The 72089-nt window shown below is 44.3% G+C and overlaps 1 protein-coding gene across 1 annotated transcript; it reads right to left on the bottom strand.

The window, feature by feature from the left end:
* Positions 1 to 41491: 41491 nt before the first annotated feature.
* LOC143782989 (uncharacterized) lies at positions 41492 to 46228 on the bottom strand. The gene is made up of 5 exons (XM_077271104.1): positions 45931 to 46228; positions 45781 to 45849; positions 45393 to 45585; positions 45076 to 45232; positions 41492 to 44955 (listed from the first exon to the last, which is right to left on the bottom strand). The coding sequence occupies exons 1-5, from the start codon at positions 46000 to 46002 to the stop codon at positions 43317 to 43319; spliced, it is 2130 nt and encodes a 709-aa protein (XP_077127219.1). The 5' UTR covers positions 46003 to 46228; the 3' UTR covers positions 41492 to 43316.
* Positions 46229 to 72089: the final 25861 nt, after the last annotated feature.

Here is a 72089-nt window from a genome sequence, read left to right as displayed (position 1 = left end):
TGGGACGAACGGGGCGAACGGGACGAACGGGACGAACGGGACATTTTTTGTGTGAGTATGGTGCTTGGGTGCAATTTATTGGAACTGTGTGTACGTGTGGGGGGGATAGTGTTTGGTGCAAACTTCTGAAAAGTAAAAGCTAAAAGAAAAAAAGCAAATAGGGAAAAAAACTACCTGTGAAAGGAAAAGTCTAAAACAGCAGGCCCTAGCTCTGATAAGTGAACTGCGTCACTTATCAAAGTTCGGCGCCTGCTGGGTGTGTGAATGGGGATGTGGAAAAAACGCCAGGCACGAGAGCTCTGATAAGTGAACCGAGTCACTTATCAAAGTTCGGCGGCGGCGGCGGCTGGGTGCGCGGACGGGGATGTGGGAAAAAAAAAGAAACGAAAAACACGAAACGAAAGGCACGGGTTCAGACGCAGCGGCGGGGTGCGCGCAAGGGGATGTGGAAAAAAAAAACACGAAACGAAAGGCACGGGTTCAGACGCAGCGGCGGGGTGCGCGCAAGGGGATGTGGAAAAAAAAAAAAAGAAACGAAAGGCACGGGTTCAGACGCAGCGGCGGGGTGCGCGCAAGGGGATGTGGAAAAAAAAAAAAAGAAACGAAAGGCACGGGTTCAGACGCAGCGGCGGGGTGCGCGCAAGGGGATGTGGAAAAAAAAAAAAAGAAACGAAAGGCACGGGTTCAGACGCAGCGGCGGGGTGCGCGCAAGGGGATGTGGAAAAAAAAAAAAAGAAACGAAAGGCACGGGTTCAGACGCAGCGGCGGGGTGCGCGCAAGGGGATGTGGAAAAAAAAAAAAAGAAACGAAAGGCACGGGTTCAGACGCAGCGGCGGGGTGCGCGCAAGGGGATGTGGAAAAAAAAAAAAAGAAACGAAAGGCACGGGTTCAGACGCAGCGGCGGGGTGCGCGCAAGGGGATGTGGAAAAAAAAAACACGAAACGAAAGGCACGGGTTCAGACGCAGCGGCGGGGTGCGCGCAAGGGGATGTGGAAAAAAAAAAAAAGAAACGAAAGGCACGGGTTCAGACGCAGCGGCGGGGTGCGCGCAAGGGGATGTGGAAAAAAAAAAAAAGAAACGAAAGGCACGGGTTCAGACGCAGCGGCGGGGTGCGCGCAAGGGGATGTGGAAAAAAAAAAAAAGAAACGAAAGGCACGGGTTCAGACGCAGCGGCGGGGTGCGCGCAAGGGGATGTGGAAAAAAAAAAAAAGAAACGAAAGGCACGGGTTCAGACGCAGCGGCGGGGTGCGCGCAAGGGGATGTGGAAAAAAAAAACACGAAACGAAAGGCACGGGTTCAGACGCAGCGGCGGGGTGCGTGGACGGGGATGTGGAGGAGAAAAGTGAGCACGAGTGTTGATCGGTGAACTGCGTCACCAATCAACGCTCGGCGGCACTAAGGGGGGTGAAAAAGAAAAGAGCACGAGTGTTGATCGGTGAACTGCGTCACCAATCAACGCTCGGCGGCTGCTAAATTTGGGCACGGACGGACGTGGCGCAGTGAGGGTGGAGGGGGAAGTGGGGATGGGGGTAAGGGGGGATGGGGGGGGTAAGGGGGGATGGGGGGGGGTAAGAAAGATCGGGCCGGGATCGGGGTATCAACACTTACGGTTGTAGTCTGTCTTCTTTCTTCTGTTTTCTTTCTTCTGTCTTCTTTCTTTTGTTTTTTAGCGAGAATTATGGTGTCACAGGCTACTGTGGCACCACAAGTCTCAGCACAGGAGGGGGATCTGACAGCGTGACCGCTCTGCAGGAACCCTCACCAAGTGTGAGGATTCCTGAAGAGCGGTCAGACAGGTCAGGGACAGGTGAGACAGGTCACAGAGCGGTCACACACCGCTGCTGTGACCTGTGATTGGTGGGATCGATGATCACATCGATCCCACCAATCAGGGGAGGCCCTGGTGACGCCGGTGTTGCTAGGCACCAGCCTATGATCGGAGCTCACAGCTCCGATCATAGGCAGGTCACCGGCAGGTCACCAGTAGGTGACCGGCAGGTGACCGGTAGGTCACCCCCAGGTCACCATCAGGGCACAGCGCGGGCACACCGCTGCTGTGCCCTCTATCCGGAGGTGGCAGGGAGATGAGGCAGGGCCCAGGCAGTTATATTCAAGCAGGGCACAGCGCGGTAACACCGCCGCTGTGCCCCGCCATTGGCGCGATCGATGTGATCGTCGATCGCGCCAATGCGGCGGGTCTGTGCCCTGATTGACGCGATCGACGATCACATCGATCGCGCCAATCAGCTGCAGGATCCGGACCGATGAGGAGGCAGGGCAGGGCAGAGGGGGCGCCGGTCCAGGCAGGGCACAGCGCGGTAATACCGCCGCTGTGCCCTGCGATTGGCGCGATCGATGTGATCGTCGATCGCGCCAATCCGGGGGGTTTTGGTCGGTGCCTGGCGTTGCCAGGCACCGGCCCCAGGATCGAGTACATCGGTACTCGATCCTAGCCTGGGACCTCACTGTTTCAGCCAATCTGATTGGCTGAAACAGTGAGAAAGGCTGTGATTCGCTGTTCAGAATTGAACAGCCAATCACAGCGATCGGGAGGCCGGGGGGGCGGCGCCATACCCCGAAATGCCGAGGCCATCTTCCCCCAGGTGAGATGGCGTCGGAATTTTAATGCGATCACCGCGACTTAAGTCGCGGTGTCGCATTAAAGGGCATGACGTACTATCCCGTCGGCGGTCATGGGGGCCCACCCCACCTCGACGGGATAGTACGTCGGATGTCAGGAAGGGGTTAACCATCTTCCCTGTCCCTGCCGAAGAAAAGCAGGCCCAAACCATGATGCTACCACCACCATGTTTGACAGTGGGGATGGTGAGTTCAGGGTGATTAGCTATGTTGCCTTTACGCCAAACATATCGTTTGGCATTGTTGCCAATAAGTTCGATATTGGTTTCATCTGACCAGAGCACCTTCTTCCACATGTTTGGTGTGTCTCCCAGGTGGCTTGTTGCAAACATTAAACAACACTTTTTATGGATCTCTTAGAGAAATGGCTTTCTTCTTGCCACTCTTCCATAAATGCCAGATTTCGGCAGTGTACGACTGATTATTGTCCTATGGACAGACTGTCCCACCTCAGCTGTAGATCTCTGCAGTTCATCCATAGTGATCACGGGCCTCTTGGCTGCATCTCTGATCAGTCTTCTCCTTGTTTGAGATGAAAGTTTAGAGGGATGGCCGGGTCTTGGTAGATTTGAAGTGGTATGATACTCCTTCCATTCAATATGGTCGCTTGCAATAATGCGAAAACGCATTTGCTTTTCTGTGGGAAGTTTTTCTGTGAAATGTTTCGAGACTGGTAAATCCATCCTCTTCTTCCTTATGTTACAGTGGAATTTCTTGCCTTGGGGTTCAGACCATCAGTTGTGTTGAGCAGAAGTCTGGTGAATATACAGCTGATAGTCCTACTGAATAGCCTGTTATTATACTGAATGTTAATATACTGAATTTGTATTATAGCAAGAAAAAAGCAGCTAAGTAAAAAAAAAAAATTGGCCATCATTACTTTAAGAAATGAAGGTCAGTCAGTCCGAAAAATTGGGAAAACTTTGAAAGTGTCCCCAAGTGCAGTTTCAAAAACCATCAAGCGCTACAAAGAAACTGGCTCACATGGACTGCCCCAGGAAAGGAAGACCAAGAGTCACCTTTGCTTCTGAGGATAAGCTTATCCAAGTCACCAGCCTCAGAAATCACAGGTAAACAGCAGCTCAGATTAGAGCTAGGAAAAAACTGCTAAGAACAGACAACAAACAGAAGAGACTTGTTTAGGCTAAAGAACACAAGGAATGGACATTAGACCAGTGGAAATCTGTGCTTTGGTGTAATGAATCCAAATTTGAGATCTTTGGTTTCAACCACCGTGTCTTTGTGCAATGCCTGGTTCCCACCGTGAAGCATGGAAGAGGAGGTGTGATGGTGTGGGTGTGCTTTGCTGGTGAAAATTGTAAATTCACACTGAAGGCATCAAAACTATGAATTAACACGTGGAATTACATACTTAAAAAAGTGTGAAACAACTGAAAATATGTCTTATATTCTAGGTTCTTCAAAGTAGGCACCTTTTGCTTTGATGACTGCTTTGCACACTCTTGGCATTCTCTTGATGAGCTTCAAGAGATGAACCTAGAATATAAGACATATTTTCAGTTGTTTAACACTTATTTGTTAAGTATATAATTCCACATGTGTTAATTCATAGTTTTGATGCCTTCAGTGTGAATTTACAATTTTCATAGTCAAGAAAATACTGAAAAATCTTTAAATAAAAAGATGTGTCCAGACTTTAGGTCTGTACTGTATATTGGTGTTTGAGTAGACCAAGGTGAATTTAATCGTTTCATCAATAGTATTCATATATCTATGAAACTCCACTGTCCTCTTCTCCTTTTTCTTCTTCTTCTTGGCTTTGCCGCTAGCAGATGCTTGCATAGATGATTTGTCCTTTTCCTTGTCATTATCAGAAACTTTAGGGACTTCTTGCCCGGGCTCCTCAGTCTGGGGGCTTAGTACAAGTAAATATTCTCCATAGCTCCCCTCTCTTTGACAGGAGCATTCTCGTCGAATCTAGAATCAGATCAATTAAGACCATGCAGGCCGGACTCTTCGTCATCTGCGCCGGGCTCTGCGGGCATCACTTCCCAGGGCTTCTCAGCCACACGCCCTGTCTCACACAGCTGTTCCATTTCCTCTGTCCGATCAGGAACTTGTGAGCTGACAGCCAGCACACTCTTCACCTCAGGGGACGACATCAGTGGTTCCTCCTTCTCATCGACTAGGACCTTGAAAACGTGCGTCGCAGGAACACTTGGCACTTTCTCCTCTTCTCCTGGGCATCCGACATTGTTGTACTGTCTTGCTCTAGGTGGGGCTCTTCTCTTCTTGCCGTACCACTCCCTCCAGGGGCAACATTCCCTCCAGTTAGCAGGAACCTCAGAGGGGTGAGCGGATCTCTGTCACCGCTCTTCTCGGGTAGGGCAATTTCTGGACATGTGTCCCACCCTTCTGCATGACCAGCACTCACGTCTGTGTCTGTCTGGAGGGCGCTTTAGTCTGGATCGTCGACCTCAATGAGAGACATCTCTCATCTGCAGTTGCTCTTCACCCCAGGATATGGAGTTACACTCTGGGGCCACCACTGAAGCCTTCTTCATGCTACGCACCTCTCCGCTATCTCTTTCTGGCTGCTTCCACATGTTACCTCGGGGTATGCCGCTGGTCTCCAAAACCGCAGTCAGGGCTTTCCCCAGACTCTCAATCTCTTCCCAGATTCTTCTTATCTTCAACCGGGAATCCTGGTTCCATGTCATCTCCTCTTCATTCTGACTGGGTGCTCCGCAATTGTAGCATGTCGGCAGTCTTCTTCGCTGAGCAGCACTAGTCTCACTTTGGGTGGCAGTCTCTCTTTCTCGCACCGGAGGGCTGTACTCTGCAGCAGGGGTCTTCTTTTATTCTGCCACTTCCTCACGGACCCGCTTAACCTCCTTCTGCAAGTCTTCCACCCATTGAGGGGCTGTAACGTAACCTCCCGGCTCCACACCTTCCCCACTGGCACTGCTACCCCTTGCTCTTGCTCGCCCGTGCATGCCTCACTCCCGACCTCAGAGAAGGTCATATCTGGCTTTACACGCATGCACTCTCGCAGGGCCTGTTTTATCAACACATCTCGGAAGCCTGTCACCAGTTGGTCTCGCAGCACAACATCAACTGACCCCACACCTACGCCGTCCTTCCGTATAATGGCAGTATGAAACTCCTGCAGTGCATTCATATATTATGTCACGGTCTCCCCCTCTCTTTGTACCCGGTGAAACAGTCGCATGCGCAGCTCCCCTACGATAGGGGGGTCCCCATGCGTCTCCTCAAGTATACGTAATACTTTGTCCAGGGTATCTCTCACCTGGGGGGGTCTGAGCATAACAGAGTCCCGTGCATCCCCCTCTAGGGCCATTACAGCTATTTCTGCCTGCCAAGCTGGCATCTTAGGATGCATCCGCATCATCCCTTGGATGCGCTCCATCCAACTCCACAACATGACATCGCTCCCCGATAATTTTGGAAGGTTAACTAACATGGCTCCCAGGGAGATGCTAGACCTGAGGCCTCCCCCAACTGCTTGGTCTGCCCTTTCCATGCTAAAGTGTGACATCCTGCCAACTACGCCAAGTGTAATAGAGGGCAGGGTAGACTATGTCACCACGGAACAGACAGACCAACTGTTGAGGGGAATTTATTAACAGTAGTAAGATTATCCTCGCAGGGAGTAAACAGGGGGTTAGTAGAGATAAATCAAACAGTAAACAGTTACGCGGAATCTAAATGGTTAACGAGTGTTCTTGTAACTTATCAGTCCAGGGAGGTCCTGACTGGAGGGTCCTTATTCCAACGTGGATACAGTCATCAGCAGTGCTTGAGATCCTGAAGTCTCTCCTCTGTCTCCTGGGAACTGGAGACTCCGGGGTTAAGTCTTTGCAGTGTTTCCTCCCAGTGAAGCTGTAAGCAGGAAGTAACACAGCCACTCTGCTGCACAGTCTCTGTATATTAGCCTGACAGTCTTTCTGCAGTAGCAATGCTACACACACTGAGCAGTTTACTTGTCACACTCACGGGTCCTGGATTGTCACTGCGTTCACCGGGGCTGTTTGCTCACATCACTGTCAGGGAACACATCTTCTCTGATTACGGAGGCATCAGAGTCCACACTCTCACATCCAGCCTTCACTACGGCTGGTATCTCAGCCTCAGTGCCCTCACAGGGAGCACTCTCTCTCAGGGAGCATGGCGCTGCAGCCTGCTTTCTCTCTGGCGCGCTGTCCCCTCTGTCTCACTCGCTCTGCTCTCCTGCTATTTTCTGACAACACCCCTCTCTCATCCTCTCTGCCCCCAGCACTCACATGGTCCCCTCTGTCCAGGGCAGAAAGTCCTCCCCCCAACAACCGAGCTGTCTGACTAAGTGGTTCCAGGTAAGGAGCAGGGAAAGCAACCTCCTTACACAACATCACAACATCACAACCTGTGTTGCCGAGGCACAGTCAACAACAGAAGTGCTGACAAAGACTAATGATCCAGAAAGGGACATCATCCCCAAATCTGAAGAATAAAAAATATGGGAGCTGCATGTTGAGATTGGATAGATGAGGCGGTGAGCTGCTTCTGCAATTTTTCTAGTCAAAATTCAACTGAACTGCTAAATTTTAGCTTTGCCAGATTGACTCATCACTGTTTCTTTTATTTATTTATTTTTTCAATAATCTTATGTAAATCACTATTTATATGAGTTAAAATTTCCACACAATGTTATATATGCAAGGTGGATAATTTTTGTGCAGTTTGCATAATGGACATACATTTAAAGGTATTTCACCTAAACCAAGTATAATAAAAACTGTAGCAATTTACAGTTGACAAAGAAATATCTGGAGTGACACTGTGATAGGTTAACGGGGCATATATTTTTTTGGTGCTAGCTAGTGCTGAGCGAGTGTGCTCGTTACTCGAGATTTCCCAAGCATGCTCAGGTGTTCTCCGAGTACTTTGGGCGTGCTTGGAGATTATGTTTGTGTCACCGCAGCTGAATGATTTGTGGCTGCTAGACAGCCTGAATACATGTGGGGATTCCCTAACAAACAGGCAATCCCCACATGTGTTCAGGTTGTCTAGCAGCTGCGGCAACACAAACTAAATCTCTGAGCACGCCGAAATACTCGGAGACCACCGAGTATGCTCGGAAAACTCGAGTAACGAGTATACTCACTCAATACTAGTGCTAGCACAATTCAGGAAGAGGCCAATGCTGGATCCGTCGAAGTGGCAGGAGAGTATGGCATGTTTTATTATTTTCACAAGTTGGTGGACAAGATTGAACCTGGCCCGGACCACTCCTTTAAATCAGTCTTTTAAACCTGGTAAGATTGTTTTATTTACTGTGAAAATTCAAGTAAGAATATTTGTGTAATTCCTATCAAGGGTTTTCCCAATTTATTTTAAAATGAGAATTTAATGTGTGCACTTTGCAAAGCCATTATATGAATTTTCAGAGTCACTACCCTGGCCTTTATCAGGTCAAAGAAAATATAGATAGTAATGTATACAGTTTGTGTGGTGAAGGCTCAGGATAGATCTTCTTTAATCCCTTCATGACATATTACATATATATGTCATATGTCATATGTCCCTGTCTTTGATGCAGGCTTGCATGCCAAGCCTGCATCTATCTAGTTAGCCATCATGTGCCTTTAACAGCCGTGCGCGGTGCTCTGACAGTGGCATTTAACAAGCATTGGCAGGGGATGCTTAATTCCAAATGCCCATTGACGTGCCTGCAATGTGATCGTAGTGCACTGATGGGCTGTCACGACAGGCGGGAGTCTACTGATTATCCCTATGCTTGTCATTATGATCCTCCTGTAAAAGCCAGCCTGTAGCAGATACACAGCTATGCATAGCACAAGTGACTGAATGATCGCTGCTTCAAGTCCCCTAATGGGGACTATTACAAACAATATAAAGTTTTAAAAAACGTTTTTAAAAATATGAAAAACGTTAAAAAAACTCCTCAAGTTCAAATCACCCCCCTTTTGCCCCATTAAAGAAAAACAATAAAAAATATATATATTTGGTATTGCTGTATTTGTAAACGTCAGATCTATCAAAATATAAAGTAAATTAATCTGATTAATAAATGGCATTACAAGAAAAATAAATAAAAACGCTTGAGTTTTGTTTTTTTAGGTTACAGCAACATTACCATAAAAGGCAATAAAAGACGATCAAAACATATCTACTCCAAAATGGTATTAGTTAAACATCAGCTCAGGGCACCAAAAATAAACTTACACATCTCCAGATCCCAAAAATGAAACTGTTATGGGTCTCAGAAAATGGCAAGGAAAGCTAATTAGATTTTTTACAAATTTCCAATCTCCACTTTGCTATATATATATATATATATATATATATATATATATATATATATATATATATATATATATATATATATATATATATATATACAGAACAGACCAAAAGTTTGGAAACACCATCTCATTTAAAGATTTTTCTATATTTTCATGACTATAAAAATTGTACATTCATACTGAAGGCATCAAGACTATGAATTAACACATGTGGAATTATATACTTAACAAAATAGTGTGAAACAATTGAAATTATGTCTTATACTCCAGGTTCTTCAAAGTAGCCACCTTTTGCTTTGATGACTGCTTTGCACACTCTTGGCATTCTCTTGATGAGCTTCAAGAGGTAGTCACCGGGAATGGTTTTCAATTCACAGGTGTACCCTGTCAGGTTTAATAAGTGGGATTTCTTGCCTTATAAATGGGGTTGGGACCATCAGTTGTGTTGTGCAAAAGTCTATTGGATACACAGCTGATAGTCCTACTGAATAGACTGTTAGAATTTGTATTATGGCAAGAAAAAGCAGCTAAGTAAAGAAAAACATGTGGCCATCATTACTTTAAGAAATGAAGGTCAGTCAGTCCGAAAAATTGGGAAAACTTTGAAAGTGTCCCCAAGTGCAGTGGCAAAAATCATCAAGCGCTACAAAGAAACTGGCTCACATGAGGACCACCCCAGAGTCACCTCTGCTTCTGAGGATAAGTTTATCCGAGTCACCAGCCTCAGAAATCACAGGTTAACAACAGCTCAGATTAGAGACCAGGTCAATGCCACACAGAGTTCTAGCAGCAGACACATCTCTACAACAACTGTTAAGAGGAGAGTTTGTGCAGCAGACCTTCATGGTAAAATAACTGCTAGGAAATCACTGCTAAGGACAGGCAACAAGCAGAAGAGACTTGTTTAGGTTAAAGAACACAAGGAATGGACATTAGACCAGTGGGAATCTGTGCTTTGGTCTAATGAGTCCAAATTTGAGATCTTTGGTTCCAAGCACCGTGTCCTTGTGCGACGCAGAATAGGTGAACGGATTGACTTTACATGCCTGGTTCCCATCATGAAGCATGGAGGAGGAGGTGTGATGGTGTGGGGGTGCTTTGCTGGTGACACTGTTGGGGATTTATTCAAAACTGAAGGCATGCTTAACCAGCATGGCTACCACAGCATCTTGCAGCGGCATGCTATTCCATCTGGTTTGCATTTAGCTGGACCATCATCTATTTTTTAACAGGACAATGACCTCAAACACACCTCCAGGCTGTGTAAGGGCTATTTGACCAAGAAGGAGAGTGATGGGGTGCTACGCCAGATGACCTGGCCTCCACAGTCACCAGACCTGAACCCAATCGAGATGGTTTGGGGTGAGCTGGACTGCAGAGTAAAGGCAAAAAGGCCAACAAGTGCTAAGCATCTCTGGAAACTCCTTCAAGATTGTTGGAAGACCATTCCTGGTGACTACCTCTTAAAGCTCATCAAGAGAATGCCAAGAGTGTGCAAAGCAGTCATCAAAGCAAAAGGTGGCTACTTTAAAGAACCTAGAATACAAGACATAATTTCAGTTGTTTCACACTATTTTGTTAAGTATATAATTCCACATGTGTTAATTCATAGTTTTGATGCCTTCAGTACGAATGTACAATTTTTAAAGTCATGAAAATACAGAAAAATCTTTAAATGAGAAGGTGTGTCCAAACTTTTGGTCTGTACTGTATATACATATGGTGGTGGTAGGTATTGATGCAAGTGCTCTATTGGCATCTTCTAGCATTCACAATGCACGGAGGTCTCCACCTTAAGTCTAACATCCAAAGATTGTATACCAACAGAAAGGAGGGTGGTCGAGGCTTGATAAGCATCCAAGCCACCATCGCGGATGAAACAAGGAGTATCCAGGAATACATCAGAAAAATGGCACCAAAGGATGAGATGCTGAGAGAAAGCCTAAGGCAGCAACAACATGTCTGGAGGGAAGAAAAGGAGCATGAAGTGCCATGGCAAGACAAGCCACTGCATGGGATGTACCATTGACAGATAATGGAGTTTGCTGACATAGAAAAATCCTACCATGACTGGAGAAAGCTGGACTCCAATATAGCACAGAGGCACTAAGCATAGCGGCACAAGAGGAAGCACTAAGTACTAGATCCATAGAAGCAGGAAAGTACCACACAAGACAAGATCCAAGGTGCAGACTATGCAAAGAAACCTCAGAAGTAGTGTTGAGCATTCCGATACTGCAAGTATCGGGTATCGGACGATATTTGCGGTATCGGAATTCCGATACCGAGATCCGATCCTTTTGTGGTATCGGGAATCGGTATCGGAACCATATTAATGTGTAAAATAAAGAATTAAAATAATAAATATGGATATATTCACCTCTCCGGAGGCCCCTGCACCTTACCGCTGTTAACCAGCAGCCTGCTTTGCTTAAAATGAGCGCGTTTAGGGCCTTCCATGACGTCACGGCTTCTGATTGGTCGCATGCCGCTCATGTGACCGCCACGCGACCAATCACAAGCCGCGACGTCATTCTCAGGCCCTAAACTCCTCATTCTAGGAATTTAGGACCTGAGAATGACGTCGCGGCTTGTGATTGGTCGCGTGGCGGTCACATGAGCGGCACGCGACCAATCAGAAGCCGTGACGTCATGGAAGGCCCTAAACGCGCTCATTTTAAGCAAAGGAGGCTGCCGGTTAACAGCGGTAAGGTGCAGGGGTCTCCGGAGAGGTGAGTATATCAATATTTTTTATTTTAATTCTTTATTTTACACATTAATATGGATCCCAGGGCCTGAAGGAGAGTTTCCTCTCCTTCAGACCCTGGGAACCATCAGGATAACTTCCGATACTTGGTGTCCCATTGACTTGTATTGGTATCGGGTATCGGTATCGGCGATATCCGATACTTTTCGGATATCGACCGATACTATCCGATACCAATACTTTCAAGTATCGGACGGTATCGCTCAACACTACTCAGAAGCCATACAACACATAGTGGCAGAATGCAAAATACAAGCAGGAATACTATATACCGAACACCCAACCAAGTAGCAGGAATTGTATACAGGAACATCCGCACAGCATATGAACTAAGTCCTCTTAAGTCCAGGTGGGAGACCCCAGAAAAAGTGGTGCAGAATGAAAGCGCTAAAATCCTGTGGGACTTCAAGATCCAGATGGATAAGCAGGTGTTGGCAAATCAATCAGACATTGTAATAGTAGACAAGGATCAGAAGACAGAAATGATAATAGATGTGGCAGTGCCAAGTGACAGCAACATCAGAAAGAAGGAATATGAGTAGCTGGAGAAATCACAGAAGAAAATTCAGCTCACCACCAGCAATTCCACTCGTCTGAAGAACGGATAGCACCTGGGCAGAGTGCAACATCCAATGGAGAAAGCAGAAAATTCCAGCTCACAGATGAAATACAAAAAAGTGCATTTTATTATCCAAGGTACATGAAGCAAAGATTGAAATTGTGTGATCACAAAAAAAGAGAACACAGGCATCTTTTGACACGTTTCGAGCGACATGCGCTCTTTGTAAAGATACAATCAAAGTGAACTGACAGGATTTAAAAACAATCTGAACATGTGCACACACCAATTTCCTGATTGTAAACAAATCAATTAAGTCATAGGTGAGAAAACTCTACAAATAGACATATATTAGAATTTCCCATGCATGGCCACAAAAGATTTAAATCTGTTAATTTTTAATGTTTGCTTGTGGCATTTGTTTTGTATTGCGCATCTGTTATTCATATCAATTACATGATGTCCTATTTTTCCACTGACTTTCATTCCATTTGATGACCTTGTGTTGACTGATCTTATCCATTGTTCTATTTGTTACATTGTGTTAGAAAACAATCTATGTACTATACCATAAACCATATTGTAATGTGGAATAAAATGTTTAGCATTTTTTCTTTTCACATTCTAAGCAGTGTAGAATTTAAAGGTTTTGTATTATTAATATATTGTATGTAAAGTAAAAGATATTTAGGTAATACCATTGTCAATTTTAGCAATCTTTATGATAAGGAAATACACTTTTACTTTTCATATTCACATCAAATGAGAAAAAAAAATCTCTGCTCATTATTGAAGGGTATTATAAATAACATACCATACCTTGGAAGGGACTTTTTTTAAAAAGCTTCCATTATGCCTTTGCAACAATATTTGCTATTAAAACTTCCCCATCACTGTAATTTGAATTATTGTTTGCGTCCTTTTTATCTACTGAGTTACTTTCATTTTTCTGCCTCCCACTTGTTCTGTTCTTTACTTGACAGATACTATATAGCAGGAACAAAAGTCTTCTTCGTTATAAAGCACTGCTACGTTCCGTCACATCAGACATTTATCTTTAGAATCCGCAGTGTCTCTTCTCTTTTCCTACACATTTTAAACATTCTGAAGTTCAATAATTTTGTAGATTCTGCTCCTATAATGAAGAGAATGGCACAAAAAAGACACATTTCTTTTTGCTCGAGAATGTGGACTTATAATAAAATGTAGCAAAAAAGGTTTTTTGGTATTTTTTGTAATATTATAAAAATTTTCAATGGAGCAAATTGTATTATGTATTTATCTATTTATTAGATATTTTTCCCATTATAATAGAAAGGAAGAATAACCTATATGTCCTTCTGTAACATGCTCAAAAGACAATTTAATACAGAAAGGTAATTCAGGCGTATACCACCCCTATCAATGGTGTTAGGGAGGATGTTTTACTGTCTCATTAATCTTAGATTGTCAGACATTTCATGGTAGTACAGGAAATAATGTTGCAAAGGACCAGACTAATATGTCCCATACTAAGAATCCACACTTCCATCCACCTTCACATCAAAAGCCTCTTATGCACTCTATCATTTTGGTATAAAAATAATTTATTGCTGTTTCATGACTCTTAGCTCAGTATAGATTTCATAATAGTACAGGTGGTAGGTAAGAGTGTAGTCAGATGCCAAGCCCAATATATCCAAAAAGGGAACCTCTACACTTTCATCCATGCGGCGCGGGATAGATCCCAAGCATTATCTGCTTCTGTGGTCTCCCATTCAGGTCAGTCCGCTGCGATTGGTGCTCAGCACAGACGTGAGTCTCAGCGTCTTGCTCAGGCTCGTGGTATACGTTGGGTTACTGCTGGTTCTCCAGTCAAGTCTTTGGTAACCAATGATATGCAGGTGGAGTCTTGCACTCTGGAGTCTAAGTCGAGAGATCACCTTAATGAGCATGTCCGTGATGTGGCGGCATCTCATTGGTGGTTGGACATTAGCTGCTCTGATGATGTGACAGCCTTGAATTGGCCTACAGGCGATGTCTCAGCTGACTGGACATGAGTGTCTGGGGTGGAGCTTGGCATATAAAAGGCTCTCAGAGGCGCACGTGGGTGCTCTAGTGTCATTTATGTTAGGTGTTGGTGGCTACCCTACCATTCTGTCTGCACGTGTGTGTGTCTTTGCTCAAAGACTCTACTTGTTGGCAGGCAGGTAGCACACTTATGCGGTTTTGTACCCTTGGCTCAATGCCTGAGTCTCCAGTCTGCTACATGCTTAGGGTGCCGGTCAGGCACACGTTCAGTAGTGTCAGGAATGGGGTAACTAGCTACTTGGCTTAGCATCTGTTTCATTCTTGTGTGCAGTTAACACAGTCCAGTTACAGAGCAAGCTCAACCCATATGCTATACTTTTCGGTGAAATCGACTGGGTATTGTACCTAGCGTCAATGAGCTCTTTCAATTGGCTCAGCATCTGCTTCATTTGTGTGTGCAGTTAGCACCATTAAGTTGCAGAGCTAGCCCAATCCACATGCTAATATCCCTGTGATGTTAACAGGGTATAGCACTTTGCATTCTTGTGCCATACCTCTCTGTGAAGTAACTGAGCTTGGAAATCAGTGTTAAGTTCACTCTGAGTGGCGTTAACTCAGTGTGTTCAAGGCAACGCTCACTGTTCTGTTTCATCATTGTTTATACTAGCAGCAGGGTTCATCCCTGAACGGTGGACCCCGGGTTGCGATTGCACTTTATTTTATATTTCATTTAGTGCAATCTGCCATCCCTAACACACTGTCTATATATTCTACTGTTGTATTCTGGAAAAACAATTTTGAAGAGAGGAAGGAAAATAACAGTAATAATTCTTCATGTTCACAGCCCAAAAAGAAAATACAGAACCCCAAATGTGCAATGAAAAAAGTATAACTTTACTCGAACCACAATCCAAATGAACATAATATTTCGGTCTAACAATAGGACTTTCCTCAGATACATTACCAAATAAGTGCAAAAAAAAAGTGGGAAACAGATCAAAACTGATATACAGTAGAAAGGTTAATGTTTTCTCTCTCTTCTATATTGCTTTTGTATTTGCCAGCCTTATAGCCTCATATTCAAGGATTTTATACTTCCACTTCTCATATGCAATGGTTTTAAGAGTCGGCAAAAACATATTTTGGGTACATGGTAACTAAAGTCATTACGACCTGGGTAACGGGGGGTGGGGAGGGTACATGACTTACATTGAGTTACATTGCTGTAAATGGTATAAGAGACAGCATTCTTGTGTGAATGAACAGAAAATTTACTTTCTCACAACAAGTGTGCATTCTTTTCTCAGAGGGCTCGTTATTTGAGGGCCTTATCTTTTGGTTCGGTCTCACTGGTGATCCAGCATTTCTGACTTTGTGTCAGAACAAAAACAGATAGAGCAAAACGTTAAATTTATTTGGATTGTGATTCTAATAAAGCAATACTATTTGCATTGCAAATTTGAAGTGTCAGAATTCCTTTTCACGGTCTATGCATGGAGTAGTGATCTATCCAAGCACCCAGTATTAAAACAGAGTGTCACGGTGTGGCTACGGAACAGCAAGTTTGCTCCTTTACTGACCCTCAGACTAGGAAGTCTTTAGCTATCCCTGTCCCCAGGATTACCCCTGAAGGAAGGGATGCATTGGCCTCATTACGTACTATGCTCCCAAACAGCACTAGTCAGTAAAGTGTATGGGGGAATTACAAACAAGACAGGCAGGGCAAAACAGAAGCGCAGACACACCGCATGCTCTCCGGGAAATACACTAAGGAATTAACGTGTAAGCCCGTGAGGCAATAAAGCAACATATAGTTACCTAGGGAAAAAGGAAAGGGGTAAGTAGACACAGATCACAACAATTTTGGAAATAACCTCTAGTAACCAGGATGTGTACACCTCTCCAAGTGAGGATACAGAAACTATTGCTGGCATCAACTGCATAGCAGACCCAGCATAAACAAGTAAAGAGCAGACATGACTGTTTTTTCTGCAGCATGTGACCAATGGCAATCAACAACCTCAGTTTAGCAAATATTTAACTCTTGCTACCCTGCCTAGGATGCCCAAGTCCCTCTGCACTGATTATAACTAGCAATGGAGTTACAAGGAGGAGTGCAAGAATTTGTGGATTCCACAGATGGATGTCTCCATGACAGTTAGTGATAATTGAGAAAACCTTGCTGGGACACAGTAGCACAGAATTACATATCTGTATTCTCCTTGTTGTGATGAAGAAGATAATGGTTGTTGTATGTCCCAAGTAAAAACGGTTCATTTTCCCATGTCTCAATGCTGTTGATTCTACTGAAAGCGGAAATTTGCAACATTTACTACATCTGTCATTGAAGAAGAAAATTTATATTTTGCCATTTCCTGACACTTAGTTAAGATGAAACTAATAGTTTCTGATGGTACCAGGGGAACTATAGTCAATGGTTCAGACTAATAGATCCATTTTTCTTCACACTTTCATCTTTCTCCACACTTTCCCCCCATTCAACACTTCCTTCCACCTCCAAAATTCGACTCCCCTCCCAAGAGTCAACATGTTGACTTTTACATTATTTTGCATTCATCTTTTAATATTTATTACATTAGTTAATAATATGCAAACATGGGGCACATATTTTTTTTTATCTGAGCAGTATCAAAACTATGTAATGTCCATGAAATGATACATAAATGTTATATCTTTTCTATCTATCTTAGAGTGGTGCACATATTACAGGATTTATGTGCCACTATGCATTGAAATGGGGATAACACCATTATCATGCTAAATTAAGATCAATTAATTATCTCCCCAAAATCCTCTCCTAACCCCTTTATGACCATGAACGTGTAGGTATGTCCAAGATTGTCTTCCTGCCTTTATGGCGGGTTCCAGGTTGAAGCCCTGTTATGTGCAGCACAGGCAGTTAGAAGATCGCATCTTCAAGTCTCCTAAGGGGACTACTGAAGCAAGTAAAAAGAAAAAAGTTTTAAAAAATATTTACAAAATTTAAAAAGCATCAAAGTTCATATCACCCCCTTTTGCCTCATTTAAAATAAAACAATAAAAATATATGGTATCGCTGCATTCAGAAATGTCCAATCTGCCAAATTATAAAGTAAATTAATTAGATTGGTAAAATAGGAAAAAAATTAAAACATCAGCATTACGTTTTTTTGATCACCTCAACATTGAAATAAAATGCAATAAGAAACGATCAAAAGATCATATCTACCTCAATATGTTATCAATAAAAAAGTCAGCTAGGCGTAGACAAAAATAAGCCCTCACCCAGCCCTAGATCACGAAAAATTGATACTCTATGGATCTCGGAATATGGCGCCATATTTTTTTTTTACAAACTTGGATTTTTTTCACCACTCAAATACAAAAGAACCTATACATGTTTAGTGTCTGCATACCCATAATGACGTGTAGAATTATAATGGAAGGTGAGTTTTACCATATAGTGAACATGGTAAATAAAAAACTGAATAAACAATTGAGGAATTGCACTTTTTTTGCAATTTCATCACACTTGGAATTTTTTTCCCGTTTTCCAGTAGATGACATGGTAAAATCAATGAAGTCTTCCAACAGTACCACTTGTCCTGCAAAAAGCAAGCCCCCATACCGACATATTGATGGAAAAGTTAAAAATAGGGTTGAGCGAAATGGATCAGACAAATTCAAAAATCGCCGACTTTTGGCAAAGTCGGGTTTCATGAAACCCGATCCCAGTGTGATGTTGGCCATGCGGTCGGCGATCAGCGCGCCAAAGTCGCGTTTTGTATGACGTGTTCAGCGCCATTTCTCAGCCAATGGAGGAGGATGCAGAGTGTGGGCAGCGTGATGACATAGGTCTCGATCCCCACCATCTTAGAGAAGGGCATGACAGTGATTGGCTTGCTTTCTGCAGCGTCACAGGGGGTATAAAGGGGCATGAACGCCGCCCGCCATCTTAGTTCTGCCGATCGTAGCATAGGGAGAGATTGCTGCAGCTTAGTCAGAAGAAGGGACATAGTTAGGGAGGGAAGATTAACCCCCAAACCGCTTGTGCTGCAGCGATTTCAACTGTCCAACACCACCTTTGTTTAGCAGGGACAGTGGAGGCTATATCTTTGTGCATCAGCTCTGTAGCTTATTAGACTGCCTTACAAGTCTCCATGATAGTTGCATTGCTGTTTGCACCGCTGCTGTGCAAACCAACTGCTTTTTTAAAAGCAAAAATCCTGTTGCTCCTTTCTGCAGTTATATTTTTTATTTGTCCACACTTTTGTGTGCAGCAGTCCTTTTTGTTGCAGCCATACTTATCCTGAGATCATTGTAGGGAGATTGAAATTGTATTACAGTCCTTGGATTTTTTCTGATATCTTCCAGCCACTTTCTGCCACTTACATTGTGTTGTGTTATACACTGGACCTGAGTTGTGGTGCTGTCTCCCCCCCAAAAAAGGGAGATTCAAGATGTCACAAAGTGGATATACGTCAGTTCTGTTAGTTTGTCGTATCTCAGCCAGCCACTTGCTGCAACTCACATTGCGTTGTAAAATACACTGGGCCTGAGTTGTGGTTCAGTCTCCCTCCCAAAAAAATGAGATTAAAATTCTCACAAAGTGGATATACCTCAGTCCTCTTAGTTTCTCGTGTATCAGCCAGCCACTTGCTGCCTCTCACATTGCGTTGTAAAATACACTGGGCCTGAGTTGTGGTTCAGTGTTCCTCCCAAAAAAAGTGAGATTCAAATTCTCACAAAGTGGATATATCTCAGTCCTCTTAGTTTCTCGTGTATCAGCCAGCCTCTTGCTGCCACACACATTGCGTTGTAAAATACACTGGGCCTGAGTTGTGGTTCAGTCTCCCCCCCAAATAAAAGTGAGATTCAAATTCTCACAAAGTGGATATATCTCAGTCCTCTTAGTTTCTCGTGTAACAGCCAGCCACTTGCTGCCACTCACATTGCGTTGTAAAATATACTGTGCCTGAGTTGTGGTTCAGTCTCCTCCCAAACAAAGTGATATTCAAATTCTCACAAAGTGGATATACCTCAGTCCTCTTTACTTCTCGTGTATTAGCCATCCACTTGCTGCCACTCACATTGCATTGTAAAATACACTGGGCCTGAGTTTGGGTGCAGTCTCCCCCCAAAAAAAGGGAGATTTAAATTGCCACTAAGTGGATCTAGGTCAGTTCTGTTAGTTTGTCATATATTTTCCAGCCACGTTCTGCCACTTACATTGTGTATTGTAATACACTGGGCCTGAGTTTTGGTGCAGTCTCCCTCCCTAAAAAGGGAGATTTAAATTCTCAACAAGTTTATATACAACTTCTACCTTGTTTTACAGTACCATATAACGGTTGTTATTTTGGTTACATTTTCCCAAAAATGAGGAAGTCTGGTGGAAGAAGGCCGCGGGCGGTCGTTGCCAGCTGGCAATGATGGTGGTGGTGGAGCAACTGGTGGTATTGGGAAAAGCAAAATAGCACCTAAGTCTCGAGGTGTTGAGCCAGCGTCATCATCTGGCTACCCAAGGCCTCGAAGGCTCCCTTATCTGGGAGTAGGAAAACCACTTTTAAAGCAGGAGCAGCAGGAAAAAGTTTTCGCTTTCCTTGCTGACTCAGCCTCTAGCTCTTTCGCCTCCTCTTCTGAAAGTTCGAAATATAAAAGCAGCAAGTCGTCAGTGGATGCTCCCGGTCAGGAACAAGTCACTTCCTTGTGTCCTTCCGGTGAAAGTAGCACAGCGTGCAATGCCTGAAAATGTTATCCAAAGTAGGAAGAGTGCAGTGTGGCAATTTTTTAACCAAGATCTGAATGATCAGTCAAAAGTTATCTGTAAGAAATGCTCAAAGACCTTTAGCAGAGGGATGAATCTCCAAAATTTAAATACAATGTGCATGCATAGACATTTAACCAGCATGCACTTGCAAGCCTGGACTAACTACCAAACGTCCCGTACCGTTGGTGCACCCGCTCAGAATGAAGGTAGTCAGCAACGCTACATTGCTTCCCTCACTGTAAGCCCAACGGTTAGGACACCACCAGCAGCAAATGTGGAGGTATCGTTGCAAGGCCAAAGCAGTCAGGGAATCACAAGGTTCTTGGTAGGAAACACTGTATGTAGGCCAACATCAAGAATACATCACCAACCCTCTCTCAATCTGCCATGTCCACCACCAACCCCGCTAGTTCCACCATATGCAGCTCTCCAGTCCTGCTCATTCTACAAGAGACTCTCGTTAGAAAAAGGAAGTACTCATCCTCTCATCCGCATACACAGGGTTTGAACGCCCACATTGCTAGACTAATCTCATTAGAGATGATGCCCTACTGGTTGGTTGAAAGTGAAGCTTTCAAAGCCCTGATGGCCTACGCAGTACCACGCTATGACCTACCCAGTTGACACTTCTTTGCAAGAAAAGCCATCCCAGTCCTCCACCAGCATGTCAAAGACCGCATTGTCCATGCACTGAGGCAATCAGTCAGTAGAAAGATACACCTCACAACAGATGCATGGACCAGTAGGCATGGCCAGGGACGTTACGTGTCCATCACGGTGCACTGGGTTAATGTGGTGGATGCAGGGTCCACAGGGGACAGCCATAGTGGGACAGTTCTTCCTAGCCCATGGTCTAGGAAACAGTTGGCTGTTGGCTGCCATAGCCCTTTCAGAACTGAAACACATTTTGGAAGTGCATCTGAACAGCAAGGTGGATTGCTGTTGAGGGGAGATAGAGAGAAAAAAAAAAATCTATAAATCTTCAGCACAGCGAGTGTGAGCGAGCTGAGTGTGACCTGAGCGTAAGTGTGAACGGCGGTAAGTGTGTGACTTGTGATTCAGTGACTTTGGAATCAGGGAGTTTCCAAGGGAGGAATTGCTTCTGTTTTTTTTTTTTTTTTTTTTTTAATTAATACTTTGTATTTATTTTTAATTAAAGTTTCTGTGTGGTGCAATCCCCATTAGGAAATGTGCTCCACAATTGTTAATGCCATCCAGTGCACATCTTGCCACATGTATGCAGTCCTTGACCAGCTGGTCGAGGGTGCATACTGCTGTGCGAGATGTGAGCACATTGTGCATTTGTAAGCCCAGATTTTGGATCTAAATGTGCAGCTGGCAACACTGAGATCCATAGACAATATGGAGAGGAGTCTTCTGCTCACAGAGCAGACGCTCAATGGGATAGATGAGGAGGGGGATGGTAGGATGGAGCAGCAGGACAGTGTGGCAGTTAGCTGGGTGACAGATAGAAGGCGGGGTAGAGGGAAGAGTGCCAGGGAGGCTAGTCCTGATCTGGCACACCCCAATAAGTTTGCTAAGTTGGCAGATGAGGGGGGTGCCAGTACAGGGGTACCACTGCTGCAGCCAGGCATGTCCTCTGAAAGCCGGAGGAGTGACTGCTCCAGTAAGGAGGGAAATAGGAGAGCAGGGCAGGCCAGACAGGTGCTGGTAGTGGGGGACTCAATTATTAGGGGAACAGATAGGGCAATCTGTCACAAAGACAGGGATCGTCGGACGGTGTGCTGCCTACCTGGCGCTCGAGTCCGACACATCGCTGATCGGGTGGACAGATTACTGGGAGGGGCTGGTGAGGACCCAGCAGTCATGGTGCACATTGGCACAAATGACAAAGTTAGAGGTAGGTGGAAGGTCCTTAAAGATGATTTCAGGGAATTAGGCTGCAAGCTGAAAGCAAGGACCTCCAACGTGGTATTTTCCGAAATACTGCCTGTACCACGTGCCACGCCAGAGAGGCAACGGGAGATTAGGGAGGTTAATAAGTGGCTCAAGAATTGGTGTAGGAAGGAGGGGTTTGGGTTCCTGCAGAACTGGGCCGACTTCTCAGTGGGCTACAGGCTCTACGCTAGGGACGGGCTGCACCTCAATGGGGAAGGGGCAGCTGTGCTGGGGGAGAAAATGGTTAGAAGGTTGGAGGAGTGTTTAAACTAGGGATTGGGGGGGAGGGTATTCATTTTATAGGAGGGGAAGATAGTGCAGATAGAGAGCTGGGCACAAATAAGGAAGTTGGGGGTGGCGGTGGCATGGGGGGTGGGGTTAGAACAGTTATTAATTTAAGAAAGAATAGAGGTACAGAGAGTAACATCAAGTGCATGTATACTAATGCCAGAAGCCTCGTCAACAAAATGGACGAATTAGAACTAATGTTGTTGGAGCATAATTATGACATGGTGGGGATATCTGAGACGTGGCTGGATGAGAGCCATGACTGGGCTGTTAACTTGCAGGGCTATAGCCTGTTCAGAAATGACCGTACAGATAAGCGAGGGGGAGGGGTGTGTCTGTATGTAAAATCTTCCTTAAAACCCATCCTGCGTGATAATATAGGTGAATTTAATGAAAATGTGGAGTCCCTGTGGGTGGAGATAAGGGGAGGGGGAAAAAATAATAAATTACTGATAGGGGTTTGTTATAAATCTCCAAAAATAATGGAAGCAATGGAGAATATCCTCGTAAAGCAAATAGATGAAGCTGCGACTCAAGGAGAAGTCATTATTATGGGGGACTTCAACTACCCTGAAATAGATTGGGGAACAGAAACCTGCAGTTCCAGCAAAGGTAATCGGTTTTTGACAACTATGAGAGACAATTACCTTTCACAGCTGGTTCAGGACCCAACAAGGAGGGGGGCACTGCTAGATCTAATATTAACCAACAGGCCAGACCGCATATCAAATATAAGGGTTGGGGGTCACTTGGGGAATAGTGATCATAAAATAATAAGTTTTCATGTAACCTTTAATAAGATGGGTAGTAGGGGGGTGACAAGGACACTAAACTTCAGGAGGGCAAATTTCCAACGGATGAGAGAGGATCTTGGTGCAATTAACTGGGACGATATCCTGAGACACAAAAATACACAAAGAAAATGGGAGACGTTTATTAGCATCCTGGATAGGACCTGTGCACAGTATATACCGTATGGGAATAAACATACTAGAAATAGGAGGAAACCAATATGGCTAAATAGAGCTGTTAGGGGCGCAATAAGGAACAAAAAGAAAGCATTTAGAGAATTAAAGGAAGTAGGTAGTGATGAGGCATTAAATAAATACAGAAAATTAAATAAATTCTGTAAAAAGCAAATCAAGGCAGCAAAGATTGAGACAGAGAGACTCATTGCTAGAGAGAGCAAAAATAACCCCAAAATATTCTTTAACTACATAAATAGTAAGAAACTAAAAAATGACAGTGTTGGCCCCCTTAAAAATAGTCTGGGTGAAATGGTGGATGAGGATGAGGAAAAAGCCAATCTGCTAAATGACTTTTTTTCATCAGTATTTACAAAAGAAAATCCCATGGCAGCCAATATGACTAGTGATAAAAATTCCCCATTAAATGTCACCTGCTTAACCCAGCAGGAAGTACAGCGGCGTCTAAAAATCACTAAAATTGACAAATCTCCGGGCCCGGATGGGATACACCCCCGAGTACTGCAGGAACTAAGTACAGTCATTGATAGACCATTATTTTTAATCTTTAAAGAGTCCATAATAACAGGGTCTGTACCACAGGACTGGCGTATAGCAAATGTGGTGCCAATATTCAAAAAAGGGGCAAAAACTGAACTCGGTAATTATAGGCCAGTAAGTTTAACCTCTACTGTGGGTAAAATCCTGGAGGGCATTCTAAGGGATGCTATACTGGAGTATCTGAAGAGGAATAACCTCATGACCCAGTATCAGCACGGGTTTACTAGGGACCGCTCATGTCAGACTAATTTGATCAGCTTCTATGAAGAGGTAAGTTCCGGACTGGACCAAGGGAACCCAGTGGACGTAGTGTATATGGACTTTTCCAAAGCTTTTGATACGGTGCCACACAAAAGGTTGATACATAAAATGAGAGTAATGGGGATAGGGGAAAATATGTGTAAGTGGGTTGAGAGCTGGCTCAGGGATAGGAAACAAAGGGTGGTTATTAATGGAGCACACTCGGACTGGGTCGTGGTTAGCAGTGGGGTACCACAGGGGTCAGTATTGGGCCCTCTTCTTTTTAACATATTTATTAATGACCTTGTAGGGGGCATTCAGAGTAGAATTTCAATATTTGCAGATGACACTAAACTCTGTAGGGTAATCAATACAGGGGAGGACAATTTTATATTACAGGATGATTTATGTAAACTAGAAGCTTGGGCTGATAAATGGCAAATGAGCTTTAATGGGGATAAATGTAAGGTCATGCACTTGGGTAGAAGTAATAAGATGTATAACTATGTGCTTAATTCTAAAACTCTGGGCAAAACCATCAATGAAAAAGACCTGGGTGTATGGGTGGATGACAGACTCCTATTCAGTGGCCAGTGTCAGGCAGCTGCTACAAAGGCAAATAAAATAATGGGATGTATTAAAAGAGGCATTGATGCTCATGAGGAGAACATAATTTTACCTCTATACAAGTCACTAGTTCGACCACACTTAGAATACTGTGCACAGTTCTGGTCTCCGGTGTATAAGAAAGACATAGCTGAACTAGAGCGGGTGCAGAGAAGAGCGACCAAGGTTATTAGAGGACTTGGGGGTCTGCAATACCAAGATAGGTTATTACACTTGGGGCTATTTAGTTTGGAAAAACGAAGACTAAGGGGTGATCTTATTTTAATGTATAAATATATGAGGGGACAGTACAAAGACCTTTCTGATGATCTTTTTAATCATAGACCTGAGACAGGGACAAGGGGGCATCCTCTACGTCTGGAGGAAAGAAGGTTTAAGCATAATAACAGACGCGGATTCTTTACTGTAAGAGCAGTGAGACTATGGAACTCTCTGCCGTATGATGTTGTAATGAGTGATTCATTAATTAAATTTAAGAGGGGACTGGATACCTTTCTGGAAAAGTATAATATTACAGGGTATATACACTAGATTCCTTGATAAGGCGTTGATCCAGGGAACTAGTCTGATTGCCGTATGTGGAGTCGGGAAGGAATTTTTTTCCCCATGGTGGAGTTACTCTTTGCCACATGGGTTTTTTTTGCCTTCCTCTGGATCAACATGTTAGGGCATGTTAGGTTAGGCTATGGGTTGAACTAGATGGACTTAAAGTCTTCCTTCAACCTCAATAACTATGTAACTATGTAACTATGTAACACATACCTTGCCTGGCTTACACCTTGAACCTGGAGGTGCATTGCTTCCTGAAAAATTATCCAGGGTTTCCAGCCCTGCTCCTGAAGGTGCGAAGACTTTGCTCGCACATCCGCCGGTCGCCCGTACACTCCAGCCGTATGCTGAACCATCAGCAATCGCTGAATCTTCCCCAGCACCGCCTAATAATCGACGTTGCAACAAGGTGGAACTTCACACTGCACATGGTTCAGAGGCTGTGCGAACAGAGGCGTGCTGTAATTTATTTGTGGGAGGATACACATACACGGGCAGGCACTTGGATGGCAGACATGGAGTTGTCTGGTGTGCAGTGGTCGAAGCTACAAGACCTCTGTCAAGTCCTTCAGTGTTTTGAGGAATGGACATGGCTGGTAAGTGCAGATGACACCATCATAAGCATGAGCATCCCACTAATGCGTCTGCTGATGCAAAGTTTGATGCACATTAAGGAGCAGGAGTCTGCAGCCGAGGAGGAGGGAAACCTTGATGACAGTCAGCCATTCTCTGCTCAGAGAACTCTCCTGGATGAGGTGGTGGATGAAGAGGAGGAGGATGATGGGGATGAATATTTATGGGAGGATGCTTCTCAGGGGGCAATAGAAACTAGTGTCGTTGCAAGTCAGGTACAGGGTTTTTGCGGGACACAAGTGATGTTGATTTGCAAGAAAGTGCTCCTCAACTCAGCACTAGCAGTGAATTGACACCTGGAACATTGGCCCACATGGCTGAGTATGCCTTGCGTATCCTAAAAAGGAACCCCGCATTATCAAAATGATGACCGATGATGATTATTGGTTGGCCTGCCTCCTGGATCCACGATATAAAGTGAAATTACAAAATATCATGCCACATGAGAACCTTGAGCAAATATTGGCAACCAAACAAGCAACTCTTGTTGACCGTTTGGTTCAAGCATTCCCAGCACACAGCAGCTGTGATGGTTCTCACACAAGCTGTAGGGGGCAACATGGGAGAGGTGTTAGAGGTGCACAAATACAAAGTGGCATTGGACAGAGGGGTTTTATGACCAGGTTGTGGAGTGATTTCGCAATGACCGCAGACATGACAGGTACTGCTGCATCGATTCAAAGTGACAGGGGACAGCATTTGTCCAGTATGGTTATGAACTATTTTTCCTCGCTTATCGATGTTCTCCCTCACTGGTCATTCCCCTTTGATTATTGGCATCTAAAATAGACAACTGGCCTGAATTGGCAAAATATGCATTACAGCAGCTCGCTTGCCCAGCTGCTAGTGTGCTATCAGAAAGAGTCTTCAGTGCTGCTGGTTCAATACTGACTGAAAAAGGGACGCATCTGGCTACCTGAAATGTTGATGATCTAACCTTCATTAAAATGAACCAATCATGGATTTCAAATTATTTTGCCCCACCTTCCCCTGCTGACACGTAGCTTGCCTGAAAAATGTTTTGCTTTTGGCCTCCTCTTACTGACTGCTCCAATTCCTCCATTTGCAGCTGCTGAATGTCCACCATAGGCCATTTTTATACCTCCGTAAATGGGCTGACTCCCCCCACAGGGCCGTGGGCACCACTTGGCGCAAGCACCCGTGCGAGTGCCGTTTGCCTGCACAGGTGGGTGTGCCCACTCTTGGGCGACAGCACTGGCACAGGGTCCCTCATAGTACAATGAAGTGTCTCTGATGGTGGTGGTGCACAACCAATGTCAGACACACCATAGTAAAATGAGCGGCCCTGTGCCAGTACCGCCGCCCACGAGAGAGTGTTCCCCCCAGCTCGAACAGTTCTCTTCCACTTGCTAAACTTACCTCTCCCTGCTCCACCACTGTATAGTCTGTGCAGTTAAATCCTTCAATGGCACTGCCAATATAAATTTGCTGAAATGATAGATGATAGTAAAAATATACAGGGGCCCTGGCCTCCATTTAGACCAGTTAATACTTTGTGCCAACTACCACTGTCTGCTACTCAGCAGAGGAGCCCACCCCTGTACCTAGCTATGCCACCTGTTTTGTTATGATCCTGGTGGTTAGAACACATGAACTGACCTGATAAGTAAACCCAAAAATAAGGACAAGCTCTGGGAATGTGGGAACTTTACTGACCGCAATCCTGATCCTATGAACACACACTATAGGCAGCCGTGGAGCGTTCCTAACTTGGCCTAGACGCCTCGTTCACAGCCTGAGAAACTAGCTACCCCTAGAGAGAAACAAAGCCTCACTTGCCTCAGAGAAATTTTCCCCAAAGTGTAGGCAGCCCCCCACAAATAATAACGGTGAGTTAAGGGGAAAACACAAACATAGAAATGAAAATAGGTTTTAGCAAATGAGGCCCGCTAATAACTAAATAGTCAGAAGATAGCAAGGAATCTGTGTGGTCAGTATAAAATACTACAAAAGTTATCCACGCAGAGAATACAAAAAGACCCCCACACCGACTCACGATGTGAGGGGCGCAACTCCGCACCCCAGAGCTTCCAGCTAGCAATCAAATAGCATATAAGCAAGCTGGACTGAACTCATAACATACTGAGAAACATTTTCAAATAGCAATGAGCAAAAATGGACTAGCATGAACTTAGCTTCTCCACGAGGAGACAGGTCACAAGGGAAGTCCCAGAGAGATCAGAACCAGTACTGAATACAACGACAGCAGGCAACAAGTAAAGGTCCAGATGGAGTTAAATAGGCAGCAAGCCTAGCAGGAAACGAGGCAGCTGGAGTCCAGCTACAGACCAGCCGTAACACTAAAAGCCACCAGAGGGAGCCCATGAACAGAACTCACAAAGTACCACTCATGACCACAGGAGAGAGCCCGAGAACGGAATTCACAACACTGTTTATTTATGAACATTTTTTTGGCAGACATTTAGCCTACTTACTTATTTGGGCCTAGTAACTGTGTCAGCCAGTCCTTACAGTTGTCCTCCACTGAACAAAGCTATGCCGCCTGTGTACTCCTGTTACCAATTTTGAACTGCATTTATTCAAGCAATTCCGCCTGGTTATTCCTGTTCCCAATTTTGAACTGCATTTAGCCTACTTACTTATGGGGGCCTAGTAACTGTGTCAGCCAGTCCTTACAGTTGTCCTCCACTGAACAAAGCTATGCCGCCTATGTACTCCTGTTACCAATTTTGAACTACATTTAGCCTACTTACTTATTTGGGCCTAGTAACTGTGTCAGCCAGTCCTTACAGTTGTCCTCCACTGAACAAAGCTATGCCACCTGTGTACTCCTGTTACCAATTTTGAACTGCATTTAGCCTACTTACTTATTTGGGCCTAGTAACTCTGTCAGCCAGTCCTTACAGTTGTCCTCCACTGAACAAAGCTATGCCGCCTGTGTACTCCTGTTACCAATTTTGAACTGCATTTAGCCTACTTACTTATTTGGGCCTAGTAACTGTGTCAGCCAGTCCTTACAGTTGTCCTCCACTGAACAAAGCTATGCCGCCTGTGTACTCCTGTTACCAATTTTGAACTGCATTTAGCAGTAATAGCAAGAAAACGAGCACTCACCATCTGTACAAAAGTCTTCCTTTATTGCGGCTTCATATTAAAAAAGCAGGATATTACAGGGAGAACTGTGGTTCCTAATGACGACGATCGTTTCGCTCCTCTGAGCTTCTATTTGGGCCTAGTAACTCTGTCAGCCAGTCCTTACAGTTGTCCTCCACTGAACAAAGCTATGCCGCCTGTGTACTCCTGTTACCAATTTTGAACTGCATTTAGCCTACTTACTTATTTGGGCCTAGTAACTGTGTCAGCCAGTCCTTACAGTTGTCCTCCACTGAACAAAGCTATGCCGCCTGTGTACTCCTGTTACCAATTTTGAACTGCATTTAGCAGTAATAGCAAGAAAACGAGCACTCACCATCTGTACAAAAGTCTTCCTTTATTGCGGCTTCATATTAAAAAAGCAGGATATTACAGGGAGAACTGTGGTTCCTAATGACGACGATCGTTTCACTCCTCTGAGCTTCTATTTGGGCCTAGTAACTCTGTCAGCCAGTCCTTACAGTTGTCCTCCACTGAACAAAGCTATGCCGCCTGTGTACTCCTGTTACCAATTTTGAACTGCATTTAGCCTACTTACTTATTTGGGCCTAGTAACTGTGTCAGCCAGTCCTTACAGTTGTCCTCCACTGAACAAAGCTATGCCGCCTGTGTACTCCTGTTACCAATTTTGAACTGCATTTAGCAGTAATAGCAAGAAAACGAGCACTCACCATCTGTACAAAAGTCTTCCTTTATTGCGGCTTCATATTAAAAAAGCAGGATATTACAGGGAGAACTGTGGTTCCTAATGACGACGATCGTTTCGCTCCTCTGAGCTTCTACAGAGGAGCGAAACGATCATCGTCATTAGGAACCACAGTTCTCCCTGTAATATCCTGCTTTTTTAATATGAAGCCGCAATAAAGGAAGACTTTTGTACAGATGGTGAGTGCTCGTTTTCTTGCTATTACTGCTATATAGACATTGTTTCCTGTTTTCACGAGCACCCGATTCTGTTGTGGCAGTAACAACGCCTGGTTATTTGCTAGTGAAGCACAGGTGGGTCGATGCTGATAGTGCGTCAAACTTTTTTTCTTTTTTGAACTGCATTTAGCCTACTTTTTTATTTTAGGCCTACTACCTGTGTCTGTCTGTGCCAGTCCTTACAGTTGTCCTGCACTGAATAAAGCTATGCCGCCTGTGTACTCCTGTTACCAATTTTGAACTGCTTTTAGCCTACTTTTTTTGGTCCTATATCTGTGTTTCCTCCTCATCCTGCCCATTGCTCAGCCACTACTAGATGAGTCTGCTGGTACATTAACCCAGACCACTACATTTCCCTTGCACTCTACACAGCCAGAATCTGACCCTGCTGAAAGTCAGGTTCCCCTTCAGGCATACTATACCACCTTACATGGGGGCAAAGAGGAAGGTGCAGATGAAAGTGCAGGTTCCTTCATCAGGTGGGGGGGCACACTCGTTGACACTGGTACAGGGCCCCTCATAGTACACAAAAGTGTCTCTGGCAGTGGGAGGTGCCGCCCGCCATCAAACACACCGCCGTACTATGAGGGGCCCTGTGCCAGTGCCAACTAGTGGGCCCCCCTGCTTGCTCAGGACCACAGCACTTGCAAAGTTGAAATACTTACCTCTCCCTGCTCCACCGCCGTGAAGCATTCCGCATTTGCTGGGCCCAAGAAAATCTTGAGCCAGCCCCACCCCACAACTCTAGCCAAATTACCCCTTGTTTTCAATGCATAACTACTATTATAAAGTAAATTAAGATTGACAAGCTTCCGTAATAAGAACTGATGTTTTTGGCATTAAAATGGGCACTGTAGGTGTTTTCCTGTCCTCCACTCACTGCCGACTTTCATTCCCCATTGACTTGCATTGGGTTTCGTGTTTCAGTCGGCCCCTGACTTTTCGCAATAATCGGCCGATTTCACCCGACCCGACTTTTGAGAAAGTCGGGTTTCGCGAAACCCGACTCGATCCTAAAAAAGTAAAAGTCACTCAACTCTAGTTAAAAAGTTATGACTCTGTGAAGGAGAGCAAAAAAGTGAAAACCTAAAAACAGAAAATCGCAAGGGGGTGAAGGGGTTGAAGAAGCACTCCCATCAAAAATATTATCCTCCTAATATATTTCAGTGTTTATATTACATAGCACTGTGTACATACAATTGCTCATTCTGCCTTTCTACCCAGGTAATTCTTCATTAGATTTAAGACATTATGTGATTCAAAAGTGACTAGATGAATAATTCTAAGCTCTATAAAGAAACACAAGGTCAATTTTCACTGTATGAGTAATAAGTCACTGCAAAAGTCCCAGGAAAGTGGAGGAGCAGATGGGTCAGGAGTTGAAGAGGGGAATGATAAATGCAAGGAAGAGGGACTTCCTGTTTCTACACAGACCAGAGAAAACAGAAGAATAAGGTGGGTAGAAAGGCAGAATGAGCAAATAAGTACACAATGCTGTATAATATGATGACTGCAATATATTAAGAGGAGAAAAACTTTAATGGGAGTGCTTGTTCAATGCTTACTGCACATTGCAGAGATTAAGATGTGCACTATAGTAATAATGCATTATATGTAGAGTTCTAGTCCTCTTCCTCTCTGAAGAGACAATGTGCATCTTTATATAGGAAAGACATTTTAGGGAACACTATACTATTAGCTCTTCCAGTTGTCACCCACAAAACACCAACAGATCTATTCCTTGTGGAGAACTAGTGCAGGCCAAATGCATCTGTTCTGATAAAGTTGCTTATTTTAGGGAGGATAAAATAGTCCATATTAAATCTAGAGAAGATTACATATAACACCAACTCCAATATAATGTTAAAACATTGTTTCCTACTACATTGTCAGCATCTTTTAGTTTACAGTATAATGATGTTAAAAATATAATTTAAAAATATTTACAGTGTGGGAAATAAGTATTTGATCCCTTGCTGATTTTCTGTTTGCCCACTGACAAAGACATGAACAGTTTATAATTTTAAGGGTAGGTTAATTTAAACATTGAGAGATAGAATATCAAAAATAAAATCCAGAAAATCACATTGTATAAATTATATCATTTTATTTGCATTTTGTAGTGAGAAATAAGTATTTGATCCCTCTGGCAAACAAGACTTAATATTTGGTGGCAAAACCCTTGTTGGCAAGCACCGCAGTCAGACGTTTTTTGTAGTTGATGATGAGGTTTGCGCACATGTCAGGAGGAATTTTGGTCCACTCCACATTGCAGATCATCTATAAATGATTAAGATTTTGTGGCTGTTGCTTGGCAACTCGAAGCTTCAAGTCCCTTCATAAGTTTTCTATGGAATTAAGGTCTGGAGACTGGCTAGGCCACTCTATAACCTTAATGTGCTTCTTTTTGAGCTACTTCTTTGTTGTCTTGGCTGTATATTTTGGGTCATTGTCTTGCTGAAAGACCCAGCCACAACCCATTTTTAATGTTCTGGCGGAGGGAAGGAGGTTGTCACTCAGGATTTTATGGTACATGGCTTCATCCATTCTCCCATTGATGCAGTGAAGTAATCCTGTGCATTTAGCAGAGAAACACCCCAAAACATAATGTTTTCACCTCCATGCTTGACAGTGGGGATGGTGTTCTTTGGATCATAGGCAGCATTTCTCTTCCTCCAAACACAGTGAGTTGAGTTAATGCCAAAGACCTAAATTTTTGTCTTATCAGACCACAGCACCTCCTCCCAATCAATCAGAACATGGTTTAATTGGCAAACTTTAGATGGGCCTGCACATGTGCCTTCTTGAGCAGGGGGACCTTGTGGACACTGCAGGATTTTAAACCTTGACGGCGTAATGTGTTACCAATGGTTTTCTTGGTGACTGTGGTCCCAGATGCATTGAGATCATTACCAAGTTCCCCCATTTAGTTTTAGACTGATATCTCACCTTCTTCATGATCAAGTATACCCCACAAGGTGAGATTTTGCATGGTGCCCCATATCGATGTCGATTGACAGTCATTTTGTATTTCTTCCATTTTCTTACTATTGCACCAACAGTTGTATCTGTTATGATCTGGTGACCTTGGAGCCGCATGAAACTTTCTCTGGAGTCGGTGGAACCTGTACTGACCGCAAATCCTGAACTAACACCGCAACTAGAAGTAGCCGTGGGGTGTGCCTAACAAACCCTAGACACTTCGACACAGCCGGAGGACTAAATACACCTATAGATGGAAATAGGAATGCTACCTTGCCTCAGAGCAGACCCCCAAAGGATAGGCAGCCCCCCACGAATAATGACTGTGAGTAGGATAAGAATAGACACACGCAGGTAGAAAACAGGGTTTAGCAAAAGAGGCCACTCTAGCTAAATAGGAAAGGATAGGACAGATTACTAGGCGGTCAGTATTAATACCCTTCCAAAAATATCCAGAGCAGATAATACAAAAAGTTCCACAATCTAACTAAATACATGGAATGTATATCTGCCACTCCAGAGAATCCAGCAAGACTGAGAAAATACTGACACAATCTAAGCTGGACAAGAAAACACAAAGAATAGCACTGAATTGTGAAGCACACAACATGTGTGTCACAGGAAAAAAAAATACAGACACTTATCTTTGCTGATTTGGCAGAAAAGCAGGAGGAACCAGGCAGAGGTCCTACACCTCCCAACAACAATTGACAACTGGCAAGGACTAATGAATCCTGCACGCCTAAATACCCAAGTCAGAACTGCAATCAGCAGATACACCTGACCAGGACTGCAACTCAGGGGCAACTGCATTACGACCTACAACCACCGGAGGGAGCCCAAAAGCAGAATTCACAACATGTATCCTTCTCACCCAGAGTCTTACTTATGGTTCTGTAGACCATTTCTGCTTTATGCGGGTCTATTTTCTCATCCCTGACATCCTTATAAAGCTCTTTGGTCTTGTCCATGTTGTAGAGGTTAGAATTAGACTGATTAATTGAGTCTGTGGACAGGAGTCTTTTATAAAGGTGACTATAATTGTGTTCAAAAGTTTACTTACACTGGCAGAATTTTTGCTTTCTTGGCCTTTTTCAGAGAATATGAATGATAACACCAAAACTTTTTCTCCACTGATGGTTAGTGGTTGGGTGAAGCCATTTATTGCCAAACTACTGTGTTTTCTCTATTTAAATTATAATTTCAACCCAAAACATCCTAATGACCCTCATAAAAAGTTCACATACCCTGGTGTTTTTGGCCTGATAAAATGCACAGAAGTTGACACAAATGGGTATGAATGGCTACTAAAGGTAACATCCTCATCTTTGACCTGTTTGCTTGTAATCAGTGTGTGAACATAAAAGCTGAGTGATGCGAGTGAATGCATTATGTTCATCCCTTCACTAAGACGCTGAAAATATATCTCCCATATATATCAGATCAATGCAAACCCCAATATTCATCACTTACCACTGACTCTGGAGTGTCTGAGATAATTTATTTGAGAAGCTCCTGTACATCTCTGCCTCTGAGTATATGAATCATAGACTTGGTGGCTGGTTCACTACAAATTCCTATTGTAATTACTTGTTCATGGTAAGATGATCTACTTCAAATGAGGTTGAATTGTCAGGTCTTTCTCACTTCACCAGTAAAAATGAATCCCATATATTCAATGGGAGAGTATTATGTTCCCTCTCCAGAGATGTCTGAATGGATTTTACAATTTTTCTCTATGTCAATGGTTGCCAGTATGTTGATAGAAGATGCTCCTGACAGCATGCTTTCTCCCAGCCTTTTCAAAAAGCCTAACGCCAAATCCACCTGGCTCTCTTAGGGTATGTGTCCACGTTCAGGATTGCTCCAGGATTTGTTCAGGATTTTATGGAGGTAAAATCCTGACCAAATCTGCACCTGAGGTCACTGGCAGGTCACCTGCGTTGTCCTTGAGTTTTTCTGCAATGTAAGGACATGCTGCGTTTTTAAAAGAAGCGCCGCATGTGAGTTTTCTCGGGTGTGCCACATGCGTCTTTTACTGCATAGTGGAAACAGGATTTCATGAAATCCCCTCCACTATGCTGTAACATCTGGATACTGCGTTTTTTATGCATGCTGCTCAACGCTGTGTCAAAAACGCAGCGTTTCCTGAACGTGGACACATACCCTAAGGTGCCCTAAGGTGGACACACCCGAGAAAACTCACATGTGGCGCGTCGTTTAAGAACATTACATTGCAGAAAAAACTCAAGGACAACGCAGGTGACCTGCCAGTGACCTCAGGTGCAGATTTGGTCAGGATTTTACCTGCATAACAGTGAAGTATATCGTGGCACAGCTGTGTTGGTGCACAAGACAGGTTTCCCACACCAGTAAATATATAATAATAAATAGCTTGGCACTCAACTTGTAGACAGTGATGATTTTTGAGATGATTTATTGCTATAACTCGGGTATCAGTCCAAATTAAACGTTTCAGTCAAACAGTAGACCTTCTTCAGTAAACCGACTGCATAAGATAGGGTCCTAGGGTATGATTACAAATGGACCTCTGGGAGAGTAGTTTCCCGGTTTGCAACGTAAGGGGGATGAAGGTCACATCCGGGCCTACGGTTTCCAGGTTTAGGAGTGAAACGTAGCTAGTACAAGTAGTACAACAAGTGCAAAGGCTGTATATCAACTCCTTAATTTCAAGAGATGGATAAATAATGTAGTAGCATGTAAAGTGATCCTGTATCACATATACAGCGGTATTATGCACTGGAGTACTCAGTAATGGTAATATAGGAGTCTATTAGACAGAGTGCTTTAAAATGACCCATATAGTGGGCGCACTCAGAAGGTCCGCTGCCGGTGTGCAGTGAGCGGGTGGTATACCTCAACGCGGTGTCTGCCGCTAGTTGAATGACTTAAAATCCTGACCAAATCCTGAAGTAATCCTGAAAGTGGACACATACCCTTAAGAAGGTTTTTTCAAATGTGCAGGCAATTTCTGCAACGTCTGTGGTTTTGTAGATAATAATAAAAACAATATTTTGCATTACTGCATGATTGATGAGTTCATGAATTACGACTTGCACCATGTCATTTACTGCATTGAATGCAGCATATGCAATGTGAGATACATTGGCTGTACAATCAGGAAATTGAAAAGACGAGCATCTCACTATCTCACTAATATAAGAAATAAAAATAGCTTCTATTCAAGGACAGCCAAACATTTTGTAAATGAGAATAATAGAGATATCAAGTTTCACAGAGAAGAAAAGGTTAAATGTGGCATACTAAATTCTGACACGAAGCACTAAATATTCTTATATTATGAATTCCAAAAATATTTATTATTTGCTTTTGTGTCTATCATTGTTTTTTTTTATTTTTTAATAATTTCTTGCATGTTTTTGATGTACACTGATGAGCAAAAGGGTAACAATGTTTTGAACTTTTGACTTTCAGGTTCTATATCTCACCATCCACTACAGCTTCAAACATGTAGAACCAGAACACATGAGCTTCAAACAGGAGACTTCAAATATTTTATATACATTCATCTTGGCTAACTCATACATAAATTTGACTTGGAAAATTTTGCATATGATTAGTTATGCAAATTCTTGTCATGTCACTGCATTGTTACTGTTTTGCTCCTGGTGGTGGAAATATCTTTTTCTTCCTGTATACTACAAATCACAACCTGTTATCATATCCCCTAAAAGTTCGGTGTGTTATTAAGTTGATTCCAAGTGAAAGTTCACTGGTTCAAATTGAGGAAAGCCATGATGCATCCAGCTCATCGATAGCAGTCACTCGGCCCAGAAAATTGCCAAACTGCATCATTTGAGTGCTATGACAGTTGGAAAAATATGAAATGAAGCTCATCCATCCATTCAAAAGCAAAGAGGTGGACATCCAGGCAAAATATGAGAGTCAACAAGTTAACGCGTCGGCTCGTGTTTTCAAAAAAGTACAAAACTGGACAGCATATGATTGGAAACAAGTTATGTAGATGAAAGTCAATAGACTAAGCTCTGATGTGTGAAAATGGGTCTGGAAGAAACAAGGGAAAAAGGGGCTTATGGATTGAGATATTGAAGGAACTGTCAAGTTTGGTTGTAGAGGCCTGATGATATGGGGTTGTTTCACAGTGAAAAGCATTGGCTACTTGACCAGGAGCCATGGTGGTCTCAATGCTGATCCATATGTGAGCATCCTATCCTTCATACACTCAACTATTCTAAGTATGAAAAGGATGACATAGCGTTTCAGCAAGTCAACAACCTGAAGCATATGTTGAGGTTGGTGAAGAAATGGTACAATGGCAATGAAGTAGACATGCTGGATTGGCCCCCGCAGTCCTGAGACCTTAACTCAATCAAACATTTGTGCTTACAATTGAAGAAAAAGCCATATACATACCCAAGTAAGTCAAACAGTCAACAAAATGAACATACAGTACATGGGATCAGATTTCATTCGATATGTGCTTGAATCTGATCAAGAGCTTGCCCAGAAAGATTCAGGCAGTGTTGAAAGCTAAAGGTGGATTTGCAAAATACTGACAAAATAATAGAAATTTTAAATTTGGATTTTCAGGAGGAAAACAATAATAATATAGTGACATAACAATAATCAACATAACTAAACATATGTTAAATAGTTGCAAGTCAAATTTATGTATGAGATAGCTAAAATTATAAATTATAAAATTATGGAAGTCTCATGTTCGAAGCTGGTAAAACAGGTAAATAATGCAGGAATCAAAGTCATATAATGGCTAGAAATAGTGTTATTCCTCATGCACAAACACCATAGCTAATTCTGAAATGACAGATTTGCTTTCAATAAACTTAACTACTAGCAAAGGAGAATTCGATGAGTCAGTGAACAACATTTTATTTCTTTGTCTATTTTATCCTGCATTTAGTTTAATTTAATAGATGTCCTGATTCTTTTCACTCCTAATATAATTTTTCTGCATTAATCTAGCATGGAGCTGACAAAGCAAAAGTGTGTAAAATATCCAATCAACTCTTATAGACTTTGCTAAGACTGCTTTCATGTACGGTACCCTGACATGTTGAAAATTACTCCAGCTTTACTGGAGAATTTGAGTGCAGATAAACAGTAATCTTGAATTATGTTGGCATTTATAGAAATGTCAATTTTCTTTATGATAATGCCATTCCAAATGTGAGGTTGCTACTTTTTAACAGAACCACTTAGTGCTGATTCATATTATTCACAACTACTGTTTGATCCTAAAATGAAAGAGTATAAAGAACAGTTGAAACAAAAATTATTCCTTCTGGAAAATGACCTACAGTAATTTATTACATGACCTGTTTTCAGTATAACAATTGTGCGTAGATTTGTAACCTGGATTGCTTTTTCCATGTTTCTCAGCACTTGGTCTAAGAACATTTGTACAGGGTGGAGCGCGGTAATTTGCTTTTTTGCACTGCATGCTGTGGCGGCACTGTCGGTCGAAGAGAGGGGAGAGTGGGTGTGGCTTACAGTGGCTGATGGGAGATTTGTATTCCTCCGCCTTTCAGTTGCCATCATGCAGTGGACACGTGAGGAGAGGTCATTTTGTGTTGAAGCGTATTTTTCAAATGCCCACTCGATCATTGCAGTGCAGCGTGCTTTTCGTTTACAATTCGCTGTTCCTCCACGCGGACGTGTTCCTGGACGGCAATCAATTGTAAATTGGGTGAATGCATTCAGAACAACAGGGAATGTGTCATGTGTACGAAAGGGACCTGAGAGAAGGATTACAACACCACAAAACATCGAGAGAGTTAGAGCAGCAGTACTGCAATCTCCGAAACGCTCTGCTCGGAAGCAATCATTTGCTCTTGGCATTTCAAGACGTTCTCTCCACCGGATTCTTCATGATGAACTGAATTTTCACCCATATAAAATGTGCGTGGTCCAACAATTGTCAGCATGGGACTATTTGACACGGCGGACCTCTTGTGAAGACATGTTAGCAACGATACCCCGTGACGCAATTGTGTTTTTTTCTGATGAGGCACATTTTCACCTCAGTGGGTGTGTAAACAAACAAAATATGCGTTACTGGAGTGAAACAAACCCCAGAGAAGTTCACGAGAGACCTCTGCATTCGGACCGCGTCACTGTGTGGTGCGCCATATCACGAGTAGGCATCATTGGTCTTTACTTTTTTCAGGATAACGGTCGTGCCATAACTGTGAACTCCGAACGGTACTTGTCTGTGATACAGGATTATTTTCAGCCGGCTCTTGAGGCAATGGAACTAGAGGATACATGGTTCCAACAGGATGGTGCCACTGCACACACAGCGAGGGTTACCATGAATTGTTTGAGGCAAATGTTTCCTGGACGGCTTATCTCTTTGAGGGGAGATGTGAACTGGCCAGCACGCTCACCAGATTTAGCCCCATGCGATTTTTTCCTTTGGGGTTACCTGAAGTCTAAGGTGTATATCAACCGTCCCAACACCTTGGAAGACCTAAGGAACAATATTGAAGCTGAAATTGGCAGAATACCAGTGGACATGCTTGTTAGAGTTCATGAAAACTTCAGAAAACGTATGCAGCAGTGTGTGGATAGCGAAGGTCGACATTTGCCAGATACACTATTTAAAACCATGTAATTTAAAAATTCCATTACTGTTCAGTATAATTAAAATATAAAATAAATTTTTCTAATGATCATAATTTTTTTATTTCATTCCCAAATCAGCAAATTACCGTGCTCCACCCTGTACTATAGATGCTGCTTTGGAGCTTTTAAAGACTGGAGCCCCAGTTCTGTTCAATCAGATTTTTAGTTACGTAATTGATAAGGTTGAAAAAATGCACATGTTCCTATAATCTTTGCTTGTTAATCCAACGAAAGGGAAAAAGCTTATTTGAGGTGGTTTTCAATTGTTCCATCTTTCTAGTCACTAGAGTTGAGCTTACCATTAGAGATGAGCGACCCTTAAAGGGAACCTGTCACCTGAATTTGGCGGGACCAGTTTTGGGTCATAGGGGCGGGGTTTTTGGGTGTTTGATTCACCCTTTCCTTACCCGCTGGCTGCATGCTGGCCGCAATATTGGATTGAAGTTCATTCTTTGTCCTCCGGAGTACATGCCTGCGCAAGGCAATATTGAGTGACAAAATTATTTTTGTGAACTTTGTGGGCTTTTCTGTCATTAAACGAGGAGCACCAACGTATATTTTCATGATTCTACAGCTACTAGGACTATGACTATTGTACTTTATATTATGGATCAATTTTTGCAGTCCATGAGTTAAACATTATTAAGTGTTTTTAATTGCTTGTTGTTCTCTAATAAAATCTGTTATTTTGGCTGATCCCTGACTCTTTCCATATACGTACTTGTTTTCTATTCGTGCATTTAATAAAGGCTGGTGTAGTGTGCCAGTAATAAAACAGGCTGATGCAGCATGCCAATAACATAAGCCTGATGCAGTATGCCCGTAATACAGAAACCAAGACAAAGACAAGCTATATAAAGTGGAATCACCAGACATAATAAGATAAAATAGTCCTTTATTGATGAGAGCTACACAAAAAAATATATATAAACAATTTAAAGGTCAATAACATGACTCTAGCCATGATCAGCGAAAATAGGGTGACCAACCCTGTCAAGCAATGAATGAAGAGTTGAATCTCTGTATATGAGTATGGCCCAGGTAAATTACATGATGTGAATAATAAATCAACCTCTCATAATTGACATGCTATAAGAGCCTCTGCAGCAAGATGATGTGTCCAGCATGGCTATTAGCAAGGCTGTGCTGCAACAAAAAAAAAAAAAACAGTTCAAAATAAAAGCATAAGGAACATATGATAGGCAGCAGAAAAGTCTCTAAGGCTGGTTTCACACTTGCGTTTTTGAACGCATGCGTTTTTTTAAAAAAACGCATGGTGCAAAAACGCATGTAAACGCATGTAAACGCTGCGTTTTTTTGACGCATGCGTTAAACGCGTGTGTCCAAAAAACGCAGCGTTTACACGCGTTTACATGCGTTTTTGCATGCGTTTGCGTTTTTTTAACATTTTTCCAAAAAAAAAAAAAATAAATAAAAAAAAACCCAGACACAACCAATGGGAATAGAGAGGGCGTATATGATTGTCTCTCAATATATTGACCCTAGGGGAACAGAAATTTTCAGAGCTTGCTACTGTTTCCGGTGTCACGATGGATCTTTCTATGGATAACTTTTATTTCAAACTGGAGTTCAGCTTCAAGATTTTCATTGCCTGTGTTTTTGCTTGGGAGCAAGACCGAAACCGCCAAAGATGGAGAAGGAGACAGCGTCGGCGTTTTTGGAGGCACCCCATCATTGAAGTGCGTGAGAGCCGTGGAGCATATCACACGCTCTATGCGGAGCTGAATGCCAACCCGGAGAAATTCCAGGATTATACCAGAATGTCTCAAGATTCTTTCCGGGATTTACTGGCTCGTGTTGAAGGATCCATAAGGCGACAGGACACACGGCTCCGTAGAGCGATTCCACCTGAGGAACGTCTGTTAGTGACATTACGGTACGTTCCTAAACTAAACCAATGACCGTCAACTTTGTTGTTATGACATGTTTTCTATGTTTTTTTTTTTTTATTATTTTTTTTTTTTTAAAACACACCATTAGAACCGATTTTTAATTTTTTTTGTTTTTGTTTCTTTTTCTTCTAGATTTCTTGCCACAGGAGAGAGTTTATCTTCCCTGCACTTCCAATATCGCCTTGGAATCTCAACCCTCTCCGGAATTGTTGTGGACACCTGTCGTGCGTTATGGAATGCACTCCGTGAGGAGTTTATACCCGTACCCACCGTGGACATGTGGCGGGAAATTTCAACTACATTTTTGAACGTGTGTGATTTCCCAAACTGTTTAGGGGCGGTGGATGGAAAGCACATCCGCATTGTCAAACCGGCCAGAACCGGATCTGAGTTTTATAATTATAAAAAATATTTTTCGGTAGTGCTTATGGCAATAGCGGATGCGGAGTGTCGCTTCATCGCCGTGGATATTGGAGCTTTTGGCCGTGGCAATGATTCCCAAACCTTCAAGAGCTCGGATATGGGCCGTCGGTTGTATGGCAACAATTTTAATTTTCCCCCTCCACAGCCTCTCCCCAACACTCAAGGCCCACCGCTGCCATTTGTTATGGTTGGGGATGAGGCCTTCCAAATGTGTGAAAATCTCCTGAAGCCCTATTCTAGTAGGGACTTGGACCACACTAGAAGAATATTCAACTACAGACTGACCAGGGCCAGAAGAACCGTAGAGTGCAGCTTTGGCATTCTTGTTGCTAAATGGCGCATTCTTGCAACAGCCATCAATCTAAAAGTGGAAACAGTGGACGAGGTGGTCAAAGCCTGTGTGGTGCTACACAATTATATAATGGCTAAGGAGCGACCCCACATTGAACTTGATGAACCTGTTGCACACCCATTGCCTGATTTTCAGCATCACCCGATGCGGTCAACTGCAGCCGTTGGTCTTATGCGGGACCAATTTGCGGCCTATTTTGTGTCCGATATTGGACGTGTGTCATGGCAGGACAATGTTGTTTAAATGTCCTGTTGTATGTTTATGTTTACCAATTATTAAACACTGATAAACATTTTTCTAATTAATAAACTTTTTTGTGTTCACCATGTCTAATATCTTTTTCCTGTCTAAACAAAGGTTGACCAAAGATGGGCAGTAGATATGTATATCATATTTTGTAATCCAAAACCAGGAGTGGGTGATAGTTGTTGAGGTAATAAATTTTAAATTTTTCATCGTAATTTACCTATGTTGCACTCCCTATTTTGGTTTTCAAAGAATGATATAAACCACGGGCCCCATACTTATAATAATGGTACAAAATTTTTAATTATTTTTATTTATTAATTCTAATATTGTTGACGTCATTGCGTCAAGACTGTCACGGTCTCTATATCCATCAAGTCAAGTGTAAGCAATAATAAATTCATGATAAACATATACATGATCATGAATTCACAATTTCTTACACCTGGCCTGGTGAGCATAGATATGTAGAGTGTGAGAACACTTGTCCCATCTGTTTGACAACCATTGTCACATAATGAGCTATATAGAATATGGTGAATATACAAGGCAGTAATCAACTTAATCGGTCAGGTATATATTTTGACATATGACCGTTTCAGTTAATTTCTGAACTTGATTTCCACCATTTTCTCTTTGTACAGTGACACTACACTAGGTACAAAAATAAAAGAGTATGGAAATAAATACTATTTTTTTGGCCAACTCATATCTGTATACTAAAGAAACACATATAGATGTTGTCTTGTATTTTATACTACTGGAGATATGTGTAGGCCAAAAGAATAAGTGTGTGATGAAGTTTATTGGTGTGTATTGAGAGAGGTGATAGACACAATAAACCAAACATAATTTTTTCAAATAAACTTTTTTTTTATTGAGGAAAAAGAAAACAAATTTATTTTTTGGTACCGCGCCGGGTTGAACCACGCCGGCTTGGGGTTGAGTAACGTAACTGGGGGGTATTCAGAACTGAAGCCTGGCTCACCATGGAGGAGGCAGAGGTGGCAGGAGAATGGGCAACAAAACTTGAAGGGTCTGGAAGTTCGGGGATGGGGCTTAAAACATGAGGGGCTTGAGACACACTGGAATGTTGAGACACATCGGTAGGTGATGGGGGAGGAATAATCAAAGTTTTTTGTTTTTTATGCGTTTTGCCAGTTTTACGTTGGGTTTTCCGGGTTGGGGGAAGTCTTCTTGGGCTATGTTGTACAGTGTGGGCGGGAGACACGTCAGGACCCGGCTCCACACAGTCAGTCTCCATTGTGGAGCGCTCGGCAATGTCTGAGTCCAATGGGGGGAAAGATAAACTCACGCCTGGGTCCTGGTGCCTCGTTGGGGGTGGGGAAACAAAAACCCTTCCAGGATCCTGGTGCCTCGTTGGGGGGGGGGGGGAAACAAATCCCATAACAGTGTCCTGCTGCATTGCTGGTGGGGGGGAACATAAAGCCATGGATGTGTCCTGCTGCATCAGGGTGGGTCCTGCCTGGAAAGGTATGGCTTGGTCGTGCTGCATCATGGGGGGCCCGGTGCGATACGCCATGGATGGGTCCTGCTGCATCGGGGGGTTTCCTGCCAGGAAAGCAACGCCTCGGTCCTGCTGCATCGGGGTGGGTCCGGTCCGGTATGCAACGCCTCGGTCCTGCTGCATCGGGGTGGGTCCGGTCCGGTATGCAACGCCTCGGTCCTGCTGCATCGGGGTGGGTCCGGTCCGGTATGCCAGGCCTCGGTCCTGCTGCATCTGGGGTGGGCCGGTCCGATATTGCATGGATGGGTCCTGCTGCATCGGGAGGGTGCCGGCCCGATAAGCCATGCCAGGGTCCTGCGTCCTCGTGGTGTCAGCGGAGGAGGTCCAAGCCGGAGCAGCGGTCGTCACGGTGGTGGCGGTGGGATGTCCAACAGCACTCGTCATCGTGTTGGCGCTGTAGTGGAGTACACCTGTAGAGGGAATAGAGGTGGCCGTGCAGTGGTATGCAGCAGAGGTAGGAATAGTGTTTACTTGTGACAGTGACGGCACAGTTGGATAGGCCGCCACATTACGACTCTGACTCTGCTGCATAGCCTGCACAAAAGCAACATTGCAGGCCTGCATCACACTCAGCTGGAGATCAGGGCTAAGGTGTTCCGACATGCCCTCTAGGATTTGATTGAAAAAATGCTGAGCTGGCTTATTGAGGTCGGCTTTCAATTGATCAACGCTTTTGGCGACATCCTGGATGCGGCAATTTAAGAGATTATGGTTCGCATCCATTCTGTCACCTAAAGCCTTGATAGCATCATGTAAAACCGAGCTCAAGTGTAAAAACTCGGGCATGAGGGACCTATCCGAAGCCCTCTGTCGCTGCCGGGATGAGCCCGCCAAAATGGGTGCAGCGAAAGAGGACTGCGAAAGGGGAAGACCTGATGGGCCAGCCCCCTGGTCTCCAGTGAGTGTGGAAGACCCACCTGGTGCTGCGCTGCTGGATGGCTGGGACGGGTCCGTGGCTTCCGGCTGAAGGACCGCTCCAGCACCTGTGGCGACAGTCGTGCAGTGTGTGCTGTGAAAAAACAAAACAGAAAATTAATACCAAACTACAACAAGACGGTACATCCTGTGGAATTAAAAGTGACAGATTATGTCAATGCAATACAACCGGAGGCATGTGAGAAATACTTACGTTCTCATGAGAAGGACCGGTCTCAGGAAGGCCAACACACGGTGGTATTTGTAGAGCCGGTGCCTTGCTCCGGAACCACTAGCTGCACTCTTCTCTGCACGTAGGTCACAGTTGAAGCGGTCCTTCATGGAACGCCAACGTGTCCTTACTTTTTCCACTGTGAAATAACAATAAAATATAATGGTCAGAATAAGAACTTTTGGCCGTGCTCTTGTGACTGTGTGTGATGACAGAAACTACGAAAAGTTTCTTTCATCACACACAGTCAAGAGAGCATGGCCAAGGTCTGTTGCTTCACACTACCGTGCAATACTTACCAAATGCATTACGGACCCGTGGCGTGGAATTCTCCCAGCCATCCCACAACGCTTGGGCCACCTCACTCCACAAACGACGGAGAACACTATTGACGGCGTGCTGTTTATCCCGGCTGTCCCACAACGGGACTCGCTCCTGGACCAGACTGATCAGCAGGTCATTATCAATCCGGTCGTCGTCCCGTTGTGAAACCTAAAATTAAAACAAAATCATTTAAGTTTGCTCAACCACATTTGTAAAAAATAAGACACGAAGATGAGAAAGGGCAGGAATATGAAAGACAACTTTCAGAAAAGGATGATATAAGAAATATGTATAGAAAAACAAGGGTACAGAAAGGAAGTTAAAAGAATATTACAATAAGGACAGTCTGCCTGGTATACATACCCGCTGCCGTCTTCCACCTGGACCTTGACTCCGCTGCTCAGTACCTCTCTGTCCCTCTGTTGAAGTGCTCTATAAAATTAAAAAAAAAAAATTGCCTCATGTGTCGATGTGACAGTCAATACTTACCAAGCTGACGTACAAAAAACATACCTCGCTCACGTGATCCACTTCTGATTGACGTGGCTGGAACTCCTCATCAGACGAGGAAACCGGAGAAGACATTCTGATGCGTGTTGAAAGAAAAAAAATAGAAGAAATTAGGAGATGTAGATCCAAAAAATTGAAAATGAATGCATTGGCTAGGATATACTCACATTGCTCTGTGTCTTGTCCAAGAATGCGTCCGGGCAGGGTGCTGTCTTCTTTGGAGTCTGATGAGAAGTGACCAGAAACTTCCCCCCACCTTCCCTTTATAACCTTGCTGCTATGGGAGAGTCTTATCAGTGTCTAGACATCTTTATCTACAGTTAATTCAGTGGTGCCAAAAAAAACGCATGCGTCAAAAAAACGCATGCAAACGCATGCAAACGCATGTAAAAAAAAACGCATGCGTCTCCATTGACTCCAATGCATTTTTTTGTCCAAAAAAAACGCATGTAAACGCATGCGTTTTTTTAGGAAAAAAAAACGCCCCTCAAAATACTACAAGTTGCATTTTATAAAATGAACGCATGCAGTTAAAAAACGCATGCGTTCACAAACGCGTGCAAACGCGTACACCAAAAAACGCATGCGTTTTCAATGTTAAATATAGGGGAAAAAAACGCATGCGTTTTTTTGGTAAAAAACGCAGCGTTCAAAAACGCAAGTGTGAAAGCAGCCTAATACAGGATAAATACCAAAATAGCAGCCATTTGGAAAATGCAAGACGAACGGATAAGCAGACAGATACAGCAAATACAAGCACATGCTATGTGAAATTGAAAATGCTGCTGGAGACAAGCAAAGGTGAAAGATATACAATACCTACATAAAGCACGTTGTGATGCCAATGGTGTCAGTATGAAAGCATAAAGACCTGATCCATGCATATGACAGAGTAAAAATGCCCATGCCTGATGTGTGTCACCACTGGTTGTGGCTTCCTCAGGGGCTTGTGTAAAGAGGTGTGCAGCAAACATCTTACATATTATTATTATTATTTATTATTCCATGGTGCTTAACATGTGAGGAGGGGTATACATAATAAAAACAAGTACAATAATCTTAAACAATACAAGTCACGACTGGTACAGGAGGAGAGAGGACCCGGCCCGCGAGGGCTCACAATCTACAAGGGTTGGGTGAGGATACAATAGGTCAGGGTAGAGCTGGTTGCGCAGTGGCTTGGTCAAGCGGTGGTTACTGCAGGTTGTAGGCTTGTCAGAAGAGGTAGGTCTTCAGGTACTTTTTGAAGGTTTCGATGGTAGGCAAGAATCTGATATGTTGTGGCAGAGAGTTACAGAGTAGGGGTGATGCACAAGAGAAATCTTGTATTGTATTCAATTGAGGGAAGAGGAGATAAGAGGGGAATAAAGAAGGAGATCTTGTGAGGATCGGAGGTTGCGTGCTGGTAAGTACGGGGAGACGAGATGTATGGAGGAGACAGGTTGTGGATGGCTTTGTATGTCATGGTTAGGGTTTTGAACTGGAGTCGTTGGGTAATGTGGAGCCAGTGGCCAGTGAAGGGATTGACAGAGGGGAGAGGCCGGGGAATAGCGGGGGACAGGTGGATTAGTCGGGCAACAGAGTTTAGAATAGAATGGAGGGGTGCGAGAGTGTTCGAGGGAAGGCCACAGAGCAGGAGGTTGCAGTAGTCAAGGCAGGAGATGTTGAGGGCATGGACTAGGATTTTTGCAGATTCTTGGTTGAGGAATGTATGGATCCGTGAAATATTTTTGAGTATATATATATATATATATATATATGTGTGTGATTAAATAACTGTAAACTAGAATCAGCTGTTGGAGGACTTACCGGAAATGAAATGTAAGTTGTGGTCGATAAGGATACCGGTGCAAGAGCAGAAAAGTAGAACCGGAAGTAGGTTGTGCTCTATAGTCCTCCCACCAACAGTAATGTGAGGAGCGAGTCATCACGCAGGCGCATGCTTGTCAACTCGCGCATGCGTACCAGAGATGTAAGGATTGGGCCAGCAGCATTCAGATGGACCTACAAAGCAAATCCCTTTGGGAAATGCAAACAGACCCACACATAAACGTTAACAATGAAAGATAATCCTGTAATTGGAACATTCTGCTCTAGATGGAACAAATTGCAAGAGGGTTCATATTGAAATGTAAACATTAAAGAAAAACCTTATAATATATGAAAACACATGGGCTAAATAGAAACCACAGCTAATAATATACAACTACAGATAAAATATAGAACAAAGTGAAAGTACAATGTGTTAGGAATACACATAATGATCAAAAAGATTGTATTGTATAAACACTGGCCAGTGTATAATAAAGCCTTTAGAAAAACAAAACAAAACATATGGGAAAAATCAAGGTGCAAATTACGATGAAATAAATATTCAAAAAAGACATGATGATAAAATGGAAAAATAATAATAATAATAATAATAATAATAATTAAAACCTGAGAAGGCTGAAAAATTGTTGACCTAATGTGTGCAGTGAAGAATAACAATATCGAAACTATGCCTGTAATACAGACTGGTGTAGCGTGCCCATAATGCAGCCTGGTGCAGCATGCCCATAATAAATTCTGATGTAGCCTGCCCGTAATACAGCCTGGTGCAGCGTGCCCATACAGCATAGTGCAGAGTGCCCTAATCCAGCCTCTTCTCTATTGGGAACTTTTTTTAGGGGAAAAAGCATGAGGAGAGCATCAAATAGGGGATGGTCATGTGCTTGTGGTGCTGCTGGTGGTGATGGTGCATCTGCTGCAGGGAGAGGATGTGGTTGACCTATGCCTGTTACGTGTTGAAGTGCAACTGAGTCGCCCACCTGGGCAATGGGGAACTCGGTACTGGGTCCGGTCTTAAAGGGTATGTCATGGTGGCTGTGACCCGGTCCATGGCCCTGGGTGCCCAATTAAAGGTTAAGTCTTTTAGGGGTTTTAGGAATAAAGTTCGTGTTCGTGAGGCCACCTGTGGTATTCGGTCAGTAGGGACCGATGCTGCTTAAAGGAGTCCTCTGGGGTGATGGTATGGCAGCTAGATGGTATAACTTCCCACAGGTGAAGTAGGTCCCCAAGGCTCCCGGTGTGTAGATGGTAGATGGTGAATGGTGTAGTAAAGAATGAGGACACAGGTTTGCAGTCTCTTTACCTGGTTTACTGAAGGCTTCAGGCAACCGCAGTCCAGGGCACCCGATCACTGGGGAGGCAGAGTCCGGCCGGCTTGGAAGCGAATCCAGAGTCCCCTTTACCAGGTGGAGATCAAAGCCTTCCTCCAAGTGCAGTAGTCCTTTACTGCCTAAGGCTTCTAATAAGGTCCTCACAGTTCCTCTCTGTCCCCCATAAAGGTTAGGACACAACCCGTATGACAGGTGAACTGGGCCTTTTTACAGGGTCTCTATCATGACTCGGGCCTTATAGATATCACTGTGTCTCCTGGGTATCAATGCGGACAGGTGATGTGCAATCCAGCTGTCCAGCCGGTTTCAACTATGCCACTATAAAGTTCAGCACGGCCTCGGTCTTCCAGCTACCGGAATCTGTACTAGTCAGGGAGGTAGCCACTTTACAGCTCTGCTCCACTGGTGTTTATTCTCCTGCGCTTTCTCTCTCCTGCACTCCTTCTACAAGCTGTTCATTCTTTCTTAGTTCTCTCAATCCTGGAGCTGTAGTACCTCTGACTACAGGCCTCTTCAGACTTTCTGACACTCTATGTCCATCTGCCTTCATCTCTGTCCTCTGACATACTCCTCTCCCTGCTGTCTGGAATGAACTGTCTGCTTTCCCTCCAGATCAGAATGTATTTATAGGGGAGTTCACCCTTAATCTGTGCATAGAGCTCCCTCTTCTGGTCTGGAGTGTGAACGTGTTGTATGTAGTGATTACCTTGTCAAAGATATCCTTCATCGCTTCAAAGCGTGACATCACTCTTCCCATGGAGAAAGCAATGCCACTGTGATGACCAGGACCCTGGAGCATCACACAACACCTTACTCAAGCGCACGCATATGACAGAAAGTTCTGCGTCATTTCGTAAGTAGGAGTACGGCTGTCCAAATGGTGAGGCCAGAACATGTTGATGCAGTAAAAAATTGGATGACTAAGGGTGTCTATATTTCCTTTGCTTTTTTTTTTATCTGGTCCCCTGCAGAAAGCGCAGAGTTGGCACCTGGAGACAATAGTCATCTTTCTTCCATCTTACCACTTTGCAAATCAGCCAAGCAGTTTGAGTCCAAATAAATGCAGCAGTCTCTTTTGCTTTTTGACTTTTTGACAAGTCCGCTGACTGGGGTTTTGTGGCCAATCCACCTGACCTTGCCCCAGTGGTGGAAGAGACTGAGTACACTGATGCCGAACTACTTGTCATGTTGGAGGATTAGTATGTGGAAGGGCTAATGCATGGTCAGTGGACCACTACAGCAGATCTCCGAAGATGATGAATCACAGGTGCCAATTGCTGCATCTATCTACAGTATGCAGACCAGCAAGAAGGGTAAAGGTGAAAAGTGGGTGGGAGATGATGCGGGGGATGATGAGGTCCATGACCACACATAGAGTGAAGGTCTTCCTAGTGACGTGAACAGTTCGGAGGAAAAGGAGGTGGTCACTCTGCCCCAACAGCACACCAAAGGGGAAGCATGGTGCAAAAGCACAGTTGCCGGCCCCTAGCTGCTACTACCCATCTTTCTGAGGGAATGAGAAAACTAAGCCAGCTCAAAGGAGCTCCCTGATGTGGTATTTCTTCAGGCAATGGCTAATAACAAGACAAGGGTAATTTGCACAATGTGCCATCAGAGCCAGAAGCGAGGATTTCATTTTCTGAACCTCAGCACAATCTTCTTGGTGAGGAATCTGATTTCCAAGAATGAGGTGCAGTGAAGTACACGCCTTAAAAATCATGACAAATATGAGCCTCCGCCAGTTCCCTCTTCTGCTGCGGTCTTGGATTTTTCCTCTCTCTAACGATCAACAGGACCACCTGTCTCCCCGTAAAGAGAAGATGTGACAGCACCGCCATTACCGTCAGTGTGACCGAGGATCTCCATACTGTCCCATGGAAGTGTTCAGCTCTCCATCCCACAAAGCCTCAAGTGAAGATGAAATACCCCCCTAACCACCCATGAGCCATGGTCCTGAATGACAACATTTCCAAATACCTGACATTTGAAATTCTGGCTGGCGGAGGTGGACAATTTGAAAAAAAACTTTTTCAGGTATGCCATCTCTTCCCTGCACACACATGTTGTGGACAAAATCAGGTGTGCACTGTGAAACGCCATCAGCGGCAAAATCTACATAAACACCGATACATGCTCTAGTAAGCATGGACTGGCACATTATATCTTCCTAATTACCCCAGCGGATACATTTCGTGGTGGCTGGTGCAAAGGCAGAAGGCATTCTGTATGTCTTACTACCACTGAAGATTTCTGGACATTTCTTTGTCCAGGTTGCCTCCTCCATCTACTCCGCTTCCACCGCTGCCATCTCATCCACTCACAGTAAGATCTGCACTGCCAATTTCAGCACAGACAAGAGGAAATGACAGCAGGTTTTTCTGAAACTCATCTGTTTGGGAGACAAATTCCACACCGTGCAGGAGCTGTGGATGGGGATCAAATAGCAGAGAAATTAGTGCTTGGTGCCACTGAATCTCAAGCCTGGCCTGCTGGTGTACGTTAACATGAGAAATCTCATAGCAGCTTTGGGCTTAGCTAGTTTGATGCACATCCCTTGCCTGGTGCATGTGCTCAAGTTGGTAGTGCAGAGCTTCTTTAAAAATTACCCACATATGCCAAATCTGCTGCTGAAAGTGAAAGCAGTGTGTGCAAGCTTTCAGAGTTCTCACCCTGCTGCTGATCGCCTGTCTGCACTGCAGCATCACTTCTGCCTTCCCACTTATCGTCTCATATGCAACGTAGCAACAAGGGGGAACTCTATCTTGCATATGCTGAAGAGACTGTGTGAGCAGCAGCAGGAAATAGTGGAGGTTCAGCAACAACATGTATGGGTAAGTTGCTCTGCAGAACAACACCACTTCACCACCAATGAGTGGGCCTTCATGAGGGACATTTGTTCCATGTTGTGCTGCATTGAATACTCCACCAACATGGCTAGCACTGATGGTGTCATCATGGGTGTCACTATACCACTTATATGCCTGCTGAAAAAAAACACTTTTTGACATGATGCATCACTGCATTCTTAGGAACAGAGGCTGCCGGATGCACCGCTGCGAGCCAGGGGCCGTCGGTGGGTGAGTATATCCATATTTTTTATTTTTATTCTTTATTTTTTACATTAATATGGATCCCGATCCCGATTCCGATTCCCGATATCGCAAAAATATCGGAACTCGGTATCGGAATTCCGATACAGCGGATATCGGCCGATACCCGATATTTGCAGTATCGGAATGCTCAACACTAATTATACTTCATGATAGTGGTAACATTTGTTTGATAGAATTTCCCATGCTATGCAAACTGTCAGCTCTGCACTGATAGAGAAAGTTGCTGATCAAGCACTGGGCATGATCAAGTAACTTTCCTAGCTTTGGTGACCTTGATGTCATCATAATGACATTGGGTCTCCATGGCAATGATTGGGACCCTGCGTCACGCGGCTGGGTCTCTGATCCAAGGGCAGAGGGGCTGTCATCCCTCTGCCTGCTCCTGTAATGTTGTGATTACATTCAATCACAGCACTTTTGGAGTTAACATGCCGGAAGCAGTTGAGGACTGTTCTTGGCACTTAGTGTTGGGTGTCAGCGGTCAGAATCAGATGAAACCTGCTGGCAAACGCACGCACAACAATCGTGTACACGTAAGTGCAGCGCCCCAGAGTCCTGGTCGTTGCAGTACTGACGCTCCGCCACTAAGGGACTAAGGGGAGTGATGGTACGTCTGATGGCACTTAAGGAGTTCACCTGACCAGGTATCACAGTCACACATTACACTTCACACTCTGGCCACCAGGGGGAGCAAAGGGTTCTATGATTAGGCCACTCCTCACAATCTGGTAAAACTGGGGGATGGATAGGAAGTTAGAGATAAGCTGACTGGGTTTTGACCAGGCAACACTGTCATGATCTCAATGGCAAGAGATCATAGCATCAGCATATATAGGAACTAGCTCTTGGAAGATGGAAACTGAGCTGACCATGAACTAAACCTAACGCACAACTAGCAGTGGCCGGGTAGCATGCCTACGTTGATTCTAGATGCCCAGCACCAGCCGGAGGACTAAATAAAGCTAGCAGAGGAAAATATTAGTCCTAGCTCACCTCTAGAGAAATACCCCGAAAGGAGACAGAGGCCCCCCACATGTATTGGCGGTGAATCAAGATGAAATAACAAACGTAGTATGAAAATAGGTTTAGCAAATTTGAGGTCCACTTACTACATAGCAGAAGACAGAAAGGACACTTTCATGGTCAGCTAAAAACCCTATCAAAACACCATCCAGAAATTACTTTAAAACTCTGGCATTAACTCATAACACCAGAGTGGCAATTCCTGTTCACAAGAGCTTTCCAGACACAGTAACGAAACTACAGCTGTGAACTGGAACAAAAATGCAAAAACAAACATGGACAAGAGTCCAACTTATCTAGTAGTTGTCTAGGAGCAGGAACAAGCACAGAGAGGCTTCTGATAACATTGTTGACCGGCAAGCAACTAACAGAGCAGCAAGGTTATATAGCGACTCCCACATCTTGATGGGAACAGGTGAACAGAGAAGATGAAGACACCAGTTCAATTCCACCAGTAGCCACCGGGGGAGCCCAGAATCCAAATTCACAACAGTACCCCCCCCTCAAGGAGGGGGCACCGAACCCTCACCAGAACCACCAGGGCGATCAGGATGGGCCCTATGAAAGGCACGAACCAGATCAGAGGCATGAACATCAGATGCATTCACCCAAGAATTATCCTCCTGGCCGTATCCCTTCCACTTGACCAGATACTGGAGTCTCCGTCTGGAAACACGAGAGTCCAAGATTTTCTCCACAACGTACTCCAACTCACCCTCAACCAACACCGGAGCAGGAGGCTCAACGGAAGGCACAACCGGTACCTCATACCTGCGCAATAATGACCGATGAAAAACGTTATGAATAGAAAAGGATGCAGGGAGGTCCAAACGGAAGGAAACAGGGTTAAGAATCTCCAATATCTTATACGGACCGATGAACCGAGGCTTAAACTTAGGAGAAGAGACCCTCATAGGGACAAAACGAGAAGACAACCACACCAAGTCCCCAACACGAAGACGAGGACCAACACGACGACGGCGGTTAGCAAAAAGCTGAGTCTTCTCCTGGGACAACCTCAAATTGTCCACCACCTGCCCCCAGATCTGATGCAATCTCTCCACCACAGCATCCACTCCAGGACAATCCGAAGATTCCACCTGACCAGAGGAAAATCGAGGATGAAACCCCGAATTACAGAAAAACGGGGACACCAAAGTGGCAGAGCTGGCCCGATTATTGAGAGCGAACTCCGCCAATGGCAAAAAAGCAACCCAATCATCCTGGTCAGCAGACACAAAACACCTCAGATATGTCTCCAGGGTCTGATTAATCCGCTCAGTCTGGCCATTCGTCTGAGGATGGAAAGCGGACGAAAAAGATAAATCTATGCCCATCCTAGCACAGAATGCCCGCCAAAATCTAGACACGAATTGGGTCCCTCTGTCAGAAACGATATTCTCAGGAATACCATGCAAACGAACAACATTTTGAAAAAACAGAGGAACCAACTCGGAAGAAGAAGGCAACTTGGGCAGAGGAACCAAATGGACCATCTTAGAGAAACGGTCACACACCACCCAGATGACAGACATCTTCTGAGAAACAGGCAGATCTGAAATAAAATCCATCGAGATGTGCGTCCAAGGCCTCTTAGGAATAGGCAAGGGCAACAACAATCCACTAGCCCGAGAACAACAAGGCTTGGCCCGAGCACAAACGTCACAAGACTGCACAAAGCCTCGCACATCTCGTGACAGGGAAGGCCACCAGAAGGACCTTGCCACCAAATCCCTGGTACCAAAAATGCCAGGATGACCTGCCAACGCAGAAGAATGAACCTCAGAGATGACTCTACTGGTCCAATCATCAGGAACAAACAGTTTATCAGGTGGGCAACGATCAGGTCTATCCGCCTGAAACTCCTGCAAGGCCCGCCGCAGGTCTGGAGAAATGGCTGACAATACCACTCCATCCTTAAGGATACCTGTGGGCTCAGAGTTACCAGGCGAGTCAGGCTCAAAACTCCTAGAAAGGGCATCCGCCTTAACATTCCTAGAACCCGGTAGGTATGACACCACAAAATTAAACCGAGAGAAAAACAACGACCAGCGCGCCTGTCTAGGATTCAGGCGCCTGGCGGTCTCAAGATAAACCAAATTTTTGTGGTCAGTCAATACCACCACCTGATGTCTGGCCCCCTCAAGCCAATGGCGCCACTCCTCAAAAGCCCACTTCATGGCCAAAAGCTCCCGATTCCCAACATCATAATTCCGCTCAGCGGGCGAAAATTTACGGGAAAAGAAGGCACAAGGCCTCATCACGGAGCAGTCAGAACTTTTCTGCGACAACACTGCCCCAGCTCCGATCTCAGAAGCGTCGACCTCAACCTGAAAAGGTAGAGCAACATCAGGCTGACGCAACACAGGGGCAGAGGAAAAATGGCGCTTAAGCTCCCGAAAGGCCTCCACAGCATCAGGGGACCAATCAGCAACATCAGCACCCTTCTTAGTCAAATCGGTCAATGGCTTAGCAATATCCGAAAAACCAGCAATAAATCGACGATAAAAGTTAGCAAAGCCCAAAAATTTCTGAAGACTCTTAAGAGAAGAGGGCTGCGTCCAATCACAAATAGCTTGAACCTTGACAGGATCCATTTCAATGGAAGAGGGGGAAAAAATATATCCCAAAAAGGAAATCCTCTGTACCCCAAAAACACACTTAGAACCCTTAACACACAAAGAATTAGACCGCAAAACCTGAAAAACCCTCCTGACTTGCTGGACATGAGAGTCCCAGTCATCCGAAAAAATCAGAATATCATCCAGATACACAATCATAAATTTATCCAAATAATCACGAAAAATATCATGCATAAAGGACTGGAAAACTGACGGAGCATTTGAAAGACCAAAAGGCATCACTAAATACTCAAAGTGGCCCTCGGGCGTATTAAATGCGGTTTTCCACTCATCCCCCTGCCTGATTCGCACCAAATTATACGCCCCACGAAGGTCAATCTTAGAGAACCACTTGGCCCCCTTTATGCGAGCAAACAAATCAGTCAGCAACGGCAATGGGTATTGATATTTAACAGTGATTTTATTCAAAAGCCGATAATCAATACATGGTCTCAAAGAGCCGTCTTTTTTTGACACAAAGAAAAAACCGGCTCCTAAGGGAGATGACGATGGACGAATATGTCCCTTTTCCAAGGACTCCTTTATATATTCACGCATAGCAGCATGTTCAGGCACAGACAGATTAAATAAACGACCCTTTGGGTATTTACTACCCGGGATTAAATCTATGGCACAATCGCACTCTCGGTGCGGAGGTAACGAACCAAGCTTGGATTCTTCAAAGACGTCACGATAGTCAGACAGGAACTCAGGAATTTCAGAGGGAATAGATGATGAAATGGAAACCACAGGTACATCCCCATGAGCCCCCTTACATCCCCAGCTCAACACAGACATAGCTTTCCAGTCGAGGACTGGGTTGTGAGATTGCAGCCAAGGCAATCCTAGCACCAAATCATCATGTAGATTATACAGCACCAGAAAGCGAATAATCTCCTGGTGATCCGGATTAATACGCATAGTTACTTGTGTCCAGTATTGTGGTTTATTATTAGCCAATGGGGTGGAGTCAATCCCCTTCAGAGGAATAGGAGTCTCCAAAGGCTCTAAATCATACCCACAGCGTTTGGCAAAGGACCAATCCATAAGACTCAAAGCGGCGCCAGAGTCGACATAGGCGTCCGTGGTAATAGATGACAAAGAGCAAATCAGGGTCACAGATAGAATAAACTTAGACGGTAAGGTGCAAATGGAAACAGATTTACCAAGCTTTTTAGTGCGCTTAGAGCATGCTGATATAACATGAGTAGAATCACCACAATAGAAACACAACCCATTTTTCCGTCTAAAATTCTGCCGCTCGCTTCGGGACAGAATTCTATCACACTGCATACTCTCTGGCGATTTCTCAGTGGACACCGCCAGATGGTGCACTGGTTTGCGCTCCCGCAAACGCCTATCGATCTGAATAGCCATTGTCATGGACTCATTCAGACCCGCAGGCACAGGGAACCCCACCATAACATCCTTAATGGCATCAGAGAGACCCTCTCTGAAAGTCGCCGCCAGGGCGCACTCATTCACTGTCATGATCTCAATGGCAAGAGATCATAGCATCAGCATATATAGGAACTAGCTCTTGGAAGATGGAAACTGAGCTGACCATGAACTAAACCTAACGCACAACTAGCAGTGGCCGGGTAGCATGCCTACGTTGATTCTAGATGCCCAGCACCAGCCGGAGGACTAAATAAAGCTAGCAGAGGAAAATATTAGTCCTAGCTCACCTCTAGAGAAATACCCCGAAAGGAGACAGAGGCCCCCCACATGTATTGGCGGTGAATCAAGATGAAATAACAAACGTAGTATGAAAATAGGTTTAGCAAATTTGAGGTCCACTTACTACATAGCAGAAGACAGAAAGGACACTTTCATGGTCAGCTAAAAACCCTATCAAAACACCATCCAGAAATTACTTTAAAACTCTGGCATTAACTCATAACACCAGAGTGGCAATTCCTGTTCACAAGAGCTTTCCAGACACAGTAACGAAACTACAGCTGTGAACTGGAACAAAAATGCAAAAACAAACATGGACAAGAGTCCAACTTATCTAGTAGTTGTCTAGGAGCAGGAACAAGCACAGAGAGGCTTCTGATAACATTGTTGACCGGCAAGCAACTAACAGAGCAGCAAGGTTATATAGCGACTCCCACATCTTGATGGGAACAGGTGAACAGAGAAGATGAAGACACCAGTTCAATTCCACCAGTAGCCACCGGGGGAGCCCAGAATCCAAATTCACAACACAACACCTAGTGAGAGAAGAGGTTGCTTGGGAGGATTCAGGGGGTCCCTGTCAGGGGTGGGATCCTGACAGAGGCCTAGCAAAAAGGACAGAACATTACAGAACAAGTACTACAACACCCAGGCGCTAGTAGGTAGGCACTGATTTCCACCTGCAAAGGGAACTCTGGATGTGCCTTCGGACCGGCCGGTCTCAGCCAGCCCAGTTAACAGTGCTCTGGATTTCGGATGCCGAAGCCTTCAGTAAAGAGGTAAAGAGACTGCACCCCTGTGTCCTCCTTATTTACTGCGACCTACACCACCACATAAACCTTTTATTGGGCGCCCCTTAGCAGGACCACGGACCGGGTCAGGCCACCGTGACATCCTCAGAACTTATAGACCCTGTACCGAGTACCCCGCCGTCCTGCGTCTGGGGGCCGCTCCAACTTGGCATCACGAACAGGATCTACTTAAGCCTGAAGAATCAGGTCATGTGTGCCTTGGAACTGTGATTGAATTGTGCTTGAACCGTGATTTATTGCAAAGACTGTGTATTGCTATTTGCCACCAAAAGTTCCCGCCAAAACCGCCGCCATTACAGCGCAATGCGGAGCGCAGGAGAAGAAGAAGGGCGTGGATTTGTGGGTGTGGACAAACTGAAGAGCGCGAAGAACAATGGCCGCCCAGTCTAAGTATTTCTGTACCTTGAGGACGGGTCCGTCAGCTGCCGAGATCCACCTCCTGATTCTCAATGGAGGGCAGAGACAAAGAAAATGAAACCGCCCACGAAGGAGAGAGCAAGAAAAGGACAAAGAAGAAGTCAGCCACGTGGAGGACGCCATGGCCAGCCACCTGGAGCCGGAGCGTGGGGTCGGAGCAGAGGACTCACCCAGCTACCCAGAGGGGCACCATAACCAGGCATCCACCGCTGATGCTGATTTCCTGCAGGCTGGCGTGGAAGATCTCAGCGACCAATTCCTGCAGATGCAGCTGAGCAGGCCGGGTGGAAGAAGTTCTTCATCGGGAGCCTCACCAGACGCCTGTCGGCAGCCTCGTCTGGTCCGGAGCAGGAAAGAAGTTCCAGCGCTCCAAAGCCAGAAAGCAAGGCCCTGCCGGAAAGCGACATGATGCAAGCAGAGATGACAACATCGCAGCACAAGGCCCTGCAACCAGCGTTCCAGACCCCAGTGGAGACAGAGCAGACCAGCACCGGAGGGACCGCATCTGAAGCAGGTATGAAGGATGACCCTGCCCTGATGACCGACACCACTCCAGTGACTGCTAGTGTCACAGCTGCTGACTCCGTTCCAGTGACTGATCTTGCAGCAGCTGCTACCTCTGCCGCAGCAAATGCCCATACTCAAGCTGCGCAGACCTCCATCGCTGCGCATGACTTAACCATACATGAAAGATAGATTAACGGCGTTTATCCTGCACTGGGTGTAACCCTGGACCTCACTTTTCCCAGGCCAAGAAGGGTTAAGTGCCAGGTGCCGCCCTGGAAGCCGTCCAACTAAACCTCGGAAACCTGAAACTGTAAATAGTTAACTGTTTGTTTTCCTGCTGTTCCTGCTGCTGCAACCCAACCAGGGTTAGTCCTTAAAGGGATCCCTTTGCTTACCCGGGATCCCTATTGCTTTATGTTTGTTTTGCATCACTGTTTTAAAAGACTGCTGAATCATGGATGGTGAATGATTCAAAAACTGTTGCTGTAAATAGTTGCACATTCTTAAAGGTGCCCCCTACTGGTTTTACAAAGGAAACAAGCTTTTTGAAGAGACTGTTCCTGAATACAGCGCATAAGTTCTTACTTTAAACGGACTTGCAACTTGAGAGTTGCACTACCTCAAAGAGACTTGGTTCCCTCTTAAAGAGAATGTTCATGTGTTGCACTTAAGTATAATGTTACTTTGAGAATGTTGAATAGTAATTAATAGTGTGTAGTTATTTAAGAAATAATAGGAAATGTTCGATAATGTTACTAGAAGTTGAGGACAGGAAAGAGTTGAAAGCCGAGTTTTGGTGAAGTGAACCCGTAGGGGTTGGTGAGTCCTCCTGGAGACCATAGAGAGATTGTTAATTGATCTTATGCTGTGAATAAAAATTGAGCTTATAGAAGAAAAGAGGCAGTAGGCCCGGATGAGTAGCCAGGCGGTCCTGCATGTTCAAAATCAGAGAGTAAAGAAAAATGTTGCATTTAGAAAAGAGAAATAAAGACAAAGTTAATTTATATTGTAGAGTTTTATAGTAAGCCTTTAGTGGGTTCAGCTTATACGCCTTTAAAGGAAAAGTTAAATTATTGTTCAGAATTTGCACTTAGTAGATAGAATGCCCGGCTGGGTAATAATGGTTATTTATAGTCAGTTATTTAATAAATGTTATTTAAAATTTGAAGCACTATGTAAATATGTTTTTGTTTGTAACGGTCAAGCGTCCTCACCTCCCATAAAGGGAAGCACTGTTAAATTTAATTGTTTATTGCATTTCAAAATTTTGTATGTCTTTTGCTAACATGTATTGTTGTTCTTCTTTCCCAGTCTGGGAGTACTGGATTTAACCGGGGGGGGAGTGCAGCGCCCCAGAGTCCTGGTCATTGCAGTACTGACACTCCGCCACTAAGGGACTAAGGGGAGTGATGGTATGTCTGATGGCACTTAAGGAGTTCACCTGACCAGGTATCACAGTCACACATTACACTTCACACTCTGGCCACCAGGGGGAGCAAAGGGTTCTATGATTAGGCCACTCCTCACAATCTGGTAAAACTGGGGGCTGGATAGGAAGTTAGAGAGAAGCTGACTGGGTTTTGCCCAGGCAACACCTAGTGAGAGAAGAGGTTGCTTGGGAGGATTCAGGGGGTCCCTGTCAGTGGTGGGATCCTGACAGAGGCCTAGCGAAAAGGACAGAACGTTACGGAACCGCGCCTGCACTTCATTGCGGTGGTATCTTAAGAAAGGACAAGAAGCGAGGTTTATTGTGGAGAAGTGAGAAACGAGATCACAGAACAAAGGCGATAAAACCAGTAGGAGCCTTGCCCCGAGATCGGCAACATCCTACTGAGGATCGTAGCCGGTGGCCAGAGCGCCGAGGAAGTATTGGGCTCCACGCATTACTTCAAACCAATGGCAGGGCAGTTAATTATAGGTTGGCTGCTTCACCTAAATCATCTAATGAAGACAACGGAGGCAATTGTGGGAGAGGGGCCTCTCTAGGGTCCCTATAAAATAACTCCAGGCCTACCCCGTCATACGGGTGCGTCCTATCCATATCATCTGGGGGACGGAGAGAAAGAACAGAAACATACACGACAGTTGTGAGGACTATCCCATGGTGCTCAGCAGGGAAGTACTACAACACCCAGGCGCTAGTAGGTAGGCACTGATTTCCACCTGCAAAGGGAACTCTGGATGTGCCTTCGGACCGGCCGGTCTCAGCCAGCCCAGTTAACAGTGCTCTGGATTGCGGATGCCGAAGCCTTCAGTAAAGAGGTAAAGAGACTGCAACCCTGTGTCCTCGTTATTTACTGCGACCTACACCACCACCTACACCTTTTATTGGGTGCCCCTTAGCAGGACCACAGACAGGGTCAGGCCACCGTGACAGCCTCAGAACTGATAGACCCGGTACCGAGTACCCCGCCATCCTTTGTCTGGGGGCCGCTCCATAATAATCAATGGTCAATAAGGCCCAGGGCGCAGGGACGTATTATTAACTGCTATGTCAGAAAGGGGTTAATCTAACATGGATATTTCTACTCTCAAGTACCCTTTAAAGATTGTTATTTTAAGTCCTTTCCCTATCCACATTTGTTTGTAGAGAAATTGTCCTACTCTTACCCATATAATTCTTCCTTTTTCATCCCCATATCACTTGCTACCCTCATTTTACAGCACAAAAGTTTGGCTCCCCATTGGTTTCCATTTGCTGTGAGCAGGTCTTTTATGCTGGGAAGGGGCCAATATCATTGGAGCTTCCCAGCCTATTAATATCAGCCTCCAGCTGTCTGCTTTGCCTTTGCTGGTTATTAAAAATGGAGGGGCCCAAAAAAATGACATTGGGTTCTCCCTATTTTTAATAACCAGTTAAGACAAAGCAGACAGCTGTGGGCTGATATTAATAGGTCTGGGAATAGCCATAGATAAAGGCCCCCTCCCAGCCTAATATGAGCAGCCCTCAGCCGCACCAGAAATGGCACATCTGTTAAATTCTCCAATTCTGGAGCTTAGCCTATGCACTTCCCGATTGTCCTGGTTTGGCGGTGATCAGGATAATAGTTTTTGGGGTAATGTCTGCTATGTAATGTCCACTGGCATCAAGCCCAGGGGTTTAGCAATGGAGAGGAGTCTATTAGACACCTTTATTACTAACCCAGCAATCAAAAATAAAAACACACACCAAAAAAAGTTTCTTTTTAAAAACACTCTGCCACAACTTGTTCACCAATTTAATAAAAAAAAAAGAAAAGATCAGACATAGTAACCCTAATGTAAAGTAGTCCAGAAAGGGGAACCTGAGAAGCATAAAAAGAGAGAGGTAAATAAATAAAAACAAGAAAAAGTCCATCGTTCTATCAGGTTATTAAAAAAAATATATATAACTGCAACTACGGTGTAATTCATTAAGATCCACAGCATGCAATGATTCTCCAGATTCTCTCATGGGTGAAGACAACTGGGAGTCATGACCGCAAGTGGCCTACACAGCCTCAAGAACGAGGTTTCATAGGTCACTCTGTCATGGTTCCCAATGGCAGGGACATAGGCAAAAACAGGACTAGCTCTAGGAAGATGGAATCTAAGCTGACCGCGATGCTGAACCTCACGCACAACTACCAGTAGCCGGGGAACGTGCCTGCGTTTTATCCCTAGACGTCTCGCACCAGCCGGAGATCTAGCTACCCCTAGTAGAGGAAACACAGACCTGGCTTGCCTCCAGAGAAAACCCCAAAGTGATAGTAGCCCCCAACATATAATGACGGTTAGTTAAGAAGAAAACACATACGTAGTATGAATACAGGTTCAGCAAAGAGAGGCCCACTAACTAGATAGCAGAAAATACAAAAGTGGACTTCGCGGTCAACTCAAAACCCTACAAAATACCTTCCTGAAATGACTTTAAACTCCGGTATCAACTCATGACACCGGAGTGGTCATTTCAGTTCGCTAGAGCTTCCAGCAGCAAGATTCATATAAATGCACGCTGGACAAAAGGTACAAATGATCCAAATGAACGCTGGACAAAACTTTCACAAAAAGTACAGATGATCCAACTTATCTGAATCAGCAGACTTGGAGCAGGTAGCAAGTAACAGAGGAGCTCTGGTAACATTGATAGCCGGCAAGTAAATGACTGAGAAGCCAGACTATATAGGAAACTCCCATTTCCTGATGGGAACAGGTGCACTGGGAATAAAAGACAGAAGTCAGTCAGTACCACCAGTAGCCACCAGAGGGAGCCCACAAACAGAATTCACAACAGTACCCCCCCTTGAGGAGGGGGCACCGAACCCTCATGAGAACCACCAGGGCGATCTGGATGAGCCCTATGAAAGGCGTGAACCAAATCAGAGGCATGAACATCAGAGGCAGTCACCCAAGAATTATCTTCCTGACCGTATCCCTTCCATTTAACCAAATATTGAAGTCTCCGTCTGGAAACACGAGAGTCCAAAATCTTCTCCACAACATACTCCAATTCACCCTGCACCAGCACAGGAGCAGGAGGCTCAACAGAAGGAACAATCGGCACCTCGTACCTCCGCAACAACGACCGATGGAAGACATTATGAATAGTGAAAGATGCTGGTAGGTCCAAACGAAACGATACAGGATTAAGAATCTCCAAAATCTTATAAGGACCTATGAACTGAGGTTTAAACTTAGGAGAAGAGACCTTCATAGGAACAAAACGAGAAGATAACCACACCAAGTCCCCAACACGAAGACGATGACCAACACGACGACGATTAGCAAACTGCTGAGTCTTCTCCTGGGACAACTTCAAGTTGTCCACCACATGACTCCAAATCCGGTGCAGTCTATCCACCATCGTGTCCACTCCAGGGCAATCCGAAGATTCCTCCTGGCCAGATGAAAAACGAGGGTGAAACCCCGAATTGCAAAAGAAAGGAGAAACCAGAGTGGCAGAACTAGCCCGATTATTGAGGGCAAACTCTGCCAACGGCAAAAAAGGCGACCCAGTCATCCTGATCAGCAGACACAAAACACCTCAAATAAGTCTCCAAGGTCTGATTAGTTCGCTCTGTCTGGCCATTCGTCTGAGGGTGGAATGCAGACGAAAAAGACAAATCAATGCCCATCCTGGCACAGAACGCCCGCCAAAATCTAGACACAAATTGGGATCCCCTGTCAGAAACGATGTTTTCCGGAATACCATGTAAACGAACCACGTTCTGAAAAAACAGAGGGACCAACTCAGATGAAGAAGGCAACTTGGGCAAGGGTACCAAATGAACCATTTTAGAAAAACGGTCACACACCACCCAGATGACGGACATTTTCTGAGAAACCGGGAGATCCGAAATAAAGTCCATAGAGATGTGCATCCAAGGCCTCTTCGGAATAGGCAAGGGCGACAACAATCCACTAGCCCGAGAACAGCAAGGCTTGGCCCGAGCACAAACATCACAAGACTGTACAAAAGTACGCACATCCCGAGACAGGGAAGGCCACCAGAAGGACCTGGCCACCAAATCTCTGGTACCAAAGATTCCAGGGTGGCCTGCCAACGCAGAAGAATGAACTTCCAAGATGACTCTACTGGTCCACTCATCTGGAACAAACAGTCTCCCAGGCGGACAACGATCAGACCTATCCGCCTGAAACTCCTGCAAAGCACGTTGCAAGTCTGGAGAGACAGCAGACAATATCACCCCATCCTTAAGGATACCCGTAGGCTCAGAATCACCAGGGGAGTCAGGCTCAAAACTCCTAGAAAGGGCATCTGCCTTTACATTTTTTGAACCTGGCAGATATGAGACCACAAAAACAACGACCAGCGCGCCTGTCTAGGATTCAGACGCCTGGCAGACTCAAGGTAAATCAGATTCTTGTGATCAGTCAAGACCACCACCTGATGCCTAGCACCCTCAAGCCAATGACGCCACTCCTCAAAGGCCCACTTCATAGCCAAGAGCTCCCGATTACCAAGATCATAATTTCGCTCGGCGGGAGAAAATTTTCGAGAAAAGAACGCACATGGTCTCATCACCGAGCAATCGGAACTTCTCTGCGACAAAACCGCCCCCGCTCCGATCTCGGAAGCATCAACTTCGACCTGAAAAGGAAGTGAAACATCAGGCTGGCGCAACACAGGGGCAGAAGAAAAGCGGCGCTTAAGCTCCCGAAAGGCCTCCACAGCAGCCGAGGACCAATTGGCAACATCAGCACCCTTCTTAGTCAAATCCGTTAGAGGCTTAACAACACTTGAAAAAACAGTTATAAATCGACGATAGAAATTAGCAAAGCCCAAGAACTTCTGAAGACTCTTAAGAGAAGTAGGTTGCGTCCAATCACAAATAGCCCGAACCTTGACAGGATCCATCTCAATAGAAGAAGGGGAAAAATGTACCCCAAAAAAGAGATCTTCTGAACCCCAAAAATACACTTTGAACCCTTTACAAACAAAGAATTGGCCCGCAAAACCTGAAAAACCTTCCTGACCTGTTGAACATGCGACTCCCAGTCATCAGAAAAAATCAAAATATCATCCAAATACACAATCATAAATTTATCCAGATATTCACGGAAAATATTGTGCATAAAGGACTGAAAGACTGAAGGGGCATTAGAAAGACCAAAAGGCATTACCAAATACTCAAAATGGCCCTCGGGCGTATTAAATGCAGTTTTCCACTCATCTCCCTGCTTTATCCGCACCAAATTATACGCACCCCGAAGATCAATCTTGGAGAACCACCTTGCCCCCTTAATACGAGCAAACAAATCAGTCAACAGTAGCAAAGGATATTGATATTTGACTGTAATCTTATTCAACAGCCGATAATCAATACAAGGCCTCAGGGAACCATCTTTTTTACCCACGAAAAAAAAACCTGCTCCTAAAGGGGATGAGGATGGACGGATATGTCCCTTTTCCAAAGACTCCTTAATATACTCTCGCATAGCAGCATGCTCTGGCACAGACAGATTGAACAAACGACCCTTAGGAAATTTGCTGCCCGGAATCAAATCTATAGCGCAATCGCAATCCCTGTGAGGAGGGAGCGAGCTAAGTTTAGGCTCCTCAAAAACATCACAGTAGTCAGACAAAAATGCCGGAACCTCAGAGGGAGTAGATGAAGCAATGGAAACCAAAGGTACTTCCCCATGAGCCCCCTGACATCCCCAGCTTAATACGGACATTGTTTTCCAGTCAAGAACTGGGTTATGAGTTTGTAACCATGGCAATCCAAGTACTAACACATCATGCAAGTTATGCAACACAAGGAATCGAATCACCTCCTGATGGTCTGGAGTCATACACATAGTCACTTGTGTCCAGTATTGAGGTTTATTCCTAGCCAATGGTGTGGAGTCAATACCCTTCAAAGGGATGGGGACTTCCAGAGACTCAAGACTAAACCCACAGTGCCTGGCAAAGGACCAATCCATAAAACTCAGGGCGGCGCCAGAGTCCACATAGGCATTCACGGTAATAGATGATAACGAACAAATCAAAGTCACAGACAAAATAAACTTAGACTGCAAAGTGCTAACTGCAAAAGACTTATCAACCTTTTTTGTGCGTTTAGAGCATGCTGATATAACATGAGCAGAATCACCACAATAGAAGCACAACCCATTTTTACACCTATAACTCTGCCGTTCACTTCTGGACAGAATTCTATCACATTGCATATTCTCCGGTGCCTGCTCAGAAGACACCGCCAAATGGTGCACAGGTTTGCGCTCCCGTAAACGCCGGTCAATCTGAATAGCCATTGTCATGGACTCATTCAGACCTGTGGGCGCAGGAAACCCCACCATGACATCTTTAACGGCGTCAGAGAGGCCCTCCTGAAATTCGCCGCCAGGGCGCACTCATTCCACTGAGTAAGCACAGACCACTTTCGAAATTTTTGACAATATATTTCAGCTTCATCATGCCCTTGAGAGAGGGCTATCAAGGCTTTTTCAGCCTGAATCTCCAAATTAGGTTCCTCATAGAGCAACCCCAGTGCCAGAAAAAACGCATCCACATTGAGCAGCGCAGGATCCCCTGGCGCCAATGCAAATGCCCAATTCTGGGGGTCACCCCACAGCAAGGAAATAACAATCTTAACCTGCTGAGCGGGGTTTCCAGTGGAGTGAGATCTCAGAGAAAGATACAATTTACAATTGTGCTTAAAATTCAAAAAACGAGATCTATCTCCAGAAAAAAACTCTGGTATAGGAATTTTAGGTTCAGACATAGGAGCATGTATGACAAAATCTTGTATATTTTGAACCTTAGAAGCAAGATTATTCAGATTTGAAGCTAAACTCTGGATATCCATTTCTCAGCAGCTGAGATCTGAGCCATTCAGGGATTAAGAGGAGGGAAAAGCAGCAGACTGCAATTATGGCTAGACAGACTTCAGAGTAAAAAAAAAAAAAAGGTGTCAGAACTTCTTTTCCCTCTTTCTTCAGCCAATACTTTTAACACATTTTCGGGCCGGCTATACTGTCATGGTTCCCAATGGCAGGGACATAGGCAAAAACAGGACTAGCTCTAGGAAGATGGAATCTAAGCTGACCGCGATGCTGAACCTCATGCACAACTACCAGTAGCCGGGGAACGTGCCTGCATTTTATCCCTAGACGTCTCGCACCAGCCGGAGATCTAGCTACCCCTAGTAGAGGAAACACAGACCTGGCTTGCCTCCAGAGAAAACCCCAAAGTGATAGTAGCCCCCAACATATAATGACGGTTAGTTAAGAAGAAAACACATACGTAGTATGAATACAGGTTCAGCAAAGAGAGGCCCACTAACTAGATAGCAGAAAATACAAAAGTGGACTTCGCGGTCAACTCAAAACCCTACAAAATACCATCCTGAAATGACTTTAAACTCCGGTATCAACTCATGACACCGGAGTGGTCATTTCAGTTCGCTAGAGCTTCCAGCAGCAAGATTCATATAAATGCACGCTGGACAAAAGGTACAAATGATCCAAATGAACACTGGACAAAACTTTCACAAAAAGTACAGACGATCCAACTTATCTGAATCAGCAGACTTGGAGCAGGTAGCAAGTAACAGAGGAGCTCTGGTAACATTGATAGCCGGCAAGTAAATGACTGAGAAGCCAGACTATATAGGAAACTCCCATTTCCTGATGGGAACAGGTGCACTGGGAATAAAAGACAGAAGTCAGCCAGTACCACCAGTAGCCACCAGAGGGAGCCCACAAACAGAATTCACAACATCACTCGCTGTCATGTCTCACAGGTCATCTTCTGTGAGGGAATCTGGAGAAGCGCTGGACTTTGCAGGAACACTGAGGATTACGTTGTAACTGATGCAATTATTTTTTAGTAATAAATGGGTAAACCAGAGAATGTGTGGGGAGTCTTTACTCAAGTCTATATTTTTTTCCTGTGTATGTATTTTTTTGTTTTAACTTTAAGGGTTAGTAATGGGAATGTCTGATAGACACCTCTTATTAACCCATGGGCTTGATGTCAGCTGACATTACTAGCTGACATCAACCCAATAAATCATTACCCCAATTGCCACTGCACCAGAGCAATCTGGGAGAGCTGAGGCTAAATTCCAGAATTGGCTCATCTAACGAATGTGTAATTTATGGGGCGGCCGAGGGCTTATTAGACTGGGAAAAAGCCACTATCCATGGAACTTCCCAAGCTATTGTTATCAGCCCCCAGCTGTTTGCTTTGTCTTAGCTGGTTATTAAAAACAGGGGGACCTCACATTTTTTTTAGGGTTCCCCATTTTTAATAACTGGCAAAGGTAAAGCAGACCGCCAGGAGCTGATAATAATAGTCTGGGAAGGTCTATAGATAATGGCCAATTCCCAGCATAATAAAAGCAGCTCACATCAGTCTGCTGTCCCTTGGCTGGTTATTCAAAATAGGGGGACCCCAAATCTTTTTTTTAATTTATTTATTTTATATATTAGCAAATACACTCCTCCACCTTCTGGATTAGGATTTCTATTTTTTTTATTCTATGTTATTTTAAGTAATTTCCCAATCCACATTTGTTTGTAGGGTAATTGTTCTGTTTTAACCCCTGATTGCTTACTTTTTCATCCCCCTATTCCTTACTATGACCACTTTACAACACCAAAGTTAGAGTCCCCATTGATTGACTTATATGGGGTTTGGGTACGCGAACCAAACTTACGTTTGTCCAAACCGAGACTTCCACGGATCTGCTCATCCCTATTTACCATCCATAAAATTCTCATAACTTTGTTGGATTTGCTAGCTGTAGGACTCTAAGAAAACTGCATGATAATATATACTCAACATGTAATGGACTAACTATTTATCAGTCAGGGTGTGTGCTAGAGCAGACAGTCTTTTTCCCAGAAAATTACCGCAATTGCACATGTTTTACAATACATATTTGTATTTCCTTTAGGTATATCATGTCTATTGGCACCTTTCCAATTGTGGATAAACAACTTTGTTTTAAGCTCATTCAAACTCACCTGTGGCAAGTAACATATGTGGGCAATATAAAAATCACACCTGAAACCAGATAAAAAAGGGAAAAATTGACTCAATCTTTGCATTATGTCTCTGTGTGTGCCACACTAATCATGGAGAAAAGATAGAGTGGAAGAGAACAGTCTCAGGATAAGACATCAATTGTTGAAAAATATAATCAATCTCAAGGTTACAAGTCCATTGCCAGAGGTTTTGATTTTCTTTGTCCATGATGCACAACATAATCAAGAAGTTTTTAACCATGGCACCGTAGATAATCTCCCTGGACATGGACAGCAGAGAAACATTGAAGAAAGGTTGCAACACAGGATAAGCAGTTCTAATCAAGTTCCAAAGAAATTCAAGCTGTCCTGTATGCTCAGGGTGTATCAGTTTCAGTGAAAACCAGTGTTGAGCGATACCTTCCTATATGCAAAGGTATCGGTATCGGATTGGATCAGCCAATATCCAAAAAATATCGGATATCGCCGATAACGATACCCGATACCAATGCATATCAATGGGACACAAAATATCGGAATGGTTCCCAGGGTCTGAAGGAGAGGAAACTCTCCTTCAGGCCCTGGGATCCATATTCATGTATAAAATAAAGAACAAAAATAAAAAATATTGATATACTCACCCCTCCGACGGCCCCGGCTCTCACCGGTCCAAGCGTCTACCTCCGTTCCTAAGAATGCAGAGTGAAGGACCTTCGATGACGTCGCGGCTTGTGATTGGTCACGTGACCGCTCATGTGACCGCTCACACGACCAATCACATGCCGCGACGTCATCGAAGGTCCTTCACTCCCTGCATTCTTAGGAACGGAGGCACCGCTAAGAGCCAGGGTCCGCCGGAGGGGTGAGTATATCAATATTTTTTATTTTTATTATTTATTTTTTACATGAATATGGATCCCAGGACCTGAAGGAGAGTCTCCTCTCCTCCAGACCCTGGGAACCATACGCACCGCACACTTCAGATTCCGATTTCTGATATCGCAAAAATATCGGAACTCGGTATCGGAATTCCGATACAGCAAATATCGGCCGATACCCGATATTTGCAGTATCGGAATGCTCAACACTAGTGAAAATGTTTCATCGACATTTGAAAGAAATTAAATGCTATGGTAGAAGACCTAGGAGAACTCCACTGCTGATAGAGACATAAAATAGCTAGACTACAGATTGCCAAATAATACATAATTAAGCTAAAATCCTCCTTGGATAGCATTTTGTGGACAAATTAGACAAAGGTACAGCTTTTTGGTAAAGAAAATAATTTTACTGTTTATCGAAAACAGAATGAGGTCTTCAAAGAAGAGAACACAGACAAATATGGTGGAGGTTCAAAAATGTTTTGCGGTTGTTTTATTGCCTCTGGCACTCTGTACCTTGACTGTGTACAAGGCATCATGAAATCTGAAGATTACCAAAAGGATTTTGAGTCGCAATGTAGTGTCCTGTGTCAGAAAGCTGGGTTTGCATACAAGTTTATGGGGTTTCTTGGAGGACAATGACCCCAAACATACTTCAAGAAGCACCCAGAAATGGATGTAAACAGTGCGCTGGAGAGTTCTGAAGTGGACAGAAATGCGTGTGGATCTAAATCCCATTGAAAACCCGTGGAGAGATCTTACAATTGTTGTTGGGAGAAGACACCCTTGAAATATGAAAGACCTCTAGCAGTTTGCAAAAGAATAGTTGTTTACCAGTTGAGAGCTGTGTGAAGCTTATTTTTATAGAAAGTGATAAATTGCAGCTATTTATATGAAAGGATATGAAAGCAAATATTGGGTTGAGGGTGCCAACAATTTAGTCCAGCCCATTTTGGGGGTTTTGTGAGAAATGATGCCCAATTTGACTTTTTTTTCTTCTGTTTTTTTATTGCTGTTCCAATACACAAAAAAGGAAATAAACATGTAGTTAGGGTTGGCGGAACGCACCGAGTATACATATTGAGTAGTAGGTGCGTTCGCAACCCGGGGTCCACCGTGCAGGAGAGAACCTGCTGCTAGTAAAAGACAGTACTATATGGCAGTATAAGCAAACTCTGTTACTTCACAGATTCGCTTGAGAAAGAGAACGCTGTGCCCTGTTAACCTCACAGGGGACAGCTACCTAATAGAGCTGACAGTGGTCATGCAGTAAGCATAGCACACACAACATTCCTCACCAGAGGTGCCAGTATTCTAGGGGCTTATTTCAGCCAAACTCTGAATCCACATACACAAACTCCTCACCAGAGGTGCCGGTATTCTAGGGGCTTATTTCAGCCGAACCCTGACCACATGCAAGCATGACCATACTGACGCTGAGCTCATAACTTAGGTTAATACTGACGCATGGCCATGCGGCCATGCAAACCTT

Source organism: Ranitomeya variabilis, chromosome 6 (genome assembly GCF_051348905.1).
Source record: "Ranitomeya variabilis isolate aRanVar5 chromosome 6, aRanVar5.hap1, whole genome shotgun sequence".
Taxonomy (NCBI): domain Eukaryota; kingdom Metazoa; phylum Chordata; class Amphibia; order Anura; family Dendrobatidae; genus Ranitomeya; species Ranitomeya variabilis.
This window is presented reverse-complemented; position numbering and strand designations above follow the sequence as displayed.

What these genes read in the sequence shown, in the direction of transcription:
- LOC143782989 (XM_077271104.1), bottom strand. Translation starts at nt 46,002, where the DNA reads ATGTCTTCTCCGGTTTCCTCGTCTGATGAGGAGTTCCAGCCACGTCAA. An exon ending in CAGGTGGAAGACGGCAGCGG is followed by an intron (nt 45,586 to 45,780) that starts GTATGTATACCA and finishes TTTTAATTTTAG; the next exon opens with GTTTCACAACGGGACGACGA. An exon ending in ACGGGTCCGTAATGCATTTG is followed by an intron (nt 45,233 to 45,392) that starts GTAAGTATTGCA and finishes GTTATTTCACAG; the next exon opens with TGGAAAAAGTAAGGACACGT.